The sequence below is a fragment of the Sminthopsis crassicaudata genome, chromosome 4, assembly GCF_048593235.1.
Source record: "Sminthopsis crassicaudata isolate SCR6 chromosome 4, ASM4859323v1, whole genome shotgun sequence".
Lineage (NCBI taxonomy): Eukaryota > Metazoa > Chordata > Mammalia > Dasyuromorphia > Dasyuridae > Sminthopsis > Sminthopsis crassicaudata.
This window is the reverse complement of record NC_133620.1, coordinates 387,859,358-387,918,514: the sequence shown is the minus strand read 5'-3', so window position 1 is coordinate 387,918,514 and position 59,157 is coordinate 387,859,358. Positions and strand designations below refer to the sequence as shown.

At 35.1% G+C, this 59,157-nt stretch overlaps 2 protein-coding genes across 8 annotated transcripts in view; both read right to left on the bottom strand.

Annotated features, from left to right (window-relative positions):
- Positions 1-7,031: 7,031 nt before the first annotated feature.
- On the bottom strand, positions 7,032-35,344 carry LOC141539547 (galectin-8-like). Of its 4 annotated transcripts, XM_074262474.1 has the most exons (14): positions 35,176-35,344; positions 32,305-32,393; positions 28,726-28,936; positions 26,613-26,732; positions 24,349-24,405; positions 22,945-22,971; positions 22,444-22,488; positions 19,326-19,414; positions 16,634-16,844; positions 14,770-14,889; positions 12,427-12,453; positions 11,502-11,590; positions 9,024-9,192; positions 7,032-7,705 (listed from the first exon to the last, which is right to left on the bottom strand). In XM_074262474.1, exons 2-14 carry the CDS (start codon positions 32,391-32,393, stop codon positions 7,556-7,558), a joined length of 1,404 nt encoding a protein of 467 aa, XP_074118575.1. In that variant the 5' UTR covers positions 35,176-35,344; the 3' UTR covers positions 7,032-7,555. The 4 variants fall into 4 exon arrangements, with proteins under 4 accessions (XP_074118575.1, XP_074118576.1, XP_074118577.1 ...); XM_074262475.1 differs by lacking the exon at positions 22,444-22,488; XM_074262476.1 differs by lacking the exons at positions 12,427-12,453; positions 22,444-22,488 and having other exon boundaries at positions 11,502-11,607; positions 14,766-14,889.
- A 20,912-nt stretch (positions 35,345-56,256) lies between these two features.
- LOC141539548 (galectin-8-like) overlaps positions 56,257-59,157 on the bottom strand; it is a 16,653-nt gene continuing 13,752 nt past the window's right edge. For all 4 annotated transcript variants that reach the window (XM_074262480.1, XM_074262478.1, XM_074262481.1 and 1 more), the window contains exons 9-10: positions 58,198-58,366; positions 56,257-56,929 (exon numbers count right to left, since the gene is read on the bottom strand). In XM_074262480.1, coding sequence (XP_074118581.1) covers positions 56,780-56,929; positions 58,198-58,366 — 319 coding nt within the window. In that variant the 3' untranslated portion in view covers positions 56,257-56,779. The remainder of the gene's footprint in view (positions 56,930-58,197; positions 58,367-59,157) is intronic.

Here is a 59,157-nt window from a genome sequence, read left to right as displayed (position 1 = left end):
GGGCAAGTAAGTCACTTAATCTCTGTCTGCCTTAGTTTCCTCATTTGTAAAATGGGGATAAGAATAGAAACTATCTTCCTCGGTAAAATGAGAATATAAAGACCAAATTAAATAATATTTATAAGTACTTTGAAACTTTAAAAATGCTGCATTAATGCTAGCTATTATTTAGGACAAAATTCTGAACAAAATTATGCACATTTGTATATTCTTGGAAGCGAATATTATTTACCTTGCTGATACTTAAGTTTTTAAATTAGTAACAAGATAGTGAAAATGGTCATTTCAATTCTTATTCAGATATATCTGTATAATATCTGTATAATATGGTGTTTACCTTTGAAGACCTAAATTTGTGTGAGTAGAAAAAACAAATCATCAAGAATCATTATCATGTCACTGAATTTCTTATTGTTTGTGATTCCTAAATGTCAGAATGCTGAAGCATTACAAGTTATTGTGCAAAGTGACAATAGATAGGAACTGAGATATAGTGGGCAGAATCTGCTGCATTTTGACTATAAGGTCAAAAGGTTTGATATTTGACACTTTTACTGACAAAATAAATATTCCTTTTTAAACATTATTATAGTCAAAATGGTTTAAAAAGCCCAGGTGACTATTAAAGATATGGCAGATATTAAAGGGGCAGAACCTTGTTTAGGCTCTATTCTTCAGACTTTGATGTCCCCCAATTTTTTATCAGTCTAGTCCAGAGGTTAGAAAACTATGAGCTGAGTGACAAATCCAGTCCAGCATCTGTTTTGTATGGTACAAGACTTAAGAATAGTTTTTTATGCTTTAAAATAATGTATAAAGAGAAAAGTAAAAAAGCTCATAAGCTTATATTTTAAGAAATGTATGACTCTCAGGCCATACTAAAAGAAGCTGCAGGTTCTAGCTAAGTCAGAAGTGAACATGTTCTGGTTAGACTAATTTAATGTTACTCAAATTAAAAAGAAGTTAATTTATAAAACAGGCCAATGTTTAAATTTATACTGGGAACTTTCTCCCACTAAAATCTGATTCCTGTTTCTTGTTTGTCCTTCATTCTGGAATTCTTCCTCTTAGCATAAAAGTGACCCAGGTTTTTCAAAGGCTATGTCAGTGATATGCAAGGTGAATTTAAAGTCAGTTAAAAATGACTTTGACTATGGTCCTGACTTTCATACAAAAGGCAGCCTAAGAGTAGACAATTGGCCAATAATTGATCATTGGTTTTTTCCACCATAGGAACTTGTAAAGAATATATACTAAGGAAAGCATGAAAGGGGATTGATTGCAGCTGAAAAGATAGAGGACCTACTAGTGGAATCATTAAAGAAATTCAGGCAAAAGTTTTAATGTTAAACAGACCTTACTTTGAACGGTCAGGAGGATAAATCCTGTAGAAAGGAAAAACTGAAAGAGTAGTTGGTTGAGAAATTTAAGAAGACAAGGGAGGAGAGTGTCTCCCTCAACTTTTGAACAATTGAATTTAACAAAAAACTTAACAGCAAGGAATCTGTCTGCTTGGGAAATTCAATAAACAATGGCTACATATTTACTATGTTTCAGGTACTATGACTCAGTGTTGGGGATACAAAATTGACAAAACACAGCTTCACTTCTAGCAGTTTACAATCAAATTTGGAGTTGGTAAGGCATGTGGACAGGTATAAATAATACACTTTTTAAAGGGTTCAATAATAATCTCTTCTATACTTTACAACATTCCTGTTGGGTAGATATTATGCTCTTTTACAGATTAAAAAACAAACCATGACTCAGAGTAAGTGACTTGGCCAGGTCACTTGACATAGCTATTAGACTGTGCAGAATGTGAACTCAGGTCTTCCTGATTTCAAATGTAAGCTTCTATTCATTGTAGCTGCCTTTAACTACCTTGTGATTATTAAAGTATTAATTAAGGTCTAGGGAATTTTTAGTATTTAGCTTTGGCTTTGTGATTATTTTGTATATTCCTTTTATAGTGTAGGATAAAGTATATACATTCAGAAAATATAATTAAGGACTAAGAGGATTAATCATATCAGGTATTTCTCACTGACTTTCAAAGTACCGCCACATTTTATCAGTCAATAAACATCAAGCTCCTACTACATGTGTACTGTGCTAAGCACTGACCCTTTTATCTCACAGCTATACCACGAGACATCTGGGGTAGTGTTCCTATTTCCATTTTCTTATGGTGTATGATTTCTGCTTTGTTCTGTAACAATTAAAGATACTGTTGTTGCTCTTCATAAAATATAGTCCAAAATGTACAGCTTACTGATTCTAAGTATCACAAAGTTCTCAAATTTAAGATCACTGAGGAGTTGAAGAACAAGAGGGGAAATGTTCCCAATAGCTAGAGAAACATCTGCATTCCAAGCTTGGATGCCTTCTCTTTCAGGACTGTACATAGGGATGTGTGTATATGTGTGTGAAACTGTAACTTTTTCTCAGCCCTTTTTGTAGTGGCTAGGAACTGGAAATTGAGTGGACGCCCATCAGTTGGAGAGTGGCTGAATAAGTCATGATATATGAATATAATGGAATATTATTGTTGTATAAGAAATGTATAAGATACTTAACATGAATTGATGCTAAGTGAAGTGAGCAGAACCAAGAGAACATTGTCCATAGCAACAACTAATTTATGCAACGATCAGCTATGATCATCATTTCAACAATGAGGTGATTCAAGGCAATTCAAATAGACTTGGGATGGAAAGTACCATGCAAATTCAGAGAGACAAATTATGGTAACTAATTGTGGATCAAAACATAGTATTTTCATCTTTTTTTATTGTTTGCTTGGTTTTTTTTTTCCTTTTTGATCTGACTTTTTTGGAGGGAGAAGGGCTTAGCACGAGGAATGTAGAAATATGTTTAGAAAAATTACACATGTTTAACCTGAATTAGATTGGTTGTTGTCTATGGGAAGGGGAGAGAAGGAAGGAAAGGGAGAAAAATCTGGAACACAAGGTTTTGCAAATGTTGATTGTTAAAAACTATCTTTGTGTATGTTTTGGGGAAAATAAAATACCATTAAAAATGGGGGAAAAAAGAAATTAGTTTTTTCTTCATTTTAGGTTCAATTTACTGCTTTGATTGCTGCCCTAGAATTGGCTAAAAAGCTAAGGTAAACTACTTTCTGCTTCTCCCTGAATTCATTCCTTTCTTAGCAGAGTTACTATTTTATCAAACACATATAGTTCAGTCATGACCCAGAATACTGGAATTGAAAGGAAAAAAGGAAACAGGCATTTATTAAACACCCATTTATTAAGCAAACATTGTACCAAGAACTTCAAAATATCATGTCATTTGATCCACAACAACCCTTGGAGGCAGGTGCTATTTATCATCATCACCTTTTTACAGGTGAGGAAATCCAGTCATGAGCTTAGTGACTTGCCCAGGATCACACAGCTGCTAAATATCTGAAGCCAGGTTTGAACTCAGGATATTCTAACTCCAGGCCCACCTTTCAAACACCATTATTTACCTTCTGAGACTCATCTTCAGACAAAGATTTCATACTAAATCACATTAGTGCTGCTGTTTGCTTCAGGGAAGAGAGTTCACAGGTACACAGTATTAATCTATTCTGATGAAATCACAGGTCTTTTATATATAGAAGGAGATAATTTAAAATATTCAAAGTAGCCTTATGTAATTTTTTTAAAAAGTGTTAAAAACAATTAAAAGCACTTTATTTTAAAATCTAAGCATTATATGTTAATTAGTTAGCCATGATCTTTTAACAAAGGAAAGGACAGGTTCATTTTTAATCCCCAGCTACAACTTGCTGCTTACAGATTTTTCAAGAACATTAATTTGTATATATATATATTTGTATATACATATATGTAATATATATATGTGTGTGTCCATATATGTATATTCATATATATATATATATATGTATACATATAAGTTACTTATAGGAATTATTGATTTTATAATGCATACTATGAAAAAAGGTTCAGCCTTCATATTCTCTGAACTAAGAATTATCTAGTCCTTTCATATATGTGACCTTCCCTGTTAACATCCAATATAACTAGATTTTTATTATTATTATCATTCATTTATATCTATGGAATCTCAGCCCTTACTTAGTGAAGAGAAAATTTGAGACAAAAGTTCAGCTTTTGTTACTTTGTCTAGAAAGGTCAACAAGGAGATCAGAGTAATCCTTTTAAATGCTACTTCTCTGGTGTCTCTATACCAGACCATTTCATCAAATAAAAATTAATATTGACAAAATTTGCTTGAAATCCTTGTAATTTCCTACATGATTTAAGTGAGTTGGTTATGTTGAATTTCTACCACTTAACAAGCTTAACCCTAAAGGGAAATACTAATGCTAGAAATGTAAAACATCTCTTTGGTACAAAGAAAACTAATGCAGATAAGATTAGAAGGGAAGCAATAAACTGGGAAAACAGTTTTACATTCAGAGGTTCTGATAAAGGCCTCATTTCTAAAATAATATATAGAGAATTGACTCAACTTTAAAAGAATTCAGGCCATTCTCCAATTGATAAATGGTCAAAGGATATGAACAGACAATTTTCAAATGAAATTGAAACTATTTCTAATTATATGAAAAGGTGCTCCAAATCACTATTAATTAGAGAAATGCAAATTAAGACTACTTTGAGGTACCACTATACACCTCTCATATTGACTAAGATTATACAAAGATAATGATGAATGTTGGAGGGGATTTGGGAAAACTGAGACACTGATACATTGTCTGTGAAATTGTGAATGGATCCAACTATTCTGGAGAGTTATTTGGAACTATACTCAAAAAATGCATATCCTTTAACCCAGCAATGTTTCTATTGGACTTACATTCCAAAGAGATCTTAAAGAAAGGAAAAGGAGACCTACAGGTGCAAAAATGTTTGTGGCAGCCCTTTTTTTGTAGTGGCAAGAAACTAGAAACTGAGAGGATGCTCATCAGCTGGAGAGTGGCTGAATAAGATATGATATATAAATGTTATGGAATATTATTGTTCATAAGAAATAACAGGATGATTTCAGAGAGGCCTGGAGAGATTTGCATGTACTGATGCTAAATGAAATGAGCAGAACCAGGAAATCATTATACACAGCAACAACAAGATTATATGATGATCAATTCTGATAGATGTGGCTCTCTTCAACAATGAAATAATTCAAATCATTTCCAATTGTTTAGTGATGAAGAGAGCTATCTACACCCTAAATGAGGTTCACAACATTGCACTTTCACTCTTTTCACTGTTGCTTACTTACATTTTATTCTGCTTCTTTTTTTGTGTGCAGCACAATAATTGTATAAATACGTATGTATATATTGGATTTAATATATATTTCTTCCATGTTTAACATATATTGGAATATTTGCCACTTAGGGGAGGGCATAGGGGAACGGAGGGAAAATTGGAACACGAGATTTTATAAGAGCTAATGTCCATGCATATTTGTCCATGCCCGAGGGCTAATTGTCCATGAATGTTTTGAAAAATAAAAAGATCTAATAATAATAATAATAATAATAATAAATATAAAACATCTCAATTTAGTAATACAGGTGAAGTGCCACCCCTGCATCTAAACTAACCCTTGCCTAACCCTGGAAGCTTAGATAACTTAAAATATAGTAAAAACCCCTGAGGTCAGAAAAGAAAACTGCTATTTCACCATAGCCCCGATGATTTAACTCACCAGTCCTCAAGGACAACATGAGACATCTGTACAAAAAACCCCTGACTGGTCTGTACCTCTCATGCACCCCTTGTGCACAATAGATAAGCACAAACTCAGTATCCCATGCCCATTCCCCCTGCAGGCACAATTGTTGGCCCTATTGCGGCAGACTCCTCCTTCTCTTAGGCCTAGAAGTTGTTTTTTCAATCAGCCCCCTCTGTTAACTCTCTGGACATCTTGGGCAGGATGAGACTGAAGGGCATTCTGGTAATCCCCAGATAAGATACTAATAACTGGCTTTTTGCTTCTGTATAATTATTGCTTATGGATATAGGGATCCTCCCCCTTCATGGTTCTTGCTCCTTATAAGCTGGATTCTGTCTCCATTAAGACTTGCTTGGATTTGGGACCTTTCTTCTTCACTTGCAGCCACCCCACATTTCAATAATAATAAATTTCCACATCAAATTCCTGTTGGATCTTATCTCGCATCTGTTTTGGCATAGCATAGGTTTCAATTTAATCACATTGAGTAGAGCTGCTTTTGGATCTGTTACTAGTGAGATGTTAGGATAAGATTTTGAGTGGTAAAAACTTCATTCCAACAAGCCCATCACTTCTACCACATGGTCTTTTCTCACAATTCAGTACTGCATTTTCTAATAGCATCTGCTCTGTCAGCATTCAAGATGGCATGTATGTTCAAGATGTAAGAACTCTGATCTTGATTGTATATGGTACTCTCATTTCACCTTGCCAAAAACTATTAAAAATAAAATTCAAATAGACATGCTACTTTACAATGGAATCATCATAAGTTCCTAGGTGTGTTCTCTTAAGTAATTTTTAGCACAGTTCCACAAGGACTTATAATGAAAGCGAATGAAAGATCATTCATATCTTTAAAGTGCAGGTCCTTCTGAAATATTTCTTCATAAGCAAAATAACCACCCTCAGCCTATTTTTTTTTGTTTAGTTTTGTTTTTGTCTAGACACAACTGCAACCTAGATTCAAGAGCAATTAGGTTTTTTTTTTGTTTTTTTTTTTGTTTTTTAAACTTTGGCTCATTTACTGTACTTAATAGCTAAAGTATTACAGCTAGGTCCTGATTAGTCTCAATACTGAATCCCTTAATATGGTCACATATATTTGAATTATAATTATGTGAAAAATAGTCATCAGTTCTAACCTCATGAATATATGCAATGAGAATTCAAATAAATTAACCTTTCAGGAGATTTATTATTCTTACTTGTCTATGTAATGGATGCGTTGTTTAAGGCTATGGTACAATCTAAATGGGTTTTATAACAAAGGAATTAACTACAAGTCATGGTTTTTTCCTTTTTCTTTCTTTCTTTTTTTTATTTGGAATAGTTAGCTATTAAGTATATAAAAATGCATCATAAAAAGCCAAAATTAAAGCCATCACATTATTAGCAACTTTTAAGCCAGATCCTAGAAATATAGTTCAGTTTAAACTGGTTTTAGATTATTTTAGAAGATAATTTAGCAATCCTTCTTAATGCTGATTGCCCCAGCAGTTAAACAATGACCAAGGAAAAGGGAAAAAGGGGGAGGACTAGGTGAACAAATAGGAAAAAAGAAAGAGGGAAAAGAGGAACCTCTGGTGGGGAGTGAATCAAAAAACACCATAATATCCTCTGTGCCACAGATTTCTTCTTCCTTTTCCAATCTAAGCTGTGTTTTAGGGATATAAATATCTTTTTCAATTTTTATATTATGAAAGATAACTTGACAAAATAAGGAAAGTGAACAAAAGAGAGGAATTTCACATTGATAGTGTTAAAAGGCACCTACTATGTAAGTCATGTTATGATTTTGCTCTTGGGGCTCCAACTACCAGCTTCTTATATCTAATAAATTAATATCTCCATCGACCTTCAGTGTGTCAATTCTGTCAAGTTCCTTAAATCTATGTTTGTATATAAAAGCATGGACTCCATTTATGGCAACTTTGTATTCACTGGTAGAGCAGTAAATGATCATCTGAAACACATAAAAGATAAAGAAGAGGAAATGTAGATGCTTCTTTTTAAAGAATAATAACAATAATTACTTAAGTAGAGCCAAGATTAGCAGCATTCTGATTCAGCTGGATGGACCCCTGCCAAGGCTATAGGAAATTATTGGCTTATATTTCCAGCAGGAACGGAATGGCATTCAACCTTATGCCCTATGCTAAGAATATTCACTGTAGGTACTCTTGATACCTTCATCTCTTACCACCTGGGTATCATTCTGCTTCTCCTATTTCAGAGTACACAGAGTTTATCACAAAAAAGGATGGGGAGTCAAGAGGTTTGAGCTCTAGTTGTAATTATGCTATTATGTGACCTTAGCATTGATAAGCAACCCTGTATTTATTTATATCACTCTAGATTGCTAGGAGTCAATAAAAACACTTCAAGTAGACTTTGGTGAACTCATGCTGTGTGCCATAACTTTCTTGTGCCATTCCCTAACTCTATCTAGCCTTTTGCCAAACAAGCTGAACAAGCTAATCCAACAACTGCATCAACTATCAGCTCCTTTCTATGGCACTCGCCAACATGACTTCACTCTACCTATTCCTATGATCTTAATTCACCCATTCTTACTCTCTTCTATCTAAACAGACAAAAATGTTATCTCAAAAATGTTTTTCTTCCCATCTCTTATCATTTGCTCTAAGTCCTCTTACATCTAAAACAACCTATCCTTTGGCCTTCATCGTTGCACATTTCTCATTTGAACCTAGATTAAAATCTGTTTTCCAGGATAACATCCATGATAAACCCAGATTCTTTTATTTCCTTATTCTATTGCACAGTTGAATTAAACTTCAGAGCATACATTAGTGCTAAATTTTGTAAGCTCATGGCTGCATGTAGTTCATAGATATATCCTATTCAATTCATTTTTGATTATAAAATCCTATTCAATTTATTTTTAATTGTAAACATCTTAAGAGAAGGGGCTATGAAAGTCCTTTAAGATAATCTCATATGTTGACTAATAATACATACTAATAACAACTTTTGTATCTTTCTGTTTTCCAATTCTTGATATCACTTATGCATTTAAAATCACCATTCACTAGTATAGTGCTGCCTAGGTATTAAGTGACAATCACTTTTAAGGACATAAATTTGGTTGTAGTTGAATGAATTCTAATGGGTCAGCCAACTGGTTAATTTTGTATATAGTAAGAGCATAGAAAACAGATGTCCCCCTACCTCTACTAGAGTCCTCAAACCTTCAGTTTAAATGAAGCTTGTTATAAAGAGTTTCTTTATCTCCCATTCTATTCACATGACTCTCTTACCTCAAAATACATTCCTGGGCTGAATGGAAAGTGTGTAATACTTCTTTCTTCTTCTCCCCAGCTCTCACAGAGAAAAGAATTTCTTACAAATACTTTAGCTTTTAGCTGGGGGTTCAAACGCAAAGCTATATCTTTTGTACTGTCTGCAATGAAGTCAATTAAAAAGCTTCTAAAAAGAGAGAGAGAGAGAGAGAGAGAGAGAGAGAGAGAGAGAGAGAGAGAGAGAGAGAGAGAGAGAGAGAGATAGAGAGAGAGAAGTCCAAATTAACAAATGGTAAAAGGTAGAAGTATATGACAGATCCTTTAAAATTTTTTTTTAAATTATTTTTAATTCCAAATTCTCTCCTTCCCTTCCCATCTCCTCCCCCACCACTGCAAAGGCAAGACATACAGTACCCCATTCTACACATGAAACCATGTAAAACATTTCCACATTCTATACTAGATGTTTTAACAAAGTGGTATTGAGGCAAGAAACTTTGGTGTAGGATGAAACTAGGTCTTAGCATTGTGTTCCATAGAAGCCGTAAATTAATTGAATTCCAAACCAAGCTCCTTCTTCTAAAACCTGCTTCTCTTTCTAACCTCTCAATTCCTCTTGGTGGCATCTGCATCCTCCCAGTTCCTTGGGCTCATGACTTCTTCTTTCTTCCCCACATCTCTATAGCCAGTCAATCGCTAAATCCTATGTAAGTTTTAGTGTGGAAATTTCTCTCAAATCCAGACTCTCCTCTTCATTTCCTCTTCAACCACCCTAGTTCAAGACCTCTGCTTTTCAAATTTGGACTATGGTCTCCTATTAATTTTTTTTTGAGGGGGCAAGGTTGAGGGGAAGCAATTGGGGTTAAATGACTTGCCCAGAGTCACAAAGCTAGTAAATATGTATGTCTGAACTCTGAGATACCACTACACACCTGTCAGATTGGCTAAGATGACAGGAACAAATAATGATGAATGTTGGAGGGGATGTGGGAAAACTGGGACACTGATGCATTGTTGGTGGAGTTGTGAAAGAATCCAACCATTCTGGAGGGCAATCTGGAATTATGCCCAAAAAGTTATCAAAATGTGCATACCCTTTGAACCAGCATTGCTGTTATTGGGATTATATCCCAAAGAAATACTAAAGAGCGGAAAGGGACCTGTATGTGCCAAAATGTTCGTGGCAGCCCTTCTTGTAATGGCTAGAACCTGGAAAATGAACGGATGTCCATCAATTGGAGAATGGTTGGGTAAATTATGGTATATGAAGGTTATGGAATATTATTGCTCTGTAAGAAATGACCAGCAGGATGAATACAGAGAGGCTTGGAGAGACTTACATCAACTGATGCTGAGTGAAATGAGCAGAACCAGGAGATCATTATACACTTCAACAACAATACTGTATGAGGATGTATTCTGATGGAAGTGGAAATCTTCAACATAGAGAAGAGCTAATCCAATTCCAATTGATCAATGATGGACAGAATCAGCTACACCCAGAAAAGGAACACTGGGAAATGAGTGTAAACTGTGAGCATTTTTTGTTTTTCTCCCCAGATTATTTTAACCTTCCGAATCCAATTCTTCCTTTGCAACAACAACAACAACAACAAAATCTGGTTCTGCACATATATATTGTATCTAGCATATACTATAACATATTTAATATGTATGGGAATGCCTGCCATCTAGAGGAGGGGATGGAGGGAAAGAGGGGAAAAATTCGTAACAGAAGGGAGTATAAGGGATAATGTTGTTAAAAATTACCTATGCATATGTACTGTCAAAAAATGTTATAATTATAAAATTAATTTAAAAAAAAGAAAAGAAAAAAATATGTATGTCTGGATTTGGGCTCAGTTCCTCCTGTGCCAGTGCTCTATTCACTGTGTCACCCCTTCTTCTTGAAAGGTGACTAATCCAAAATCACAAAGCCTCATTAGTAGCTGAATCAAATTAGAATTTAATCCTATGATTTCTTATCCAAGGTTCACTTCATGTTCTCTAGACTAGGATTCAATTTCTATTTCTTGGTTTTCCTATTGGCCAGCTTTGTAAACTTGGGTAAATTATTTAATTTCTTTTTGCTTCAATCTCTTCATGTAAAATGAAGATATTATCTATCCTTGCTAAATACAGCTTCCTTAATGTGGGTTTTCAACAATTTCTGTTATTATTCCTTTTTTTTTCTTTTTTGTACAATTTCATTCATACCTAAATCCTCCATGAAAATGATTCCCAACTCTCTCCAACCTTGACATCTCTTCTGCGTTCTAGACCCCAAATAAGATTTAATAAACCTTTGTTGTTCTTTATACAGTGTGGAGAAAATATGACTATATGAGTTGACATGAATGAAGGTTCTTACAGAGGAAAGATACATATTGATGGGATCACAAATCCAATGACCTACTATCTTTTAAACTGTTATCTGAGCTGTACAAAGGCAAAAAGTTATAATATTTTAGGAGTTAAAGGCTTATTGTTACCCACCCCTTTTGTTTTTTCTCCACTTCTCCTTTGATGACAACAGTTTGCCCAGGCTTCACTGGAGAGTTCAACTGTGCAATATAAGGAAGTGTCTGAAAAAAAGAACCATCTTCAGTAGATCTGCATGGGCTAGCGAAGGTAGATTACCTGGACAAATTGAACAAGTGATGATGCTGCTTTTCCGGGGCACCAGATATGCTCCTAGATTATCAGCTCTATGACACAGAATTGACACAAACTGTATTGCTTATACTAATTGTCTTGATTCGGTATTCTGTTAGCCATATGACCCAGGGCAGATCACAGACCTGATTGCCTTTGTCCCTCCTCAATGAAAAATGAGAAAGAGAAGGAAAATGGCAAACCACTTTAGTGTCTTTGCCAGAAAAAGCCAAATGGGGTCATGAAGAGTTGGATAGACAACTGAGCAAAATTATTCTGCTAAACATTGAAATGAGAAGTACATTGGGATATATACATGATTTTGTTCAGTGCTAATTATTACCTGGTGTATTTTTTAGAACTTGATGTAATGATAGCTTTGAAGTGTGTATGCTACACATGAACAGAACATGGTCTTACTCAGCTTTAGCTAAAGTAAGAGTCTTGTATGGTTCATTGTAAAGAATATAGTATTATTTTTGGCTTTTATCCCATTGAATAAGGATTGGTAAACAGCATTTCAGTGGCAGGGAGGTAAATAAATGTATGATAGATATACAAGTATTGTAACTTGGTATTTCATCCTAAAACATTCAGGAATATGGCTCTTTTTTCTTCTATTGCTACTACCATCATCTATTACATCTTTGGGCTTCATGGAAAAACATTCTGGAGTAAAAAAAGTTAAATTAATTTGTCTATTTCATTACTGATTTCTAATCCATTTTATAATTTTGTCTTTCATCTAGAAGTAAAAAATACTTACAAATTGTGACACCACAGATGTTTGTACCTGATACAAAAGAAACAATGTGAATAAGCATAACAAGGATTATATTTTATAATCTGTGTAAACTCTGATCTAATAACATAACTAGAAAGAACTGATATTCCTGAAGTCATGTGGTTTGTGTCAGAATTCTATAACTGACATGTAATATATATTAGAAATTCATCCAGAATATAAAAAGCTAGTCATTTAAGGTGATAATTTAGCATGTCAGAGGGTGGCTTTTTTTGTTCTTTTATATATCATCATTATATAATATTTTCTCAGAATTAGAGGTGAAGTTTACACATTTCTGTACCTGGCATAGCATAATAACTTAATTTTTTTTATTACCATTTCTAATTAACCAAGAGAGTGCTCAAAATCATATCTATGTTCATGAGGTATAAATATGCTGAAAGCAACAAGACCTTCATCTTGGGCACATAAACCACCCCAAACTGTCTCCAGATGTTTAAGTCTATTAAATCTCTTCTGGGATGTTATGGGTTGTAAATGACATAACATTTATGAAACAGCTAACCCAAATCCAACCTGAAGGACCTGAGATAAAAGTTACCTATTATTATTCTTGTAACAGTTAATTAAATAACTAACTTCATCTAGCTGGTGTTCTAACTTTAAGATAGTGATATAATATGTTTCCTAGTAGCTGTGAATGAGTGATTTTTTTTTCATATGAAAGATGATTCTTTCCTTATTAGTCTAAACCTTTGTCTAAATCTGGAACTCTAGAAATATTTGGTGGCATAGTGGATAGAACACAGGCACTTAAGACTAGTTGTGTGATTTTAGGAAAGTCACTTAACGCCTTGATAATTCCAAAAAAAAAAAAAAAGAAAGAAAGAAAGAAAGAAAGAAAGAAACACAAAGTGTTTCTCTTCATTTTCACATATTCATCTCTAGTGGTTATATATTTGAGATACAATTAGAAAAATAAACACCTTGCTTCTTATTTTCAAAGTGACCTAAACAATCTTGATCACCACGGTGAGTTTTTCCTACTTATATTTCCTGAATTCATATTCACTCTTACCAAAGAAGTTGCTTTATTTCCTTCTAAAGACTGTAAAACAAATTAAGAATTCAATTATGTGATATTTCAAAGCATTCTTTCTTAGTTTGCTCTGCTTAAAGAATTTCATTGCTTAGAGTAAAAATGGAATTCATTAATTGATATTAAACAGTTATTTTTCCCCTCTCTTTCTTAAAAGAGGACAAAAGATTTCCATTTATATTTTAATTTAACTTCTAATGAATCATTTAAAAATGTCTTATGCTTCCTTTATCAATGAAAGAGAAAGAGAAGGGGAAAAAAAGGTTTTGAGTTTGGGCCTACTGATGACATTCTCTCTGGAATTCATTCCTTACATTTGGGATAAAGTATTTTTTCCAGAAACTACTTATTTCTCCATCAATGGCAAGTATCACAGTGATGAAGTTAAAGCAGAAGGCCAAATGCATTAGGCTCTAAGTTGGCTGAGTTCAATAAACATTCATTAACTACCTCCTATATATACAAAGATGAAAATTTATATAGTACCTTCCCAAAAAAAGAGTTTCCAATCTAGTTGGGTTTGGAAGGAAAAGAGGTATTTAACAAATACACAAGTGAGTATAATAAAAAGATTATGATAAAGGCAAAAAAGGTTCAGAAAGAATAATGTATGAAAAATCAGAGGAAGGGCATTAGGAATGGCTAAGTATATATTACTGAGCTCACTTCAAAAGATATAAAAATTTCAGCTCCAATATAGTATATATTATAACAATTCAAATAAAGTCAGGTTTATTAAATGATCTTCTTGGAATCTGATGAATGTAATTAGCTTCCCAGGTCATGAGCAATATACTCATAGACATATTTCCTGACCAGCACTATCTCTATCTTACTAGATGAAGGGTTTTTCATCTTATTGTGTCATAGTCCGCCTTGACAGTCCTGTGATCACTATGGATCTCTTCTCAGAATAATGTTTTTAATTAGAACAAGGGGTTTGGCAATTGTCAATGTTGTAAAATTACCCATGCATATATCTGGTAAATAAAAAGTATTAAAAACAAATAAATATGTTTTAAAAAAAGAATAATGTTTTTAAATGCATAAAATAAAGGACATTGGATTACCAAGTGAATCTGAAATTTAATTATCCTTGTTTTCTACTTACCTATTTAACTATGTACCCTAAAAAACAAACAATAAAAAACTCCAAAAACTTAATCAAATGAACGCTTAGTTAAGAATTCTTGCATTGTAAGATTCTCATTTCTAAAGAAAGCTTTAGAAAAGTAATTCAAAAAAGGCACGAAGCTACTTACACTGTTACTGTGAAACTCAATTGACTCAATCTGTACTTTGCCATAAATTCCCAGGGTATCTATTTTCTCTGGCTTAACTCTATATTCGTAGAGCAATAGATGTTTTCCATTCACAGCCACCTATGAAGAGAGCAAACAGCTAGAATACACTATATCTAAAGTATATATCTAAATACACTATATCTATAGTGTATTTAAAGTGTATATCTAAATACACTATATTTATAGTGTATATCTAAATACACTATATCCATTTAATTTTTATTTAATTAAATTAAAATCTCTTAGTTCTAGGTAATAGCATTATAGTTTTAATTTCTAGTATTTGAATTTATTTCATTACCATATTATATCTAGAGTTAGAATGGGTTTTATAGTTCATCTAGTCCTAGTCCATCATTTTACAGATGAGGTCCTGAGACGTTAGGTACATGCCTAAAGTAGTAAATGGCAAAGTCAGGATATGAACTCAACTTTAGTCACACCAAGTCCCATGCTCCAAGTTGAATAGTCTTTCCACTGCACTACACTGTCTCCCAATTCTTTCTTCTTTGAACTCAAAATATGTTGGAGTAAAATATGACTAAAAATCATACTTCCTCTAAACTGTGTCTACACAGCAGTCAATTCGTTCATATTTATTAAGCTTTTACTATGTAGTAGAAAGTGCTGTATCATGTTACTCTAGAGACATGTGATGTCATTGCTGGGTACAACTCATCCTGTGCGATTCTTGTGCTTGCTGTCCTGTGGAACAACCAGATAAGGTCTATCTCATGTGTGGTTAGTACCAATGCAGCAACCAGGACTGGCTCTCCACTATTTTTCACCCTCACTTCATGGCTAACATACCTTCTTTTTTAGTTATATACTTTTTTTGATGATAGATTTTATGCTACCTCTTGTATATCAATCTTGGGCTATATTAGCAGAAGCATAATGCCCCAAATGATGGGCATCTAGATGGCACAGTGGGTAGAGAACCAGCTCTGGAGTCAGGTCGACCTGGATTCAAATCTAGTATCAGACACTTACCATTCACTGCTGTGTGTCTTTGGACAAGTCACTTAACCCGACCTGCCTTGCCAAAAAATAAATAAGTAAAATAAAACAAATGAGGGCAGTTTTCTGTCTTGGCCAGATCAGAAATTGTGTATTCAGTTTTAGGCATCATATGGGACAAACTGGAATGAATCCAGAGGAAGAAGACTGAGGTAGCGGAGCCTAGAGCACATGAAGGAAGTGGGGATGTTTATGCTGGACCAAACAGAAGAGATAGCAGCTGTATCTCCAAAGGGGATTGATCTACCTGAAGGGTCTTCCTGTGAAACCAAAATCCAGCTGTTCTGTTTGGCCTTAGATGGCAGAACTGCAAGCTAGGGAGAGAACTTAAAAAGATATAGATTTAGGTTCCAGGAAAGGAAAAAATAAACCTAAAAGCAGTAATGGAGTGTACTGAGCTATGTAGTGGCTCTCTGGATTAATGAAGTAATAGGTAATTGTTAGTTGGCAAGGAGTAAGACTACCACCTCTGGCTCTGCAACAGGAAGCTAATTCACATTTATTAGGAGGAAGTCTGTCAACCTTACTAACACAACATTCTACTGAATATCGATCTATTAATTTAAGTAAAAAAAAAAAATCATTGGACTTGGTGTCAAAAAATCTGAGTTCAAATCAGGGCTCTGACATTACAGGTGCCACTGAGGGCAATTGTACCTCTCACAGTCTCTTTTTTTCTTTTCTGGAGAATGAGGACATTGGACCAGACTCCTTTTAAGGCTGTTTCCAACTTTACAGCCAGGATGCTCTGAAGATCCTCTATTAAGGAGTAAATAAATAATTTCTCTTTCCATAAACTGACCTGGAACTTGTCCTTCAGTACCATAAACATGATCTGAAAATCTTTTCCTTTTTCAAATGGCATGTCATAGGTGATTTCTTCCCATCCCCATTTCTCCATTATCAAGGTATTGCATACAATGTGGCCTGATTTTTTGAACCGAGGGTTAAAGTGGAAAGCCACATCAGCTCGGGGTGTCACGCTGCTGCCACATTGGAAATCCACCTGGAATCTATTTGGAGAAGAGCATGTGAGAGAACTCTTTTGTCTTTTAGGAAGAAAGGAAGAAAGTTCCCAACCCTCCTTCCTTAATCCCTTCCATCCCTGCATAGTACCCACTTCCATTACAAATCAAAAAACCATCACTCTCCTAGAAACACTTTTGCAGTCTACACTCGAGCCCTACTTGTGTTAAACTTGCACTAACATGCTGATAATTAGTAACAAATTCCCAATTAAAAAAAAAATCTGTGCTTCTTCACTGGCTGGCTTCCATCCCTCCTTGTCTCTGTCTCCAGGCTTCCTCCAAGTTTCAGCTAAAATTCCATATTCTGTAAGAAGCCTTTCCAGATGCCTTTAAATCTAGTACCTTTCCTCAGAAATTACCTTCAGTTTATCCTCTATATATTTTGTTCACATGTTCTCTCCTTCATTACATTGTTAACTCACACTCCTAGAGGCCATGGATTGTTATTGCCTTTCATTTAGCACAGTGCCTGGCTCATAGTAGAAACTTAATAAATGCTTCTTGAATTAACCTGACACTTAAAATGCCCTCTATCATTTGCTGCAATATTTAGTCTATTTCTTTAAGTGACAACTCCATTTGAGAGATCAAGGGAATTATTTGAACTCCAAATTTGAATTGCCTTAAATTATTCAGTACTTCAGATAATACAATTGTTTCTGAGTTATCCCAGATGGAAGAAGTTATGATAGAATTTATATTTTTGAATTTTCCTTTTTGTATTTTCTTCACTCCAGCTGAACTAGACTACTATCATAATTTCTCAAGATGATACTATCATCTTTTACCTTCATTCATTTACATTGGCTTTTATAACACTCTGTGGAAAATGTATAGGATATATTGCAATCAAGGGTCATTTTGGAGGAGTTGAGGGAGGACAGGAGGCTTCTCTTTGGCCAGTCTATGTAATCTACAGCTAGTATAGCATAGAATGTCTCAGTCAATGAAAGTCTTTTCTTGGGCAAATACTGTATTTGCAATGGCCCAGGACCTCCTGGTCTTTGCAAATCACAGTATGCTCAGATGACCCAATCTGGCCTTGTGGGAAAGATTCAGAAATAGCTGTTGTGAAGTACATAAGTAATTGAGTCCCTTATCCTGGAATTGACTCATTTTTGCCCCATTTTGACATTCAAAATCCAGATCAGATGCTTCCTATACTCTGAACATGGTAGGTGCTTAATAAATGCTATTTGACTTACAGGCCTTCTTTAAAATGCCTTCCCTCATATGCCTGGGTGAAGTGATTCTTCCTCCGAGAATCTCTTGGTTGATCCTGTTTGACATTTTCTATGGACTGAATTAATTCTGAAGTCATATTACAGATATTTGTGAACCCATCTCAATCTCTAAGCATATTTTAAGGGACAGGATTAAGTTTTCTAATATGTAATTCCACTTATTTATTGTGCTCTAAATGAAACTTCCTATATTTGCTTATCCTTTTATAGCATATTTGCACTCCTGATATTGAGACAAATCAAGTCAAGTCAACAAGCATTTTTCAATTGTCTACTATGTGCCAGGCAAGAATAAATAAGATAGAGAAACAATCCAAAAACATCATTTCAGCTATTGCTTTAAATTTCCCCAAATTTTTTATCTGAGGTGCAAAAGTAAAGGTAAAATTGTGGAAAAAGAGAAAAGGAACAAAGGAGATCATCAGCAAACAATATAATCAACTTAACAACAAAAACAGCAGCAGAAAAGTGAAAATAGCTTCAATATATGTCATCACATAATCTCCATACTATTCAATATGAAAAGCTTCAAAAATAGAGGCTTAGCAGAGGAGATCAAACTTAGAAGGGGACAAGATAAACAGGCATATTATCTTGCTACTGTGTTTTCTGTTAGTAGAGTTGTATATAGGATGTTCAATTTACCAGAAAATTTCATAGGTAATTGTTATCTATCCTGGGTGATTTTTCTGGCCAAATGTTAAGTACCTGATCTATTCTTTGCTTATTCTCAAGGATATTTTGAATTCCTTATTCTCAGGATGGGAATTTATCTTTTTGTCAGTTAATGAAAGATAGAACTCTCTGTTATATGATTCTAACTGCCATGCTAAGTATTTGTTTGGTTATCATCATGGAATATGAATCTATGTAGAATGAGCTTACATCCTAATACTTTTTAAAATTTAACTCCAAAAATGCAACTATGTTTTTTATCCAACTATGCAATAAGTGTTGACAGCAGGTTGGTTCACTGGACAAAGTGGCAGGCCTCGAGTGTGGAAGAATTATTTTTCTGAATCCAATACAAAGTGCTATAAAAATGTAAGACGTTACTTAGATTAATTTCACAAGGAGAAAGAGCAAGACATATAAAGGTCTTTACTAATATTTTTCCTTTTGCTCCTACCCACAAAATTCAATTTCTTTCTTATCTTTTCCCTTTTAACAAAAGCAAGGCTGAGGACCCAAACCAAGTATACACATCAGGAAAAAGTGTTACCTGTCTGCATTAATGGGCACATGACCACGGATGATAAACAAATTCCCAGGTCTCAGGTTCTCAGAAAGATTACCAACATATGGAATCTTCTAAGGAAGAAGGAAACCGTTTTCTCTTACTTATGCATTTATGTAAATATGAAAAGAAATCATTTTCTTAAACAATATTGTTGAGGTTGGAAAGGGATCCCAAAAGTTTGGGAGTCGCAGACCAGTGTCATGAGGTGTCTCAAAAGAATCTGCAAGCTTGAACCCATATCCAAGTTAAGGATCAAAGTTTATTATCTTAACACCAATGGAAGCGGGGTAAAGTCCAAAAGTTTAGCCAGGCATCTGGAGAAAGGAGACACCTTTATCCAGTTCTTTTTGTCATTGATAGGCTGATTTTATGGCCTAGAGGTAGAACCAAGCAGTAGTCTCAAGAATTTGGTTATCACTGACTAATAGACAGTAATGTCTGTAGGATTGCTCTAAGGCCAGAACACTTGAAATCATGGACAGACTTGATAGTTGGAACTATAGTCTCAGAATCACTAATACATCTTCCCTAAAGGCTAAAAGGAAGAAATATTATTATATTCCTGGGCCAGAGGACTTTTATCATCATTGACAGAACAATAGCATTCTTACATCAGAAGGCGTCAGGATCCCAGATTCCAAATCCAGAATATTTAAAAATCACTGACAGATTGTTAAAACAGAAGCCCCCTAAAGTCAGAGGGCTGCTCCCCAGAAGCTATATGATATCAATATCAGCAAAAAACTTGGATGTTGAGTGAAAAACTAAACTAAATGCAGGTGATATTTAAGGTCTATGTCACTTCTAAAGACTATTCTTCTACTACTGAATACTGGTAGCCAAATTTTTCTAAATAGTTCTGGCTTCTCAAAGTGCTAAACTTAGCCAACTAACTAGCTGCCTCCCCATCTTTCTTTATCTTTAAGAATACTTCTTTTCTTTCAAAACTGATTTCAGCTATGTAACCAGCCCCTGCCCACTCTCACAGGAAGCAGAAAAATTTGAGGGAGAGGTTTGAACCAAGATTCTCCAATGTTCAGCATCATATCCCAACGCTGATTATAGGGATTACTTCCTCACTGTAAAGTTTTTTCATTCTTTCACCTTTCTCCTACTCCTCAAACTTTATTTCAACATTTTTGTTCCATCATTCCTTATCTTTGTAATATATTTTTCTTGCGTGTATCTCCCATTAAAGAGGTCCATAAAAGGAGTGCCAATTTGTTTTTAATCTTTCTCAGAATCTAGCACAATGCTTTATAACAGTAGGAGCTTAATAAATAAATGTTAAACAAAAGAAATGCTCAATAGCTGAAAGGGACAGCAGCATCCAACAAAAGGACTTTAAAAAATAAGATTGGGAAGCAAAATTAAAATGTGTATTTTTGGAAACAAAAGTAAAATAAAATGAGAATCTGGTTGTGTTATAGTGGAAGAAGATATGTTTGGAAACAATAAGACTCAGAAAAAAATTTTTTTAATTGTGACTTACAGGTTAGGTTGTTTATCTTCAGAGGTTTTTTGTGCTATTTTAGCTTTCTCAAAGGCCCATCCTTGTGTAGTATATTTTGCAGTTATTTAGTGAACTATAGAAATAAAGGATGTTTGCCAAGGCTGAGATGTAAAGCAACAAATTTATTACTGTCTTTTGTACCCTTTTCACTAACTATGAATAGAGAGAAAAAATGAATCTAATTCATTCCCATTGTACTTCTGGGAATTCTCTTAAGATGCTACCTATAGAAAAAATGTATAATGAATAAGGAAAGAAAAGCCAGATACACAATTTACCTTTTGTTTTCTATGATTTCATGATGACTACAATTTGCATTATCCCTCTACTACAAGGGTTACAAGAGTAAAACTTTGAAACAGCAGAAAAATTAAAAGAGAAAAATTATTTTACCCACTGCAGCACCTAGCTAAGCACAGTATAAGTATTCATTATATGCTGCCTGAGTTGTTTATAACATATGAAACAATATGTTTATGAGAAAAGATCCAAAACTTTTCTAAGTCTATATCATAAATCACCTTAATACATTATCTGACTTATTTATAGCCTTGCTTTGTCTTTCAGATTTTAGAAGGACCGACAACTCCAAAACACACATGGTGAGTGGGATCATGGACATTCAGTGTTCTACTTATTTAATAATAAATCAGATTCAAGGATTTTATTTTAGCCATTCATTTCAAATTGCCCAGCTCTCTCATTATACTGTGAAACAGAGAAATCTCCCAAAGGCTAAACGGTAAAGAAAGAAGCAAAAGATCTATATAGACCTTCTATCTAATCCATATGTTGTCTAGAGAGACCTTGAAAGATAGTCTTGGTTAAAAAATAGAAATATTATCTTGGGAATAGCAGTGGAAAAGAATTCTTTTTGTCAAATATCATTTTCCATTGACTTCTACACTGAGCTTTTCTTATATTGTATTGAGTTATTACAGCATAAAACTCATGATACAGCAGGCCCATAAATGCCTCTCCTGAATTCAAATCTTGACTCGACTACTTATTATATGTGTGACTTTGGATCATGTTTCAATGAGCCTCAATTCTCTTCTCTGTAAAATTAGATCCGATCAGCTGGTTTCTGCTGTTCTAGAGCTGTAATCCTATGATTGCATCCCTCCCAGTTCTGAGTTTATTACTATACATTTCCACAAAGAAAAGATGAGAGGAGCTGATGCGATTGTTAATTTTGCTCTTTACTAATGTCTGATTTTCACCAAGGAGGAAAAAGTTATATCTCTTGGATAAGGTGAACTTTTTGGCAGATAATTCTTTATTTCATTTACATCCTTATAAATAAACTAAACATAGTCATATTTAATAGAACTCTCTCCATAAATAAAAACTAATTTTATAGAAGTCAGTTATTGGCACATTTAACATGTATGGGATTGCCTGTCATCTAGGGGAAGGGGTGGAAGGAAGGAGGGGAAAATTCGGAACAGAAGTGAGTACAAGGGATAATGTTGTAAAATAATTACCCATGCATATGTACTGTCAAAAAAATTATAATTATAAAATTAATAAAAAAAGAAGTCAATTATCGGATTGTAGACAACATTTTGTTGATTGTTTGAGAACCTTGTTTTTCCAATTGATTGCTGCCTCTTCTCTTCTGCCAGTGACCTATGGATTTAAATATGATTTATTTGAAAATCTGATAGCTTTCAAGGTTATATGCTACAGATGAATGGGAAATGGTCATAGTCAGTTTTTGTTACAGTCTTGTATGATTTATTATTAAAATATAGAATTATTTGGGACCTTCATCCCATTGAATCAGGATTGGTAAATAGCATTTCAGTGGCAGGGAGTATGAAAGTATTGTAAAATGACAGTTCATTCTGGAACATTCACTGAATCTGACTCTCTCTCTCTCTCTCTCTCTCTCTCTCTGACTCTCTCTCTCTCTCTCTCTCTCTCTCTCTCTCTCTCTCAACTTCAGTTGCTACTGCCATTATCCATTATCTCTTTGGGCTTCATGGAAAAAATTCTGGGATAAAATAGAGTCAAGTCTATTTCATCACTGATTTCTATTCCATTTTATAATTTTACCTTTCATCTAGAAGTAAAAATACTTACAAATTGTGAAATCGCAGAAGTTTGCACCTGATAGAAAAGAAAGAAATAATGTGAATAATGATAACAAGGATTATATTTTATAATCTGGGTAAAATCTGATGCTGTAACTGTTGTAATAACATGTAACTGTTGAGAGCCGATAAATCTTTGTGCCGAAGTCATGTGGTTTGTGCTCAGAATTATATATGTGGCATGTAATATAAATTTAAGATTCATCCAGAATATAAAAAGCTAGTCATTTAAAATGATAATTCAGTATGTCAGAGGATGGCTTTGCTTGTTCTTTTATATATCATCATGATATATTTTCTCAGAATTATAGGTGAACTTTATAAATTTCTGTACCTGGCATAGCATAATCACTTAATGCTTTTTATTGCTATTTCTAACTTACCCATAGAGTGCTCAGAATGATACATAGTTCATGAGATAGTTCATGAGATATAAATGTGCTGAAGTCAACAAGACCTTCATCTTGGACACATAAACAATCCCAAACCGTCTCCAGCTCTTTAAATTTATTAAATCTCTTCTGAGATGTTACAGATTGTAAATGAGATAACATTTATGGAAGCACTAACTCTAACTCAACCTGAAGGATTGAGATAAATGTCACCTATTATTATTATTTTTGTAACAGTTAATGTAATAACTAACTTCATTTGGCTACGGTTCTAACTATAAGTTGGTGATGTAATATGTTTCCTAATAGCTGTGAATGAGTGATTTTTTTTCTTATGAAAGATGATTCTTTCCTTATTAGTCTAAGCCTTTGTCTGAATCTGGAACTCTAGAAAGAGTTGGTGACATTGTGGATAGAACACAATAGCTGTGTGATCTTGGACAAGTCACTTAACTCATTACTACTAGGGTATGGGACTCTGCCAAGAGGGAGTACAGAGGCCACCTCGACCCTTGGTGCACAATAAGTTTTCTGCCATGTTGCAGAAATGCCCTAGTTGAGCAAGGAGCAGTGATGCAAGACATGGAAAAAGTTTGGTCTGAGGGTCACAATACAATTGCTCATAGAAGAGATGCCTTGAGAGGGCCTCTTGCCTGTGAGAATGGCTCAATTGGCTCTCCTATCACTGGCAGATACCATGCATATGCAAAGCCCACGAGCTGCTTCTCTGAATGGTGATTGGGCATTGCCTACTGTCCACACACTGATCCCACTTGCAAAAATATATATCAACAAGGCTATACGGCATAATAAACTGGAGCTCTTTTCATACTCTATGAGTCTCCCACCTCATTCATCTCTTCTGAGAACAAAGGGCTGCTTTCAACCAGCATGGCCATGGTCTTACATATAAGATGCAATTACAAAAATAAATACTTTGCTACTTCTTTACAAAGTGACCTAAAGAATCTTGATCACCACAGTGAATTTTTCCTACTTACATTACTTGAATTCATATTCACTGTTCCCAAAGAAGTTGCTTGGTTTCCTTCTGAAGGCTGAAGAACAAATTAAGAATTCAATTATATGATATTTCAAAACATTCTTTCTTAGTTTTGTCTGCTTAAGGAATTTCATATTCTTAAAGTATAAATGGAATTCATTAATTGATATTAAAGAGTGATTTTCCCTTCCCTTTCTTAAAAGAGGACAAAAAATTTCCTTTTATCTTTAAATTTAACTTTTATTGAATCATTTAAAAATATCTTGTGCTTTCTTGATCCATGAAAGTGAAAGGGAGGTGGAAAAAAAAAAAGATTTAGGGTTTGGGTCTACTGATGACATTCTCCCTAGAATTCATTCCTCACCTTTGGGATAAAGAACTTTTTCCAGCAATGGCAACTACTACAGTGATGAAGTTAAAGCAGAAGGCCAAATCCATTAGGCTCTAAGTTGGCTGAGTTCAATAACAATTCATTAACTGTCTCCTCTTTGCAAGACACTGTGCTAAATTTTGAATATACAAAATGAAAAATTATACAGTATCTTCCCTAAAAGAGCTTCCAATTTGGTTGAGGTTGGGGGAAGAACAGGTGTTTTAACATATGCCCAAGTAAGTATAATAAAAAGATTGTGATAAAGGCAAAAGAGGTTCAGAAAGAATAACACATGAGAAATCAGAGGAAAGGCAGACCATTTAGCTAATGGGATCAGGGATGGTTAAGTATATATTACTGAGCTCACTTAAAAAATGTAAAAATTCCAGATCCGAGACAGTATACATTATAAGGATCCAAATAAAATCAGGTTTATTAAATGATCCTCTGGGAATCTGAAGAATTTAATTAACTTCTCAGGAGATGACCATATACTCATAGACATATTTCCTGACCTATTTCTATCTTGCTAGATAAAGGTAGTTTTTTTTTTTTTAATTACAGCTCTTTATTTTCAAAACATATGTATGGATAATTTTTCAACATTGACTCTTGCAAAATCTTGTGTTCCAAATTTTCTCCCGTTCCTTCTCCCTCCCCTAGATGGCAAATAACCCAATATATGTTAAACATGTTAAAAATGTTTTAAAAATATGTTAAATCCAATATATGTATACATAGTTATATAATTATCATGCTCCACCAGAAAAATCAGATCAAAATGGAAAAAATATAGGAAAGTAAACAAGATATAAGCAACAACAAAAAGAGTAAAAATGATATGCTATGATCTACACTCAGTTCCCACAGTTCTCTCCTTGGGTGCAGATCATCTCAAGATCATTGGAATTGGTCTGAATCATCTCATTGTTGAAGAGTCATGTCCATTAGAATTGATCATTGTATAGTCTTCTTGTTGCCGTGTATAATGATCTCCTGGTTCTGCTCATTTCACTTAGCATCACTTCATATAAGTCTCCCCAGACCTCTCTGAAGTCATCCTACTGATCATTTATTATAGAATAATAATATTCCATAACATTCATATACCATAACTTATTCAGCCATTCTCCAATTGATGGGCATCCACTTAGTTTCCAGTTCCTTGCCACTACAAAAAGGGCTGCCACAAACATTTCTGCACATGTGGGTCATTTTCCCTCCTTTATTATCTCTTTGGGATACAGACTCAGTAATGATACTGCTGGATCAAAGGGAATGCACATTATTTTAGCCCTTTGGACATAATTCCAAATTGCTTTCCAGACTGGTTGCATCCATTCATAGTTCCACCAACAATGTATCAGTGTCCCAGTTTTACTACATCCCCTCCAACATTCGTCACTATCTTTTCCTGTTTCTTAGCAAACCTCTCAGATTTGGTGTAGTGGTACTTCAAAGTATTCTTAATTTAGATTTCTCTGATCAATAGCGATTTACACCACCTTTTTATATGACTGGAAATGATTTTAATTTCTTCATCGGAAAATCGCCTGTTAATATCTTTTGACCATTTTAAATGGCAGGTTTTTAATCTTATTGTGATATGGTGAAAATTATGGAACCCTTCTAGAATAATGTTTTTAAATGCATAAAATAAAATACAGTGGATTACCAAGAGAATCTGAAATATAGTTATCAAATTTTCTACATATCTATTTAACTATCTACCTTAAAACAACAACAACAAAAACAAAAAAACAAAACAAAACAAACAAACAAAAAAAAACCACCCAAAAACTTAGGTTCATGAACACTTAGTTAAGAATTACTGCACTATAAGATCCTGGTTTCTAAAGAAATACATGAAACTACCAGAGTGTACTTACCATGATATTGCAAAACTCAACTGACACATCCTTTAGTTTGCCATAAATTCCCAGGGTATCAATTTTGTCTGGATTAATTCTATGTTCGTAGAACAATAGATGCTTTCCATTCACTTCCACCTATGAAGACAGCAGAAAACTAGAGATAAACTATATCTAAAGGCTTTAACATTTAATTTTTATTTAATTAATTTAAAATCTCTAAGTTCTAGATAATAGCAATATGTTTTAGTCTCTCATGTTGTAATTAATTTTATCACCATATTATATTTAAAGTTAGAATGGATTTTATAGTTCATCTAGTCCTAGTCCATCACTTTACAGATAAGGTCCTGAGACGTTAGGTGACATGCCTCAGGTAGTAAATGGCAAAGTCAGGATATAAACTCCATTCCTGTCACACCAAGTCCCATGCTCCACGTTGAATAGTCTTTCCACTGCACCACACTGTCTCCCAATTCTTTCTTCTTTGATCATATGTTGGAGTAAAATATGACTAAAAATCATACTTCCTCTAAATTGTGTCCACACAGAAGTCAATTCATTCATATTTATTAAGCTTTTACTATGTAGTAGAAAGTGCTGTATCATGTTACTCTAAGAGACATGTGATGTCATTGCTGGGTACAACTCATCCTGTGCGATTCTTGTGCTTGCTGTCCTGTAGAACAACCAAAGAAGGTCTATCCATGTGATTGGTACCATGCAGCAACCAGGACTGGCTCTCCACTATTTTTCACCCTCACTTCATGGCTAACACATCTCCTTTTTTAGTTATGTACTTTTTTTGATGATAGATTTTATGCTACCTCTTGGATACATCCTCCATAGGTATTACAATATGCTATAATTTCTCCATTTACCTTTGGGTAGTTTGTCATTTTAGTTTTTTTCAAAGACTCTGGTATCTTGTGATTTGCAGCTATTTAATATCACCAGGAGAATGTTGGTGTTAAAAAGTTGCTTTTTGGTGCAATAATATTTGTTATAAGATAACATAAACCATAAAATTTATCTGCTGCCAACAGAATGCTGCTTAGAAGAGTTGTCTAATCAATGACTTTTCAAATGTTTTGCCCTTCACACACAGAGATAATGGACTTCAAGTTCACTGGGAGTTTGTAGTGAGATACAAGAGCCAAAAAACCACCACCCAAAATCATCAGGAATATAATTATATTAGCAGGGGCATAATGTCCCAAATAATGAGCAGCTAGATGGCACAGTGGGTAGAGAGCCAGCTCAGGTCGACCTGGATTCAAATCTATTATCAAACACTTAACATTTACTGTTATGTGACTTTGGACAAGTCACTTAACCCTACCTGCCTTGCCAAAAAATAAATAAGTAAAATAAAACAAATGAGGGCAGTTTTCTGTCTTGGCCAGATCAGAAATTGTGTATTCAGTTTTAGGTATCACATGGACAAACTGGAATGAATCCAGAGAAAGGAGATCGAAATAGTGAGGGAGCTTAGAGCACATTCCACACGTGGGACACTTGAAGGAAGTAGGGATGTTTATGTTGGACCAAACCAAAGAGATAGCAGCTGTGTCTCCACAGGGGATTGATCTATCTGAAGGGCCTTCCTGTAAAACTGAGATCCAGCTGTTCTGCTTGGCCTTACATGGCAGAACTGCAAGCTAAGGGGAGAACTTTAAAAGATACAGATTTAGGTTCCAGGAAAGGAAAATTATAAACCTAAAAGCAGTAATGGAACATATGAGCTACATTTAATGAATTGTGAATTAATGAAATAATAGATAATCGATGGTTATCTAGGAGTAAAACTACTACTTCTGGCTGAGCAACAGGAAGCTAATTCACATTTACTAGGATGAAGTCTGCAACCTTACTAACACAATGTTCCACTGAAAATCTACCTATGGATTTAAGTAAAAAACTCACTAGACTTGGTGTCAAAAAACCTGAGTTCAAAGGAAGCCTCTGACATTACAGGTGCCACTGTATCTCTTGAAGCCTCTTTTTTTCTTTTGTAGAGAATGAGGACATTGGACCACACTCCTTTTAAGGCTGCTTTCAACTCTACATCCAGGATGCTATGAAAATCCTCTACTCAGGTATAAATAAATTATTTCTCCCACAAACTGACCTGGAATTTGTCCTTCAGTACCATAAACACGATCTTAAAAGGTTTTCCTTTTTCAAATGGCATGTCATAGGTGACCTCTTCCCATCCCCAATTCTCCATTATCCGGGTGTTGCATATAATGTAGCCTGATTTTTTGAACCGAGGGCAAAAGTGAAAAGCGATATCAGCATGGGGTTTCATGCTGTAGCGACATTCAAAATCTACCAGGAACCTATTTGGAGAAAACATATGAGATAACTTTTTTGTTTTTTAGGAAGAAAGGAAAATAATTTCCACCCTTCCTTCCTTAATTCCTTCCATCCCGACATAGTACCCATTTCCATCACAAATCAAAAAGTCATCATCCCCCTAGAAACACTTCTTCAGTCTATACTCCTGCCCTATTTGTCTTACACTTGCACTGAGATTCTCATAATTAGTGACAAATTCCCAATAAAATATCTGTGCATCTTCACTGGCTGGCTCCCACTCCCTCCTTGTCTCTGTCTCCAGGCTTCCTCTAAGTCTCAGCTAAAATTTCATCTTCTGTAAGAAGCTTTTCCAGATGCCTTTAATTCTAGTAGGCATCACATAACCTCTGAGATTACCTTCAGTTTATCCTCTATTTGTTTTGTTCACATGTCTTCACCTCCATTAAATTATTAATTTAAGCTCCTTGAGGTCATGGATTGTTATTGTCTTTGCTTTTAGCACAGTGCCTGGCTAATAGTAGAAAATTAATAAATGCTTCTTGAAATTAAAATGCTCTGTATTTGCTGCAATATTTAGTCTGTTTCATTAAGTGACATTCAATTTGAGAAAGCAAGGGAATTATGTGAACCCCAATTTTGAATTACTTTAAGTTATTCAGTACTTCAGATAATACAGTTATTTCTGAGATATCCCAGATGAAAGCAATTGTTATAGAAACAAATTTATTATTTTGAATTTTTTTTGCATTTTCGTCACTCCATCTGAACTACTATCACAATTTCCCAAAACGGTGCTATCATCTTTTACCTTCATGCATTTACATTGGCTTTTATTGGCTCTGTAGAAAATGTACAGGATATGTTGGAACCATGGGTCATTTTGGAGGAGTTGGGGGACAACAGGAGGTTTCTTTTTGGCCAGCTAATATAATCTACAGTTGGTATAGCATAGAATATCTCAGATAATGGAAGTCTTTTCTTAGATATATACTGGGCCTCTTGGTCTTTGCAAATCATAGAATGCTCAGAGACCAACACAGGCCTCATGGAAAAGATTCAGAAATAGTTGCTGTGAGGTACATCAGTAATTGAGTCCCTCATCCTGAAATTACCTTCTGACTCATTTTTTTTTCTACTGAAGACATTCAAGATACAGATCAGATGCTCCCTATTCTCTGAACATGGTAGGTGCCTGATAAATACTATTTGACTTATAGGCCATCTTTAAAATGTTGGGAGAAGTGATTCCTCTTCTGGAAATCTCTTGGTTCATCCTGTCTGACATTTTCTATGGACTCAATTAATTCTGAAGTCATATTACAGATATTTGTGAACTTATTTCCATCTCTAAGCATATCTTAATAGACAGGAGTAGGTTTTCTAATAGGTAATTCCACTTATCTTTTGTCTTCTAAATGAAACTTCTAATATTTGTTTATCCTTTTATAGCATAGTTGGTTTACTGATATTGAGACAAATCAAGTCAACAAGCATTTTTCAATTGCCTACTATGTGCCAGGCAAGAATTCTACCTATAAGTAAAATAGAGAAATACTCCAAAAACATCATTTCAGCTATTGCTTTCAATTTCCCCAAATTTTTCATCTGAGCTGCAAAAGTGAAGGTGACATTGTGAAAAAATAAATAAAAAGAGAGAGAGAAAAGGAAAAGAGGAGACCATCAGCAAACAGCATAATCAACCTAACAATAAAAACAGCAAGAGAAAAGTGAAAACACCTTAAATAAATGTCATCACACCAGATTCATAGTCTCCAAAATATTCAAAATAAAAAGCTTCAAAATAGAGGCTTAGCAGAGGAGATAAAAGTTAGGAGGGGATAGGATAAACAGGCATATTATCATGCTACTGTGATTTCTGTTACTGTAATTACATAAAGAATGGTCAATTTACCAGAAAATTTCATGAAAATTAATGTATGAGATGATGATGATAACCATAAGAGTAACCTACTAAATACTTATTATGATTAAATTCATACAACAGAAAGTTCTATCTTTCATTAACTGACAAAAAAAGTTCTATCCTAGGAATATGAAACTATTAAAATTCTTTTTCTCCTGGATAATGTCATAGGGTGAGAAGACCTGTGATCCCAAGTCCTTAGCTTATGTGTACAACCATGGATAAGTCAATCTATCAGAGCTTCAGTTTCCTCATCTATAAAATGGGTATAATCAATCATACTTGTACCATCGACCTCACCGAACTATTGTGAGGAGCAAACTGAGTAACAAATTTCCGTAAACTTATGACAGCTTAGATAACACCATAATACTTTTATTCAATTTCAAAAAAACAACTAATTAAGTAACAGGCTGTACAAAGCACTTAAAGTTCCTGAAAAAAAATGGCAAGGAAATACAGCTCATAATCCTTTTTATTTGATTCATAATTCCATGCACCTTAGCTTCTATTTTATCTACTAATAGAGAGAAGAGAGAAAAAAAATTCAATAACTTCTCTGCTTCACAGACAGAACAGGCAAGGTGTTTGCAATAGGTCCTGTTATTCTTCTTCTAAAGTAATATCCCTGGTCAACTATGATGGACTTGGCTCTTCTCAGAAATAAAACAACTCAAGCATTTCCAGTAGACTTGCACTGGAAAATGCCTTCTGCATTCAGAAAGAGAACTATGAAGACTGAATGTAGGTCACAGCATAGTATTTTCACTTTGTTGTGTTGTTGTTGTTTGTTTGCTTGGGTTTTTTCCTCCTTTCTCAGGGAAGGCAGAAAAATTTGGAACACAAATTACAAGACTGAATGTGGATATTTTAACTTATTTTGGATTGCTATCTTGGGGAAAAGGAAAGAGGGAAATAAATTTGAAATACATGGTTTTGCAAATGCAATGTTTAAAACTATTTATATTGTATTTGGGGAAATATTTAAACATTTAAAATATTTAAATTAAAGTGAAAATATTTTAAAATATAAATATATTTAAAAATAAAAAATTTACAAAATGAAAAATGTTGAAAACTATCTTTACATGTATTTGGAAAAATAAAATACTATTGTGAAAAAAGTGTAAATGTATCCCTGGTGATTTCATCTACTCCTATAGTGATAGTGTCCTAATTAGTCTGTCTGCCTTTGTCTGTCCTCCTTTCTTTAGTCTATTTTTTTTACTGTTTCTAAAATAATATGTGAAAGTGGTTTTTTAACTATAAGGGGCTAGAAAAATGTAAGCTGTTACTTATAAGATTAATTTCACAAGGAGAAAGAGCAAGAAATATAATGGTCTTTCCTATTTTTTTTTCCTTTTGCTCCTACCTACAAAAATTCAATTTTCATCTTGTTTTTTGCTTTCTAATAAAAGCCAGGCAAAGGACCCTATACAGGTAAACATTAGGAGAGAGGGTTACCTGTCTGCATCCTTGCACACAAGACCATGGATGATAGTCAATTTCCCAGGCTTCAGTTCCTCATAAAGTGTAATAACTGTTGCTGTCATCTAAGGAAGAAGGAAACAGTTTTCTCTCACTTATGCAGTTATGTAAATATGAAAAGAAATAATTTTCTTAAATGATATTATTGAGGTTGGGAAGGGACTCCAAAAGGTTGGGGATCGCAGACCAATGTCATTTCTCAAAAGAATTTGCAAGCTTGAACCCATATCCAAGTTAAGGGGCAAAGTTTATTGCAATTGTAAGGCCAATTGAAGCAGACTATAATCCAAAGTTTTAACAAGGAATCTGGAGAAAGGAGACACCTTTATCCAGTTCTTCATGTTATTGATACCCTGAATTTAAGGCTTAGGAGTAGAATTAAGAAGTGGTCTCTAGAATTTGGTTATCATTGACCAACCAACAATAATGTTTGTAGAACTATTCTAAAATCAGAAGACTTGAAATCATTGGCAGACATTGTTAAAATAATAGTTTCAGGATCACTAATATATCTACTCTAAAATCTAAGGGAAGAAATAGTATTATATTCCTGGGCCAGAGGATTTTTATAACCATTCACAGAATAATAGTCTTCTTAGTTCAGAGGGCCTTTAAGATCACAGATTCCAAAGCCAGAAGATTTAGAATCACTGAGAGAAAAGAAGCCCCCTAAGATCAGGGATCCTTAAAATTATTGCTGTCTCCCCGAGAAGCTTATCAACATCAGTGAAAAACCTGGATGTTGAGTAAATGTAATGATGATATTGATTTAATGATAAGACAGTGCTCAGCTCTGAAGTTACAAATACATAGAAAGAAGCAGTCCTTACTCACATGGAGCTGACATTATAATGAAGGCAATTCACCACGTTCCTCCATCCAGAACTCTATTTCATGCAAGATTCTTGTTATTAATCATTCTTATAGAAATTAATCATTCTTAGTGCCCTAGACCTCAAAATAATTAAAGAATTATTCCAAATCTTTACCTGATTTATTCACAAATGAAATTCCTCTATTTAAATACTAGAAACCAATACACACCATACAGCGTAGAGTTTAATAAATTCTCTTGAAAAACACAGAAATGTAATATCAAATAACAATTAAGCCATAGACCCTAATAACCTGCAGCATTTATCAGAAGCAGTAAGTGGGGAGGTAAAAAATAAGAAAGACAATGAGGTAAAGCTTTGGCTTTTTACTTGGTTTGTTTTTTCTATCTTTTTACCAATATAGTTGCCTAGTTCATTGGCAAGGAAAGTCCAAGGTCCAAATAAGATTCATGAGATCCAGGCAGAGTTTTTTTGTTTTTTTTTTTAATTTAAAAAAAATTTTTCCTCCAGTTACATAAAAAAAAAAACAACTTTTTTTTGGTTTATATATGTACATTCTTTTTTTTTTTTTTTTAACATATGCCCAGCCAGTGTTTTAGAAAGAAAAACTACTCATTGAACTGAACTTTATGCATTGTCTGTGAGAAAACCTTAATTAATGACCACTTGCAACAGAAAAGGAATTAAACTAAAGTTCCCTCAAATCTATTTTCAAAAACTCTGCTTTTTTTTTTTTCTGTATGTCTACACACACCAACCAAAGCTATAGATTTTGCTATAATCTGTAGCAAATAGCTAAAAACAGCAAATTTTCTTTTGCTTCACAATTCAACTTAATAAGCCAAAAATGAAACCTTCCTCCCAACTACTTCCGGTAGAATGCCTCAAAATTCTGCAAAATTCAGATAGCATTCAAGAACAAACGACTACTTATTCAACTGAAGGTGAGATGCATATCCATATTCGTTATTAAAAGAAATAGTTAAGATCTACTTAAAGGCATATCTCATAAACTTTTCTTTTAGTGAAAGGCTTATTTTAAGTGGATTACCCTGGGAGAATCCAAACAGTCATTATTTTCACCATATTCCTTTAACAAATGAGAACTATAGAGTTTCCTGTAAGTCAGGAGTGGAAAAGGGCTTCCTGATTTTCACTTTTAATCTTTTATTTACTTCTTAAATTTTAACCACAAGATGACTCAGTGGTTGAGTTCAACTGCTTTTGAAAAGAAAGATAATTAACAGAGACTTTAGGTTGCTGACATGAAACTAGCTGTAAGATAATACTGTCATATCCCTGAAAATAATGGCTTTCCTACAGAAGTTAGGAAACCCCATGGGGAAAACCACAAACACTAGATTTGGGTTCAAATCTTATTTCTGGTGTCACTGCTTGTGCGACCTTGGGGACAAGCTACCTAACTTAAATTTTCTATCTGTATAGAGGGTTGGGGAGTGGGGGGCTGGGATTGGACTGATTGGTTTCTAAGATCTGTGGTTCTTCATCACACAAGGACTCAGGACAATGAATATTGGTCCCATGGAAAAATAAGGGGAGGAAAGGACCAGATAGTAGGGAATCTGGGGAGAAGTTTACATGTAATATTTTGATGCAAATCAAATTGGGAAGAGTTAAGAGCAGCTTAAGCAAGTTGTTTACTCTTCCCCAACATCCATCCATCCATTCTCACTTCTCTCAGTGTTGATAGAGTTTTCAGAGGCAAGAAGTCTCATTGCATTATAGGTCGCCCACCTTCTCTGTTGAGAAATAATTTGTTATTAGACCTAGAATGGGAAAAATTCTTCAACAATGGCAGCCAGATCCGGACAAATAAATAGTGAGTCTAGGTTACATCGTCTTCCAAATGCTTTTCATTATCTTGCTTTGACAGAAGACGCTGCCCAGAGACCTAGTTTTTTACAAATGCCCCTTTTCCCTCCCCCTCACTCTCCAAAGGCTACAGCAGGTCATCATGGCTGCAGAAAGATCCATTTCTCTCCCTACTTACCCTACGTTACTCAGCCCTCCAGGAGATCCCAGCACAAGCCTGTTCGTCCAGCAAGTTTGTGATCTTCTGCTGGCAGATCACCAGATCTTAGTTGTGTACGAGTGGCTAAGGAAAACGAAAATCATTCTGCTTCCAGTTACTTAGTTCACCAGTGCCCCACAGTGATGTCATCATTCAGATGCAGAGCTAAGGAAGTCTACAATCCTCTGCCTTGCCTTCCTTCACTCACCGCCCAATGAGCAGCTGTTTCCTAAGCTAAACTTTCTAGAAATCTGATCATATCTAGTTTCAAAATGAGCAAGGGGACATCAACAGAGAAGTAGGAATGTGTTGTTAGAAATAATAATAATAATAAATAAATCTGTGACATATGAAGGTCTGTTCTTTAACTGGAGGCTAGCATGGTGGAACAGAGATAGATTTAAAAAGAGTATGACAGGTAGGTAGTTTGCCCCTTCTTCTCTAGCATCCTGGCACTAGCTCATTTGCTTCTCCTGAGAATCCCAGGACAGCTGACCGCTGAGGGCCAAAGGCCCTTTGAACAAGGCAACACCAGCCACTAGCCTGAGTGTATTATTTTAGCTTAGCCATCTCAAATTGATGATGCCGGTGGTCAGTTGCTTTAGTAGTGAATGATCTGTCTGCCTGCCTCTCTCTATTTATAGTTTGTTTACTTTTTTTATAGTTTCTTTACTTTTTATTGAAGTGTCTCTCTGGATTCTTTTGTTATTAGAGCAGAAACAAGAAATCGTAATTTAATAAAGTTTAGATTGCTATGTCCCTCCATGATTTGACATTGTGTTAACTTCAGCCACACACAATTTAGTACTCACTTCATCTTTTTTTGTGTTCCTCAGTTTCCTCATCTTTAAAATGGAAGTAATAACACTTATACCTCACTGGATTGCTGTGTTAAATGATTTTTTCATGTCATGCAACTAGCATAGTGCCAGAGGTATAAGCTGGTCAGTTTTTTATCCCCTATACCAGTGAGTCAAACTCAAATAGAAGCAGATTTATGTTGGCCACATATTGCCTTAGCAAGCCTCATAGTTGTACTGTTTTGTATATATCAAAGTATTAAATAAATCATAGGAGCATATTTCAGAAAGAATCTCTAGACTGGCCTCAAGGTAATGACTTTTTCAGCCACAGCCATTCTTAAACACTGTCAAAAAAAGAAAGGCACAGAATCTCACTTTTGGAAGGATTCTCAGAGCCATCACATCTAGACCAAATGGGAAATCTCCTCAGACTATAGCATACCCAAGGTTTTATCTAAATAATCTAAATATCTCCCAGCTAGCCCATTCTCATTTTGGGAAAACACTGATTGTTAGGAAGTTTTAATTTACATAAATCCTAAATTTAACCTATGCAACTCCCATTGTAGAAAGATTGAGGTTTGCATAAGAGGAGAATTACTGATTCACAGATCTTTGAAGTATTAAAGCATGCATTATTATTAGAGCACGAGTTTCATGAGGTTGGGGCTATCCAGTGTTAAGCACAATTTTATGAGGCACAGCAGACATGTAGTAACTACTTAATTCAGCAAATATTAAATACCTGCTATGTGCATACAAAGGTAAAATATAAACTCTCTTTTGTCAAAAAATTTAAGCATTTGTCATGGCAGAGTACTATTGTACAAGATAGGGTATAGGGGGTTATACTTGTGATTTCATTGATATGGAGAACTACCTTGATCCATGCAAATAGACACCTTCTCTACAATTTATAGTCTCGGAGAGGTGTCTAGGATACTAGTGATGAGGGTTAGGGTCCCTTTAAGATTCCTTTCTAATTGCCCAACCCATGGCTGGAATATCCAGGCCCAGCCCTCACCATTATCAGCTCAGCTTCCCCCAGACCTCACCTGATCTGAGCTAACTGAAAAGCCTGCCGAGAATTTAGGGGTACTGCCCATCATATATAAAAAGGGCCGAGCGGGAGCCCTCTTTGCTGGAGCCTTCCCAGCCAACACATGGTATCCTTCCAGCCATGTAGGGTTCCTGCCCGCCCAGCGGCCACCTTTGGCCCTGGCGTCTTCCTAACTTAACTTTACTTCCAAATTCCTACAATAAACCTTTTTATTTATCAATCTAGGTTTTCAGGCCTGTAAATTCATCTTACAGAGGACACTGCACCTCATGGGATTATTATCTATGCGCTGAGAAGCTTTTATTGCAGCCTTAGCAATTTGCTCATATATTGTCATGGTATAATTAATCTGTTCTGAATTCTCTCCATATCAACCTTCACCAGCTAAGTGCTCAAAAGTGAATTTTGTGTTAACTATTTCCAAATTGCATCTGACTTGGATTTTACATGATTCATGAAACTCCGCAAGCCATAACAAATTTTGTCCAGGTTTTAGATATGTCCTTACTATGGATTTCCAATCATTTGGGGTTAGGACTTCATAAGACAAACCATCTAATAACATTTTAACATAAGCTGATGTAGCCCCATAAAGGGTACAACTTTTTTTCAAATCTTTAATTTTATTCAAATCTAAAGGTGCATATCCTCTCCTTTTTTGACCTACAGAGTCAATATCTTCAATCACAGGATATTCATGTATAAAATCACTTATATCCTGTCCTTCTCTCTTAGCTTTAGCCAATGCTTTTTCTAATCATGCCATAGGTTTAGGCTGCTTTACAGGTGATTCTGTTTGTATTTCGGCCTCTTCCCCTCCTCCTTCTTGCTCCACCCCTGAAGGGTTAATTGAGGGAAGATATGGGAAATGCTCCTGTTGCTCAGAATTGTACTTAACTTCATTGTTATCTGATTCATCCTTTTCACCTAGTTTAGTTGACACTTCCCCATTTTGCTCCTCCTTCTCTTCCTTTAGAATAACATTTTTTAAAGCCATTTGGATTAAATTGTAGGTATGAAGTGTATCTTTGGAAATTGAGTTTGGTCTGGAACCAAAGGGCAAAATGTCAGAAAGGCAATCGTAGTGTTCACCTAATTGCTTTCCTACAAATTCCCATTCATCTGGATCCAATTCTTCTTCCAGAGAAAAACAAGGACATATGACCTTCACAGTTTTTAAAAGTTCAGTAATCTCCAAAATTATAATCAATCCTTGGCTTTTCATAACCTTGATGATGCTCTCTAAACATTTTCCTTGAACAGAAGGCGGTTGCCCCATTTCACTATAAGAGATTGCTGGTTTAGCCCTTAACAAGTTAAGTTCCTCATTTATCTATTAGAACTCTCACTTAATCTTTAACAAAGTTTCCTTGTTACTCATGGTTCTGGGTCAGAGAGACTGAGATCTGGATCGGAGGCTTTTCCACTGGAATCAGGATCGTGTCTGTCCCTGTTCAGGTGCCAAATTGCAATGGTCTGGGTCTAGCTCCTCTGAAGGGCTCAGAATAAGTCCTTGTCAGGATAAGCAAGAGTCCTTGCCCCACATTGTGGATGCCAATATGTAACGTGCTGTTGTCTCCAGAAGCTGCTGATCGCTCTCTGGGAGGAGATATGCTGTGTCAATTCAAATCTCTCGGACAGATTCTTCTGCCGACTTCCCTTCCTGCAGAGAGCAGCCTCAAGTCTCATCCAGACAAAACTCTGTCTCTCCTCCAGAGCTGCCTTCTTTTATCCTCCCAGAGAATGGGCGTGGGATAATCCAAGGGCTTCTGGGAAAAATTACTTCAACCAATGAACTTGCTCCTCCTAAGCATGCAAGCTCTTCCCCAGGAATTCACAAGTAAAACTCCCAGTAGAGGCCGGAATTAGAGAATTGTCAAGTACTGACTTAGCACTTAGTAAGAACCTAATATCTCATTATCTCATTAGCACTTAGTAAGAACCTAACAGTTAGTGAAGCATTTAATGTTCTTTCTTTTGATCCTATAGGCAATAGGAAACAACTGGAATTTCTGAGAGGAAAGTGTTATAGTCATTGTTGGATTGATATGTTCCTTTTGGAAGTACCTAATTACTACCTGGAAGTCTACCCTTTTCTTTCTCCAAGTTACTTATGGGACAATAAGAAAAGAAAAACAATTATTATTTCAATAAGGTACACTATTGTTTCCAGGTTTCCTCAACAGTAGAGGACACTTTGCAAATCCTCAGACTGTGCTGCCTATGACTTTAATTCTTTTATTAAATCAGGAAGTGGGGAAGGGAGGAAGAACAGAAAGAAGGGATGAATCCAGTATTCTTTTTATTATTCCAGTATCTCCTGTCAGTCACTGGTTGACTATCAGAAAGCATTGGACTAATCTATTAACTATAACAACCACTTAAAATCATCTCAGGTTCATTCAGTGCTGAATATTAGTTTGTTGAGCCAATGATGTTAGTGGCAACAAGGAGAGAGAGGTCTTCTCTCAGATCACTTCTATGTTTTGATTCAATTTTTATGTACACCATAACTCTCCTTCTTCATACATTTCCCCTTTCTCTTCCCTAACTAGCACAAAGAATTAAAATGATTTAAATATGTAGTTTGATATTTATTTTCCCTTCCCTTTTCCCTTCCACTCTTCCTTTTTCACCCTTCCCCTTCTCCCCTTCTCCTTCGCTTCCCCCTTCCCTTCTTTCTTCTTTCCTTCCTCTCTTCTTCCCCCTTTTCTCTTTCTTTCTTTCTTTCTTTTCACAAGATCTCAGCTATAAAGTTACTACACACATCCCTAGTGACAACCAACAATCTCTTCAATAATGACAATATGGTATTCCAACATATAGAAATGAATGTAATAACTGTTTACAGGGCATACAAGTAAATAAAGGGTATCCCAAAAGTCTTAGTGTGGTTTTAAGACTTAATAGTTTAGATCTGTACCAAGACTTATGGGACATCTTATACACATTTGTGTTTATAAAAGGCAATTATTATAAATTCCTATAAATGGGTTATGAATTGTGCAAAGAAAAAGTGTTGAGTCATGTTAATTTTAAAGAGGTAGTTTTAAAAATTTCTTATTAAACATAATGCTTGTATGCATTAAACATAATGTTTTATATGGATATTTTTTAAAAATCTCTTATTAAACATGTTTGTATGCCATGCTACTCCCCAAATCAATGTGTTTGGGGGAAAACAGATTAGTGAACATATGCTAAGTCCCCATCCAATGCAAAGTTTCTCTCCCTTGTTATATCCTAAGACAATACTCAAATCCAATAGATAAAGGATAATGAATCCACTGATATTTACTACACATTTTGCTATTGCTGGTTAGTCAATTTTCAGTCCAACTCTTTCTGACTTCATTTAGAGTTTTCTTGTCAAAAGAAAATGGAGTGGTCTTCCATTTCCTACAGCTCATTTTGCAGATGAAGAACTAAGGCAAACAAGATTTTTTTAGGTCCTAATTGAAATTTTTTAAAAAGGCAGAGGGAAAAAGGACAAAGAAGGGAAATAAAGAAATAAAATATTTTCTGCAATATTCTATGTGTCAAGGGGATTTTCAATCTAATTCTTAATTCCTGATTTTCTACCATAATGGAAAAACTGTCACTTCATCATCATCATCACCACCACCACCATCATCACTAACATTTATGTGGCATTTCAAGGTTTGCAAAGCACTTTACATATATGTTCTCATTTGATTTCACAGCTTTAATGATAAATATTCAAAGTACAGCCTCATCAGCGTGAGGCAACTAGGTAAATACAGGAGCGAGTGCTACCTAGAGTTAGGAAGATTCAACCTCAAACACTTACTAGTGGTGAAACTTAATCTGTCTGTTTTCTGTGCTATAAAATGGGGATAATAACAACATCCACCTCCCAGAGATCAAATAAGATAATTATAAAGTGCCTAGCACATAGTAGGTGTTGTATAAATGCTTATTCCCATTCCTTCCTTTTCAGCCATTTCTTGTGGTATATTTGAAAATTACTGAAACTTTTTACCTCAGCTCTGAAGTATGATGGTGCAGCTATAACTCCTGTTCCCAGGGGCACAATGGTTATACTGCTTCATATGGTCTCTGTTAGTTTGTCTCTCCCTAGGTATATTATCTACATCCAATGGATTCCTTTAAAACCTCCAATCTGGGAACTGTGCTCATAAACAGCCCACTGAGAAATATATTCTAGAGAAAGCGAACCAATGAATAATATTCTTTTAGCCCCAGGCATTATGGTAAATGAAGTTTCACGTTGACATTTCCATTACACAGAAAGATTTAACCTTATTGACTAATGCCTCAAAGTACAATTTAGCCCAATTTTTCCCACTAGGAGCACATGAGGTTAAGAAGATGATCGCCTCTTTCTAAACATCAGCAGGTAGAAGGGATGCTGAATAACTCTCCTTCCCTTTTTGCAAGGGACAATTTCTTGTACTCTCTTGGTGCAGCAAATAATTCTCGTGCCCCTGCTCACAGAATTCCATTTTCAGCATTTTTAGGCAAGGATAGAAAAATGATGTACTGGAGAAAAGGAAAAGGGAATGTAACATGCTCTCAGAGTCTTATCCAGTTAGTTTCATTCACAAGTTTGGTTTAGCTCTGCCTAGGACCAGAGAGGTAGTCCAGATGTCACTCCCACTGGCAGTGACTCCAGAGATCTCAGGAAGAAGGTAATACCTTCTTGAGTGATTAGCACCACTCCTTGCTCAATAGGATCGAGTGTTCAGCCTATTAGAGGAGGAGGAGGGGCTCAGATTTCTGAGCTCTTTTTTACAAGAAACATAGAAAGAGGTTGGGAGATCTACTTAAAATATATCTTCTACAGCCAAGCAACAATATACCCGTGAATATTGTTTACTACATGTAACAATGTAAATGGAAAGAGCAACATTGTTTTAAGAAAATCAAAAGTGAATCTGGTGAAATTATAAACATGACTCAAAAGAAGATATATAAAAAAGCAACATCAAGACTATGTAATGCTCAATTCTGATGGACTTGATTCTTTTCAACAATGAGGTGGTTCAAGGCAATTCTACAGACCTGTAATGGCTAGAGCCATCCACATCCAGAGAGAGAACTATGGAGGCTGAATGTGGATCAAAGCATAGTATTTTCACTTTTTTGTTGTTGTTTGTTTGCTTGGTTTTTTTTTTTTCTTTCCCTTTTGATCTGATTTTTCTTGTGCAATTTAATGAATATGGAAATATGTTTAAAAGAATTGCACATTTAGTCTATATTGGATTGCTTGCTATTCAGAAGGGGAGTAGGGAAAAAGAAGGAGAAAAATTTGGAACACAAGGTTTTGCAAAGGTGAATGTTGAAAACTATACTTGCATATATTTGGAAGAATAAAATATTATTAAAGAAAAAAAAGAAAGGTTATAAGAAGACTTTCCCATAACACATATCTCCTTGAGGATGTGGGAAGAACCATGTTTTATATATTGTGTATATTTCCAGAGTGTTTTTAATGCTTTGATCAGTTATGCTGATTCTTGTATTTTTCCTTTTAGTTTTCTATCTTTAGAAATACTATTTCTTAAAATATGGAATAGGTATTTAGCCTGGGCATTCCTCAAGTTATATTAGTCTTGACCTTGCATTTGGATTTCTTTCTCTTTTTTTTTTTTTTAAAACATTTTAAGTTAATATTTATTTTTTAACAGTCATTTCTTTTTAAATTTTGAGTTCTAAATTCTCTCCTTTCCTCCCACCTCCTTCAATATTTGTTACTGGTCCCATTAGTCAGGTCTGTAATTTGAATGGTTCTTTTTCTTACTCATGAGCATCTCCTCGTGCTTAGATTGCTAAAGGGACTGTTTTCATGAAAACAATTATGATTTGCCTAAATGGAGAGAAAAGGGGGGAGGGGGAATTGAACAGTTATTTAAAATTTTATTTTTATTAACTAGAAAATCTACAAATTCAAACAATTGTAAGAATGATTGTAATGTGGATCATCACATCTTCCTTGGAATTGAGAAAGGAAAAGGGATATAGAATGATAGAATGATGGACTTGAAATCAGGAAGAACTGAATTTGACTCAGATATTTATTACTGTTGTGAATAATACTTCTCTGAATTCCAACTTCTTCATCTGTAAAATGGGGATAATATCTTCAGCTTTAAAATATCCTTTAGGGTTGTTGGAAGCTTAAAGGAAATAATGTATACTTTGCAAAATTTCAAATGCTATATGAGTGTCATTGTCATACCATGTACATTAAAATACAACAGCAAAAGTATAACTTATGGGGACAGTTATGTTCTGGAAGGATGGTTAGGGAACAGAGCAAATGGCAATGAATGGGGCACAAACAAATAAACATTTAGAGGCCAAAAAGTAATGAATAGTGGAAAACTAACAAGGTCAGCAACAACAATAAAAGAAAGCATATAAGACCTTCCCATCACACATACCTCCTTGAGGATATGGGAAGAGGCATAAGTGCTATACATTGCACATATTTTCAAAGTGTTTTCAATGCATTGATCAGTTATGCTGATTTTTAAATTTTTCCTTTTATTTTTCTATCTTTATAGATATTATTTTTTTATTTAGAATATATGTTCAGCCTGGGCATTCCTCAAAATATATTAAACTTGACCTTGAGTTTGGATTTCTTTCTTTTTTAAAAAACATTCTAATTTAATATTTATTTTTAACAGTCTTTTCTTTTTAAATTTTGAATTCTAAATTCTCTCCTTTCCTCCCACCTCCTTCAATATTTGTTACTGGTCCCATTAGTCAGGTCTGTAATTTGAATGATTCTTTTTCTTATTCATGAGCACCTTCTCATGCTTAGATTGGTAGAGGTACTGATTTCATGAAAACAGATAAGATTTGCCTAAATGGAGAGAAAAGGGGGGGCAGGGAATTAAACAGTTATTTTTAGCATTATTTTTATTAACTAGAAAATCTACAAGTTCAAACAATAGTAGGAATGGTTGTAATGTGGGTCATTACATCCTTCTTGGAATTGAGAAAGAAAAGAGTAGCACAGGGGATAGAGAATAATGGACTTGAAATCAGGAAGAACTCTATTTGACTCAGATATTTATTACTGCTGTGAATAATACTTCTCTGAATTTCAATTTTTTCATCTGTAAAATGGGATAATCTTTAATTTTAAGAATATCCTTCAGGGTTGTAAGAGGCTTAAAGAAAATAATATATACACAGTACTATGCAAAATTTCAAGTGCTATATTTGTTTCAGCTGTCATACCATTCTCATTCAAATACAACAGCAATGGTATAATTGGGGGGGCAATCATGTTCTGGAAGGATGGCTAAGGGACAGAGCAAATGGCAAAGAATGGGGCACAAGCAAATGAACATCTAGAGACAAAAAAAGAATGAATGGTGGAAAACTAACAAGAATACAGTAACAACAATAGCTACCTACCTTCTTTCCAGTGGAAAATCTCTCAAAAGTACAGGATGAGAACAAAGTATAGGATGGTTTAACAACTCATTCCCATAACTTCATCATTCTAACTGTGCCAGTGGCTAAACTCTGCCTCAACAATATTGAGGGTTAGGATAAGTTTAAACGATATGCTCATTTCACTTAGCATCAGTTCATGTAAGTCTCTAGGCCTTTCTGAAATCATCATGTGGATTGTTTCTTATAGAACAATAGAACTATCATATTCATATACCATAACCTCTTCAGCCATTCTTCAATTGATGGGCATCCACTCAGTTTCCAATTTCTTGCCATTACAAAAACGGTTGCCACATACATTTTTGCACATGTGGGTCCCTTGTCCTCCTTTAAGTTTTCTTTGGACTATAAGCCCAGTAGAAACACTGCTGGATCAAAGGATATGCACATTTTGATGGATCTTGAAACTATGATAGCATAGTTCCAAAATGCTCTCCAGAATGTTTGGATCAGTTCACAACTCCACCAACAATGTATTAGTGTCCTAGTTTTTCCACATCTCCTTCAACATACATCATTATCTTTTCCTGTCAACTTAGCCAATCTGAGAGGTGTGTAGTGGTATCTCAGAGTTTGTCTTAATTTGCATTTCTCTGATCTGATCAATAATGATTTAGAGCATCTTTTCATATGACTAGAAATGGTTCCAATTTCTTCATCTGAAAATTGTCTTTTCATATCCTTTGACCATTTATCAATTGGAGAATGGCTTGAATTCTTATAAATTTGAGTCATTCTCTATTTATTTTAGAAATTAGACCTTTATCAGAACATTTGAATGTAAAAATGTTTTCCCAGTCTATTGCTTCCCTTTTAATTTTCTCTGCATTAGTTTTGTTTGTACAAAACCTTTTTAACTTAATATAGTCAAAATAATTTATTTTTTGATCAATAATGATCTCTAGTACTTCTTTGGTCACAAAATTCTTCCTCTTCCATTGATCTAAGAGGTAAACTATCCTATATTCTTCTAATTTATTCATAATATCATTCTTTATGTCTAGATCATGAACTCATTTCAACCTTATCTTGGTATATGGTGTTAGGTATGGGTCAATGTCTAGTTTCTGCTATACTAGTTTCCAATTTTTCCAGTTTTTGTCAAATAGTGAGTTCTTATCCCAAAAGCTAGAGTCTTTGGATTTGTCAAGTACTAGATTGCTACAGTCATTGACTATTTTGTCTATTTCTTAGCTAGTACCAAATAGTTCTGATGACTGCTGCTTTCTAATACAGTTTTAAGTCTGGTACAGCTAGGCCACCTTCATTTGCATTGTTTCTCATTAATTCCCTTGAAATTCTTGACCTTTTGCTATTTCAGGTGAACTTTGTTATTTTTTTTTAGGCCTATGAAATAATATCTTTGATATGGCACTGAATAAATAGATTAATTTAAGTAGTATTATCATTTTTATCATATTCACTTGGCCTCCCCATGAATACTTGATATTTTTCCAATTGATTAATCTGACTTTATTTGTGTGGGAAGTATTTTGTAGTTGTATTCATATGGTTTAGAACTTTTTCTTGACGACAATAAGTTCATGTAATGAACTATTTTATAAGAGAATTATTGAGTTTTATTCTGTAATGAACAGCAGGGCATTTGATTGCTCAATATTGGCAAAGAAATACAGTGAAAAAACAGGGTTAAGGAATAAAACCTAAAACCTCATGTCCAAAATGTAATAAAGGTTTCCACTGGGCTTCAGAATGTAAATCGGCTCAGGGAAATGGGAGGCAGGACTCAACTCCAGGGCCCCAAGCACAAAACACTTTGATGGGGGAAGGAGATTGCAATTAGGATTAATAGATTTATATGCTGTAGGCGGGATTGATATGTCTTATTTATATGCAGGACTACTGAAATATTTCTTGGAGAGTTGAATCCTGTCCCCATCCAGCCTACAGAGTCCTTGCCTCCACACATAGTAGGCTTGACAATTTCATCCCCTTAGAGTACTTATAAGACAGTATCCATCTATATCCTGATCTGGGAAACTAGGGAACAAGTTACTAATATCCCAGTCAGTAATATAGGTAGACAACATGTGATCTATCATCAAGAAGAAATAGCAGTATCAGGCCTCCTGATATACACTTTTGATATGCAATTTGATGATATTTACTCAGATTTTGACTCTCAGCAACAGAATCCTGGAATATTCTGGAGGGCATCTGTTATAGCTGATCATCCTATGCTCCCTATTTATGTAAATAGTATACTATTGAAGGGGTTGGTTGTTATAGGTGCAGATCTCACAGTTATTAGAAGCGCCAGCTGGCCCAGTCAATGGTCAAACACCCATATTCCTGGTATAGGTGGATCCACGTCAGCTGAACTTAGTGCCATCCCTTATGAAAAACTGAAAATAAAACAGGAGTCTTTACCCCATTTGTTTTTTGTTTGTTTGTTTGTTTGTTTGTTTTTTGAGGCTGGGGTTTAGTGACTTGCCCAGGGTCACACAGCTAGGAAGTGTTAAGTGTCTGAGGTCAGATTTGAACTCGGGTCCTCCTGAATTCAAGGCTGGTACTCTATCCACTGTGCCACCTAGCTGCCCCCTCCCATTTGTACTTAAAGGAATCAATTTGTGGGGATGAGACATTTTACAGCAGCTGGGATTACAATTGAGTACCTTGGCTTTTTAGGCAGGGCTGCTGTTGAAGGCCTGCCAGCTCTTACACTTATCCCCAACCAATGGAAAGTGAACACATCTGTGTGGGTAGAATAGTGGTCTTAACCAGTGAAAAAATCTGGGCTTTATCGGATATAGTAGAAGAGCAACTTGACCAAGGGCACTTACAATCCTCTCTGAGCCTTTGGAACTCCCCTATATTTGTTATAAAAAAAGAAATCTAGGAAATGGAGGATGTTAACCAACCTGAGGAAAGTATAGACAGAGAGAAACAGATTCAGAGATTGAGAGACACACAGAGAAACAGAGATATACTTATGGAAATAGAGAGACAGAGAGAGAAATAGAGACACAGAGAAAGATAGATTCAGACAGACAGAGACCCACAGAAACAAAGACAGACAAATAGAAAGAGATAGAGAAGAGCAGGAGACACACAGATAAACAGAGAGAGAGACAGATGTTAAAAACAGAGAAATTAGACATTTTAAATGACTTTCAGAAATTAATTGGACATATCCAATGGATGTGTCTAGTATTAGGTTTAACTACTCATCAGCTACAACCATTGTATGACATCTTAAGGGGAGACACTGCTTTGGATTCCCCGTCAGCTTACAAAAGGAGCCCAAGAAGCTCTGAGGGAGGTTGAACTACCTTTATCTAATGTAGTTGAGAGAGTCACCCAAAAACCCTTGGAAATATTGGGTTTTTCTATAAAAGAAACACCTAGAGCAGTCCTCCATTAAGGAGACAATGTAATCGAATGGGTGCCCATCCCTGCACCACCAGAGCAAAGCCTGATTCCTTACCCAGTGCTTATAGCTAGAATCTTATTAAAGGCCATTAAATAAGTAACACAATTATCTGGGATAGGACCCAACAAGATATATACCTTTTCTAGCAATGTACAAATTAATGTATGCTGTGAAACCAATCCCAAAGTAGAAAATTTTACTGGCCATGGCTCCATATTGTGCGTGTGGGTCCCCTTTAAGGATAGCCTGGCTATTGCATAATTGAAGAAAAGGTTTCTAAGATCCCTCTTAAAGGACCAACTATCTTTACACATGCAACCAAACATAACCTCTATGATTTACATTCTCCTGATTTTGTTATAAAAAAATTAGTCAGAACTTCCTTTCAGTTCATGCAATAGAATGAGTTATATGCAATTATGCTAACCATTACTTATTGCCCAGGATTCAGCTTATTCAGTAGGTGTGGTACAAAGAATTGCTACAGCCCAGATAAAATTTGTAGCTTCTAACATATTTCAGCTTTTTAAGAAACTTCAGGAGCAAGTGTGAAGCCATCTATGTAAGCATTACCTCTTTCATATTCCTTCTCATATTGCTCTTCCTGGACCTATTTTTTATGGAAACTCAGCAGATCGCCTTCTCATCTTGTTAGCCAAAACTTTTCTATTTCAGGCCACCCAAGAATATTATTCTAAATATCATCAGGCTGCACAAGTTTTATATCTGCAGTTTGGGATAAAAAAAGAAGAAACTAGGAGTGTAGTAAAAGCCTCTACAACTTGCCTCCCTTTCCATGCTCTTATACTACCTCCAGGGAATAATCATCATGGTTTGAGGTCCAAGAAGATTTGGCAGACCCATTATAAATTCTTTGGCCATCAGTTTTTGTTTTTTGGTTTTTTTTGCTAAGACAACTGGGGTTATAAGTGACTTGCCCAGGATCACACAGCTAGGAAGTGTGAAGTGTCTAAGGCCACATTTGAACTCAGGTCCTCCTGACTTCAAAGCTGGTGTTCTATTCACTGTACCACCTAGCTAACCAGGCCATCAGTTTTTTATCCATGTTGCTATGGATACCTTCTCAGGATTTACTTTTGCAGTATCAGCAGCAAAAGAGATGACCCAGATAGTCACTGAATTCCTGACACAACCCTTTGCAGTTATGGGTGTGCCACAAGCAATAAAAACAGATAATGGATCTGCATATACTTCTAAACATATCTCACACTTCTGTGCACAGTATTAGATTTCACACACCATTGGCATACCCTTTAACCCACAAGGACAGGCAATAATAAAAGGAACAGAGGCATCAAGATACTCTTCCAAAAACAAACAAAAAAAAAAGGGGGGGGGAGCCATGCGTAATTACAGAGAACTTTAAACTTAGCCATTTACACTATCAATTTTTTGGTTTTTGATGGAGATGCTGGCTCTGGCAGACAAGTTTCATAACCCACCAGAAGAACAGTGTCCAGTGCAAGCAGCTCCAGTATCTGGATAATCACCAGGTGATGTGGAGAGATCTGGAGAGTGGTGAATGGAAGGAACCAGATAGGTTAACTGTTTGGGGAAGAAAGTTTACTTGTGTCTCTACAGATGGAAAAGGAATCCGATGGGTCCAACACGCTGTATCCACCTTATCCATCAGAGAGATAAAAAAAGAGAAGACCTTCAAAACAAAGGAAAAGACCTAGGAAACATCAGGTGCTTCCCTCTCTGACTTTGCCAGCCACTGAAAGAGCATGACTGTTACCACTAGGAGTAGGGCAACTAACTATGCAAGACTTTAAAACCTGAAGGAATCCTTGGATTCCTCAGCACACAAAGTGATGTACAATAGATTGGCTTTGGACTATCTTTTGCTGCTAAAGGAAGTGCATGTAAGGTTGTGAACTCACAACAGGTGGCCACAAACATACGCCACCTATATGAGACGGCTCAAAGAATGAGAGACACAAAATACGTGATTTTCTATATTTTCCTTTTGGGACTCTTGGAAGTCTATTATGTATGATATAACTACTTGCCTGTGTGATTCCTCCCCATGCTGAAACTTGTTATCCACTGTTTTATGTATCTAACTTCTGATGTATACCTGCTCCAATTAAAACAAAAGAATGGGAGAGATGATGAGGGCCACAGGTAGTGGGGAATTCTGGGTAAGACATAAGACCCTCCAGCTCAGTAAGGAACTGCTGACATATCTGGTTTGACTCTCCATCCCACCCCAAGGGTGTCTCGGCCTTCCTTACTATCTCACATGACTTGATTCCTTCCCAAGGTTAACCCTACTTCTGCACAAACAATCCCATTCCATCCCATCTCCAACAGTCATATGTGAGGGGTAATATCTTCCTTTCTTGAATATGTTGGTGAAAACATGCTTCTTCCCTATTAATAACCTCATAATTATATAGATGGGGAGATAAGCGTGCAGGTCAGTGGTTGATATTTTCTGAGTCAACTTTTCTTTTAAGATTAAGATTTTTCTTATATTTCTGGTGTCTTCCACTCTTTATAAACTGGCCCCTCTCTTCCTTCCCAGTTTTATCAACTAACTGCAGCATGAATCTCCTCTACAGTAATAATAGCTAACATTTATTGTGCTTACTGTGTTCCAGGCACTCTGCTAATTGCTTTAAAATTATTGTCTCATAGATTCTCACAACAACTCTGGGAGGTAGATACTATTTTTGTCCCCATTTTACACATGAAGAAACTGAAAGCAATCAACTTAAGTGACTTGCCCAGAGTCATAGTTGGTGTCAGTGGTTGAATTTGGCTAAGTCTTGCTGACTCCAGGTCTAGCACTCTATTCATTATGCCACATTGTTGATTCCATAATTACTTCATCCAATCTGCTTTTCTTATGTTTATTCTCCTCAGTATCATTTTCTTTGTACATACTTCAGATACTGATGTTAGTGTCTAAATGTGGTGAGTCCTGTCTGCTTGATGAAGAAAACAATTTGTTATAATAATTTTTGTAAATCTTTTCCCTTTTTCTTCGGTTTCTAGTTTTCTTTCCATTTTTATCCCTAAATGGTTTTGGAATTTAGGTGAACATCTGACCAAACTTTCATTAGACTAATTTTAGTCTCCCCTTTTTTTTTTCTTTATGAGAAAGTACTGCTCATAATTATCTGTCATCCTTTGTAAGATTTTATGAAGAACTCATCTTAATGCCAGTGTTCTAACCCAGTGTTGCCTTTGGCAGCCATATCTTCCCAATTTGTGGACTAAGGTGCTTTCTGGGCAATTTGGTCTTTTTGCTATAGCAATTTACATTGGTTTCACTTCAAAATCTCATCATACAAAACTTAACCATAAAGAAAATATTGCTACAGCCCAGTAGATGGCCCATTTCAGCAATATTTAAGACAAAAATGATCTGGACAACTTGAAATAAATTCACTACATGACTTAACTTGCAATTTACTTACATTGAATTTCTGCCAACTAGCTTTGAGGGATAGTACTGAAGTCAGAAAAATGTAAAAGTTTTAGGCTTGCTTATACAGGCTTTATTTTAATCACATTAGGTAGTGTTTTTGATCTAAGTTACTAATGACAATAGGGTGAAATTTTGAACAGTGAGAGAAAAATGTTAGTTCAAATATAAACAAGTCAGACATTTTTATAGCACCATCTTTTCTCAAAATTCAGTACTGCATTTCAATATCTGCTCTATTAACAATCAAAATTGCATCTATGCATAAGACATAGGAAAGCTGATCTTGATGTCGTATCCTAATTTCTAGTCCTTTGCTACCACAAAAAGTTACTATATTTTTTGTATAAATATATTTTCCTTTAAAAAAAAATCTCAGATACAGACCTAGTAGTGATATTGCTGTGTCATCGTTGCAGTTTTATAGTTCTTTGAACATGGTTCCAAATTGTTCTCAAGAATGGTTGGATCACGTTACAACTCTATTAACAATTAATGTCTCAATTTTTCTACAGCCCCACCAGCATTTGTCATTGTCCCTTTCTGTTGTTAGCCAGTCTGATAGGTATGAAGTAGTATCTTAGAGTTGTTTTAATTTTCATTTCTCTAATTGAGTTGCGATTCAGAGCATTTTTTTATGTGACTGATATTTCATGAAATAATTGCTTTGATTTCTTCTTCTGAAAATTGTCTGTTCATAACCTCTGAACATTTATCAACTGAGGAATGGCAAGAAGACAATATGTAAATGATTACACATATAAACAAATACACATGTGTATATATACATATGTTTATACTGTATACATATGAAGAGATGATGATGATGATATGATGATGGAAGGTCATCTGAAAGGTGAAAACAGGAGAACTTGGGTAGACCAGGAAAATTATTGCAGAAGATGGGACTTTTAAACTGAATCTTGAAAAGAAGCCAGGAAAATTAAGCAATGAAGTCAGAGTGTTTATCAAAGTTTACTATGTCTAAGTGGAGATTCAAACATAATTTGCTCTCAAGGAGCTCATGTCCTAGTGAAGACAGCACTGTATGGGAAATTTCAGTTTTGAGTCAGATGAAAAGATCATATGGTTTTCAGGATGCTGCAACAAAGCCGATAATGGTAACAGCTAACATTTATACAGTGCCTACTATGGGTCAGGCACTATGCTTTACAAATATTGCCTCATTTGATCCTCAAAACAACTCTCAGAAGTAGGCGCTGCTTGTCCTCATTTTACAGATGAGAAAAATAGGACAGAGAGAGGTCATGATTTGCCTGGGATCACACTGCCAGCAACTATCAAGAACCAATTTGGGACCATTTGACAGTGGCTTTGGTGACAGTGACATTCTGGGTCTGCAGTAGATGCAGATGTGGCACCTGCTGGGGCAGCTGCATCTCCCAGAGAGTGGATCTTCCCAGGATGACTGCTGCAGATACCAGGCTGAAAGCATGTTATTTTAAAGGTTCTACAGTTTAGGATCCTAGACCATCTCCTGCAGGATCTTAAGGAAGATGGTAGGCAAGCTGGTCATGGTGGTTTGATTTGCCTGGATACTGTCTGTTCCCTTCAGAATGTCCTGCTGCTTCAGTAAAACTAGCTTGATACCCTGTGAATAATAGCTCTGTGGCATCTGGTGGGGATGACTGGCATCTTATCCAGAGGAGCTACCTCTCCAGATAATTGGGATAAATGTGAGGGTTGAGCTAGAATCAGGATCTAGCAGGGCTGCCACTGCCAAGTCTTCTGTTCCAATCTGCCTGTTAATGGAAGTTAGGTTGTTAGCACTGGTTGCTGGTAATAAGGATGGAGGACTTTGTAATGATTTCTCAATAATGTTCAGAGAAATTCACTAGAAATCAGTCTAGTGGTTGGGATACTCTATTCCCAAGAGCACACCCTATTCCTAAGGCTCTTTGGACGTTCTTGGTCTGTTTCCATCAGGATGGATCAAGGTGGCTGTGGTGATTGGGTAATGAGAGGTGGGGTAATGGTGATATAGGATAAATGTTGAGTGAGAAGTTGGCTGCAAGCCTAGATAACTGGGAGGATGGTGGTGCCCTTGACAGTGATAGGGAAATCTGTAATGGAGGGAGGATTTAGGGGGTAAATAAATTGTATTAGGCATGTCGAGTTGCAATGCTAAAGGGACATCCAGTTTGGGCTGTGTTATAAGCAAATGGAGATACATGACTATACTTAGAGAGACTAGGACTGCATATATACATCTGTGGATCACTAGTATAGAAATGATAATTGAATCATTGGAGCTGATGAGATCAAGTGAGATAATATAGATTGAAAAGAGAAGGGAGCCCAAGAGATCCTCAGGGTATAACCATGGTTACAAGGCATGAGATAGATTAAGGGGGGAAATAAATTATTGAGTACCATCATATTATTGATGGTGAAAAGAGAAACAATAGTGGGTATACTGACACATTTTACACATAAATATTTCTGTGTGTATTCACAGTATATGAATGTAATGGAATGTTATTGTTCTAGAAGAAATGAGCAGGCAGATTTCAGAAAGTCCTGGAGACACTTACATGAACTGATGAGAATGAAGTAAGCAGAACCAAGAGAACATTGTCCATAGCAACAACAAGTTTATGCAATGATCAGGCTATGATGGATGTGGCTCTTTTCAACAATAAGGTGATTCAGTTCAGATAGAGTTGGCATGGAAAGCACCATGCAAATTCAGCGAGACAAACTATGGTAACTGATTATGGATCAAAAGATATTTTCACCTGTTTTTGTTATTTGCTTGCTTGTTTTTTTCTTTCAAATTCAGTATTCTGTGTCATGACTGAACTATATGTGTTAGATAAAATTATAATTTTATAAGAAAGGAATGAATTCAGGGAGGAGCAAGAAGTAATTTAACTTGTTTTATTAAGCACCCAATGTGTGCCAAACACTGTGGCAAGAACTTTAAAATATCATGTCATTTGATCCACAACAACTCTTGGAGGCAAAAGCTATTATTATCACCTTTTTACAGTTGAGGAAATTGAGTCAGGGGTTAAATGACTTGCCCAGGATCACACAACTGTTAAGTATCTGAAGCCACGTTTGAACTCAGGTTATTTTGACTCCAAACACCATTACTTACTTGCTGAGACTCATCTTTAGACAAAGATTTAGCACTAAATCACATCAGTGCTGTTGTTTGCTTCAGGGAAGGGAGTTAATACATACACAGGATTAATCTATCCTGATGAAATCACAGATCTTTTACATATAGAAGAAGGTAATTTAAAATTTTCAAAGTAGATTTAGGTAATTTTTAAAAAGCGTTAAAAAGCATTGAGTCTCCAAAAAAAAGCACTTTATTTTAAATTCTAAGCATTATACATTGATTACAATTAGCTATGGTCTTTTAAGAAAGGAAAAGAAAAGGTTCATTTTTAATCCCCAGCCACACCTTGAAGTTAACAGATTTTTCAAGAATATTAATTTATATATATATATATATATATATATATATATATATATATATATATATATATATACATATATATATATATATATATAGTATCTCTCTGTATAGGTGCATACAAATATATTTATGTATGCACACAAATTTATCATAGGAATTATTGAGGATTGTATAATGCATACTATATAAAAAGATTCAGCCTTTATAATCTCTGAACTAAGAATTATTTAGTTGTTCCATATATGACCTTTACTACTAACATTCAATATAATTACATTTCTTTCATTATTACTTACCATTATTTATTTCTATAGAATCTCAGCCCTTACTTAGTGAAGAGAAAGTTTTGAGGTAAAAGTTGAGCTTTTGCTACTTTTGTCTAGAAAGATCAACAAGGAGACCAGAGTTACCCTTTTAAGTGCCAGTTCTTTGGTGTCTCTTCACCAGAGCATTTTATCAAATAAAAATCAATACTGAAGAAATTTGCTTGAAATCCTTGAAATTTGCTACATGATTTGACTTATAATGAGTAGGTTACTTTGAAAGCAAGCTTTGAGGAAAATACTAAAACTAAAAATGTAAAGCATCTCAACTTAGTAATATAGGTTTCAATGTAATCACATTGAGTAGAGCTGTTTTTGGAACTGTTACTAATAAGAGAATGGGGTAAGATTTTGAGTGGTTAAAAAGTTTATGCAAACAAGCTCATCACTTCTACCACACAGTCTTTTCTCAAAATTCAGTACTGCATTTTCTGATAGCATCTGCTCTATCAATATTCAAGATGGCATAGACATATATGTTTAAGATGTAGGAAATCTGATCTTGATGGTACATGGTACTCTCATTTCACCCCACCAAAAATATTAAAAATAAAATTCAAATAGACATGCTACTTTACAATGGAATCATCATAAGTTCCTAGGTGTGTTCTCTTAAGTAATTTTTAGCACAGTTCCACAAGGACTTATAATGAAAGCGAATGAAAGATCATTCATATCTTTAAAGTGCAGGTCCTTCTGAAATATTTCTTCATAAGCAAAATAACCACCCTCAGCCTATTTTTTTTTGTTTAGTTTTGTTTTTGTCTAGACACAACTGCAACCTAGATTCAAGAGCAATTAGGTTTTTTTTTTGTTTTTGTTTTTGTTTTTTAAACTTTGGCTCATTTACTGTACTTAATAGCTAAAGTATTACAGCTAGGTCCTGATTAGTCTCAATACTGAATCCCTTAATATGGTCACATATATTTGAATTATAATTATGTGAAAAATACTCATCAGTTCTAACCTCATGAATATATGCAATGAGAATTCAAATAAATTAACCTTTCAGGAGATTTATTATTCTTACTTGTCTATGTAATGGATGCGTTGTTTAAGGCTATGGTACAATCTAAATGGGTTTTATAACAAAGGAATTAACTACAAGTCATGGTTTTTTCCTTTTTCTTTCTTTTTTTTTTTATTTGGAATAGTTAGCTATTAAGTATATAAAAATGCATCATAAAAAGCCAAAATTAAAGCCATCACATTATTAGCAACTTTTAAGCCAGATCCTAGAAATATAGTTCAGTTTAAACTGGTTTTAGATTATTTTAGAAGATAATTTAGCAATCCTTCTTAATGCTGATTGCCCCAGCAGTTAAACAATGACCAAGGAAAAGGGAAAAAGGGGGAGGACTAGGTGAACAAATAGGAAAAAAGAAAGAGGGAAAAGAGGAACCTCTGGTGGGGAGTGAATCAAAAAACACCATAATATCCTCTGTGCCACAGATTTCTTCTTCCTTTTCCAATCTAAGCTGTGTTTTAGGGATATAAATATCTTTTTCAATTTTTATATTATGAAAGATAACTTGACAAAATAAGGAAAGTGAACAAAAGAGAGGAATTTCACATTGATAGTGTTAAAAGGCACCTACTATGTAAGTCATGTTATGATTTTGCTCTTGGGGCTCCAACTACCAGCTTCTTATATCTAATAAATTAATATCTCCATCGACCTTCAGTGTGTCAATTCTGTCAAGTTCCTTAAATCTATGTTTGTATATAAAAGCATGGACTCCATTTATGGCAACTTTGTATTCACTGGTAGAGCAGTAAATGATCATCTGAAACACATAAAAGATAAAGAAGAGGAAATGTAGATGCTTCTTTTTAAAGAATAATAACAATAATTACTTAAGTAGAGCCAAGATTAGCAGCATTCTGATTCAGCTGGATGGACCCCTGCCAAGGCTATAGGAAATTATTGGCTTATATTTCCAGCAGGAATGGAATGGCATTCAACCTTATGCCCTATGCTAAGAATATTCACTGTAGGTACTCTTGATACCTTCATCTCTTACCACCTGGGTATCATTCTGCTTCTCCTATTTCAGAGTACACAGAGTTTATCACAAAAAAGGATGGGGAGTCAAGAGGTTTGAGCTCTAGTTGTAATTATGCTATTATGTGACCTTAGCATTGATAAGCAACCCTGTATTTATTTATTTATATCACTCTAGATTGCTAGGAGTCAATAAAAACACTTCAAGTAGACTTTGGTGAACTCATGCTGTGTGCCATAACCTTCTTGTACCATTCCTTGACTCCATCTAGCCTTTTGTCAAACAAGCTGAATCAACCTAATCCAACAACTGCATCAAGTATCAGTTCCTTTCTATGGCACTCGCCAACATGACTTCACTACCTCTTCCTATGATTTTAATTCACCCATTCTTACTCTCTTCTCTCTAGGCAGACAAAAATGTTATCTCAAAAAAGTTTTTCTTCCCATCTCTTGTCATTTGCTCTAATTGTCCTCTTACACCTAAAACAACTTATCCTTTGTTCTTCATCATTGTACATTTCTCATTTGAACCTAGATTAAAATTTTTGTCTTCCAGATAATATCCATGATAAACCCAGCTTCTTTATTTCCTTATTCTATTGCACACAGTTGAATTAAACTTCATAGCATATGTCACTGCCAATTTATGTAAGTTCATGGCTGCATGTAATTCATAGATATGTCCTATTCAATTTATTTTTGATTGTAAATTATTTTTGATTATATCTTGAGGGAAAGGATTACTAATTCAAACTATGAAAATCCTTCAAGATAATCCCATGTGTTGGTTAATAATACTTACTAATAACAAGTTTTGTATCTTTCTGTTTGTAAATTCAAGACAATTGCTTTCAAAGACATAAATTTTGTTGTAGCTGAATGAATTCTAATGATTCAGCCAACTGGTTAATTTTTGTATATAGTAAGAGCACAGAAAACAGATCTCCCCTTACCCTTACTTAACTTGAGCCCCAAAACCATCAATTTAAATGAAGCCTCTTATAAAGAGTTTCTTTATCTCCCATTCAATTTACATGACTCTCTTACCTCAAAATATATCCCTGGGCAGAATGGAAAGTGTGTAATACTTCTTTCTTCTTCTCCCCAGCTCTCACAGAGGAAAGAATTTCTTACAAATACTTTAGCATTTAGCCGGGGGTTCAAATGCAAAGCTATGTCCTTCGTACTGGCTGCTATGAAGTCAATAGAAAAATTTCTAAAAGCACAAAAAAAAAAAATTTAGTGCAAATCAACAAATGAAAGGTCGAAGTATATGACAGATTCTTTTAAATTTAATTTTTTATTTTAAAAAATTTATTTTTAATTCTAAATTATGTCCTTCCCTCCCCATCTCCTCCTCTACCCAGTGGGAAGGCAAGACATACAGTGCCCCATTCTACACATGAAACCATGTAAAATATTTCCACATTCCATAGTGGTAGTATTGAGGAAAGGAGTTTTGGTGTAGGATGAAACTAGGTCTTAACATTGTGTTCCACAGAAGCCATGAATTAATTGAATTCCAAATCAAACTCCTTCTTCTAAAACCTGCTTTTCTCTCTAACCTCCCAATTTCTGTTGATGGCATCTGCATCCTCCCATTTCCTTGGACTCATAACTTAGAATCACTTTTGATTCTTCTTTCTCCCCCACATCTCTATAGCCAGTCAATTGCTAAAGCCTACATAAGTTTTACTGTGGCAGTTTTCTCTCAAATCCAGGCTCTCCTCTTCATTCCTATTTCAACCACCCTAGTCCAAGACCTCTGCTTTTCAAATTTGGACTATGGCCTCCTATTCATTTTTTGGGGGGTAGAGGGGGAAAGGTTGAGGGGAGGCAATTGAGGTTAATTGACTTGCCCAGAGTCACACAGCTAGTTTTAATTATGTGAGATTCAATTTGAACTCCACTTCTTCCTGGGCCAGTACTCTATTCACTATGCCTGCCATCCCTTCTTCTTCAAAGGTGACTAATCTAAAATCACAAAGCTTCATTAGAAGCTGCATC

Bases quoted from the DNA above. Each gene is read 5' to 3' on its own strand.
- LOC141539547 (XM_074262474.1), bottom strand. From the start codon at position 32,393: ATGACAGCAACAGTTATTACACTTTATGAGGAACTGAAGCCTGGGAAA. The intron at 12,454-14,769 runs GTAAGTAGCTTC...CTTTTGTATCAG, and splicing joins TTGAGTTTCACAGTAACAGT to GTACAAACATCTGTGGTGTC. The intron at 7,706-9,023 runs GTAAGAGAGTCA...TATGTGTTTCAG, and splicing joins GCCCAGGAATGTATTTTGAG to ATGATCATTTACTGCTCTAC.